This window comes from Triticum dicoccoides, chromosome 3A (genome assembly GCF_002162155.2).
Source record: "Triticum dicoccoides isolate Atlit2015 ecotype Zavitan chromosome 3A, WEW_v2.0, whole genome shotgun sequence".
NCBI lineage: Eukaryota > Viridiplantae > Streptophyta > Magnoliopsida > Poales > Poaceae > Triticum > Triticum dicoccoides.
In genome coordinates, this window is record NC_041384.1 from 156,783,528 (window position 1) to 156,855,616 (window position 72,089).

At 41.8% G+C, this 72,089-nt stretch overlaps 3 protein-coding genes across 5 annotated transcripts; all 3 read left to right on the forward strand.

Annotated features, from left to right (window-relative positions):
- The first annotated feature begins 24,799 nt into the window (after positions 1 to 24,799).
- On the forward strand, positions 24,800 to 33,401 carry LOC119267687 (casein kinase 1-like protein 3). 2 transcript variants are annotated; one of them, XM_037549119.1, is made up of 15 exons: positions 24,809 to 25,104; positions 25,215 to 25,255; positions 25,963 to 26,032; positions 26,129 to 26,277; positions 26,802 to 26,897; positions 26,986 to 27,056; positions 27,702 to 27,763; positions 27,840 to 27,903; positions 28,547 to 28,631; positions 28,711 to 28,837; positions 29,460 to 29,524; positions 29,930 to 29,987; positions 31,565 to 31,647; positions 32,296 to 32,466; positions 32,942 to 33,380. In XM_037549119.1, exons 1-14 carry the CDS (start codon positions 25,029 to 25,031, stop codon positions 32,461 to 32,463), a joined length of 1,215 nt encoding a protein of 404 aa, XP_037405016.1. In that variant the 5' UTR covers positions 24,809 to 25,028; the 3' UTR covers positions 32,464 to 32,466; positions 32,942 to 33,380. The 2 variants fall into 2 exon arrangements, with proteins under 2 accessions (XP_037405017.1, XP_037405016.1); XM_037549120.1 differs by lacking the exon at positions 32,296 to 32,466 and having other exon boundaries at positions 24,800 to 25,104; positions 32,942 to 33,401.
- A 3,748-nt stretch (positions 33,402 to 37,149) lies between these two features.
- On the forward strand, positions 37,150 to 39,231 carry LOC119267690 (VAN3-binding protein-like). Its single transcript, XM_037549123.1, has 4 exons — positions 37,150 to 37,549; positions 37,666 to 38,635; positions 38,718 to 38,825; positions 38,920 to 39,231. The coding sequence occupies exons 2-4, from the start codon at positions 37,669 to 37,671 to the stop codon at positions 39,141 to 39,143; spliced, it is 1,299 nt and encodes a 432-aa protein (XP_037405020.1). The 5' UTR covers positions 37,150 to 37,549; positions 37,666 to 37,668; the 3' UTR covers positions 39,144 to 39,231.
- Positions 39,232 to 39,321: 90 nt separating this feature from the next.
- Positions 39,322 to 44,836, forward strand: LOC119267689 (activating signal cointegrator 1 complex subunit 1-like). Of its 2 annotated transcripts, XM_037549121.1 has the most exons (14): positions 39,322 to 39,488; positions 39,662 to 39,725; positions 40,046 to 40,187; positions 40,591 to 40,721; positions 40,854 to 40,891; positions 40,977 to 41,056; positions 41,155 to 41,222; positions 41,967 to 42,234; positions 42,997 to 43,109; positions 43,188 to 43,253; positions 43,533 to 43,623; positions 43,817 to 43,884; positions 44,331 to 44,368; positions 44,457 to 44,836. In XM_037549121.1, exons 1-14 carry the CDS (start codon positions 39,463 to 39,465, stop codon positions 44,641 to 44,643), a joined length of 1,380 nt encoding a protein of 459 aa, XP_037405018.1. In that variant the 5' UTR covers positions 39,322 to 39,462; the 3' UTR covers positions 44,644 to 44,836. The 2 variants fall into 2 exon arrangements, with proteins under 2 accessions (XP_037405018.1, XP_037405019.1); XM_037549122.1 differs by lacking the exon at positions 39,662 to 39,725 and having other exon boundaries at positions 39,369 to 39,488.
- Positions 44,837 to 72,089: the final 27,253 nt, after the last annotated feature.

Sequence of the window (72,089 nt, forward strand, 5' to 3'; positions counted from 1 at the left end):
TGAAGAAGCAAAAACTTAGGATCAACCGAAACTAACCGATAGTTGTTGAAGAAGAAAGGTGGGATGCCAACCAGGGAATCCCCAAGCTTAGATGCTTGAGACTTATTGAAATATTATCTTGGGATACCTTGGGCATACCCAAGCTTGAGCTTTTGTGTCTCCTTAATTCCTCTCATATCACGGTCTCCCTAAATCTCAAAAGCTTCATCCACACAAAACTCAACAAGGACTCGTGAGATAAGTTAGTATAAACCATTGCCAAAACTAAATGCCTCTGCATATTTAATAGTCCTATCCTCAAATAGAATCATTAAAGAAGCAAACATATGCAAACAATGCAAACATAACAGCAATCTGCCTAAACAGGACAGCCTGTAAAGAACGCAGCAACATCCATACTTCCCTAGCTCCAAAAATTATGAAAGAAAATTCCCACTGTAGTAAATTTATCAGAGCTTAATATGCAAAAGGTTTCAACATTTTATCACATTCTGAATTTTCTAGGGAATTATTGCAATAGCGGTAAACTTTCTGTTTTCAAGCAGCAACATGAAGACTTGTAACATAGGCATAGTAAAGACTATCAATGCCACTTTTATTGAAATAAAAGATGAAAAACATTGTTCTAAATGAAAGCAAGCAAATACTAACAAAATAAATTGACGCTCCAAGCAAAACACATATCATGTGGTGAATAAAAATATAGCTCCAAGTAAAGTTACCGATGGAAGTAGACGAAAGAGGGGATGCCTTCCGGGGCATCCCCAAGCTTAGGTTCTTGGTTGTCCTTGAATATTTCCTTGGTGTGCCTTGGTCATCCCCAAGCTTAGGCTCTTACCACTCCTTATTCCATAATCCATCGAATCCTTACCCAAAACTTGAAAACTTCACAACACAAAACCTAACAGAAAACTCGTAAGCTCCGTTAGTATAAGAAAATAAATCACCACTTCAAGGTACTGTAATGAACTCAGTCTTTATTTATATTGGTATTAAACCTACTGTATTAAAACTTCTATATGGTTTATAAACTATTTTACTAGCCATAGATTCATCAAAATAAGTAAACAACACATGAAAAACAGAATATGTCAAAAACAGAACAGTCTGTAGTAATCTGGATCAAACGTATACTTATGGAACTCATAAAATTCTCAAATAAATTGCTGGACCTGAGGAATTTATCTATTAATCATCTTCAAAAAGAATTAACTAAATATCACTTTCCAAATAAAAAGGGCAGCAACTCTCGTGAGCGCTAAAGTTTCTGTTTTTACAGCATGATCAACAAGACTTTCCCCGAGTCTTCCCAAAGGTTCTACTTGGCACAAACACTAATTAAAGACATAAAACCACATCTAAACAGAGGCTAGATGAATTATTGCTAAACAGGAGCAAAAATCAAGGAACAAAGATAAAATTGGGTTGCCTCCCAACCAGCGCTATTGTTTAACGCCCCTAGCTAGGCATGATGATTTCAATGATGCTCACATAAAGGATAAGAATTGAAACATAAAGAGAGCATCATGAAGAATATGACTAGCACATTTAAGCCTAACCCACTTCCTATGCATAGGGATTTTGTGATCAAAAAACTTGTGGGAACAATAATCAACTTGCATAGGAAGGTAAAACACGCAAAACTTCAAAACTTTAAGCACATAGAGAGGAAACTTGATATTATTGCAATTCCTACAAGCATATATTCCTCCCTCATAATAATTTTCAGTAGCATCATGAATGAATTCAACAACCAGCACCTAAAGCATTCTTTTCATGATCTACAAGCATAGAAAATTTACTACTCTCCACACAAGCAAAATTCTTCTCATGAATAATAGTGGGAGCAAACTCAACAAAATAACTATCATGTGATTGAAAATTAAGATCAAGATGACAAGTTTCATGGTTATCATTATTCTTTAAAGCATATGTGTCATCACAATAATCATCATAGATAGGAGGCATGCTTTCTTAATAAATTTGCTCATCAAAACTTGGGGGCAAAAAATATCATCTTCATCAAACATAGCTTCCCCAAGCTTGTGGCTTTGCATATATTAGCATCATGGATATTCAAGGAATTCATACTAACAACATTGCAATCATGCTCATCATTCAAATATTTAGTGCCAAACATTTTATAGATTTCTTCTTCTAGTACTTGAGCACAATTATCCTTTCCATCATACTCACGAAAGATATTAAAAAGGTGAAGCGTATGAGACAAACTCAATTCCATTTTTTATAGTTTTCTTCTATAAACTAAACTAGTGATAAAACAAGAAACTAAAAGACTCGATTGAAATATCTAAATATATACCTTCAAGCGCTAACATCCCCGGCAACGGCGCCAGACAAGAGCTTGATGTCTACTACACAACCTTCTTCTTGTAGACGTTGTTGGGCCTCCAAGTGCAGAGGTTTGTAGGACAGTAGCAAATTTCCCTCAAGTGGATGACCTAAGGTTTATCAATCCGTAGGAGGCGTAGGATGAAGATGGTCTCTCTCAAGCAACCCTGCAACCAAATAACAAAGAGTCTCTTGTGTCCCCAACACACCCAATACAATGGTAAATTGTATAGGTGCACTAGTTCGGCGAAGAGACGGTGATACAAGTGGTATATGGATAGTAGATAATGGTTTTTGTAATCTGAAAATATAAAAACAGCAAGGTAACTAATCATAAAAGTGAGCGTAAACAGTATTGCAATGCGTTGAAACAAGGCCTAGGGTTCATACTTTCGCTAGTGCAAGTTCCCTCAACAATAATAGCATAATTGGATCACATAACTATCCCTCAACATGCAACAAAGAGTCACTCCAAAGTCACTAATAGCGGAGAACAAACGAAGAGATTATGGTAGGGTACGAAACCACCTCAAAGTTATTCTTTCCAATCAATCTGTTGGGCTATTCCTATAAGTGTCACAAACAGCCCTAGAGTTCGTACTAGAATAACACCTTAAGACACAAATCAACCAAAACCCTAATGTCACCTAGATACTCCAGTGTCACCTCAAGTATCCGTGGGTATGATTATACGATATGCGTCACACAATCTCAGATTCATCTATTCAAACCAACACAAAGGACCCCAAAGAGTGCACCAAAGTTTCTATCGGAGAATCATGACGAAAACGTGTGTCAACCCCTATGCATAGGTTCATGGGCGGAACCCGCAAGTTGATCACCAAAACATACATCAAGTGAATCACGTGGTATCCCATTGTCACCACAGATACGCACGACAAGACATACATCAAGTGTTCTCAAATCTTTAAAGACTCAATCTAATAAGATTACTTCAAAGGGGAAACTCAATTCATTACAAGAGAGAAGAGGGGGAGAAACATCATAGGATCCAACTATAATAGCAAAGCTCGCAATACATCAAGATTGTGCCAAATCAAGAACACGAGAGAGAGAGAGAGAGATCAAACACATGGCTACTGGTACATACCCTCAGCCCCGAGGGAGAACTACTCCCTCCTCATCATGGAGAGCACCGGGATGATGAAGATGGCCATCGAAGAGGGATTGCCCCCTCCGGCAGGGTGCCGGAACGGGTCTAGATTGGCTTTCGGTGGCTACGGAGGCTTCTGGCGGCGTAGCTCCTGATCTATTATGCTCTCGGATGTTTTTAGGGTATATGGAGATATATAGGCGGAAGAAGTACGTCAGGGGGGCACGAGGGGCCCACGAGGGTGGAGGGCGCGCCCAAAGGGGGTGGGCACGCCCCCCTGCCTCATGGCCTCCTCGTAGGTCCCCTGACGTGCACTCCAAGTCTTCTGGACTTCTTTTGGTCCAAAAATAAGTTCCGTGAAGTTTCAGGTCAATTGGACTCCGTTTGATTTTCCTTTTCTTGGAAACCCTAAAATAGGCAAAAAAACAGAAACTGGCACTGGGCTCTGGGTTAATAGGTTAGTCCCAAAAATCATATAAAATAGCATATAAATGCATATAAAACATCCAAGGTTGATAATATAATAGCATGGAACAATCAAAATTATAGATACGTTGGAGACATATCAGTCTCAGAAAGGGCTAGCGAGATACCATCTTGTTATATCATATTATGATTGTTTTGAGAAAGTGTTGTCATCCAAGATTTATTATTATTTCTCGCTAGTTGATTATGCTATTGATATGAGTAAACTTGAGACCTAAGAGTTGTTAATGTGGTTAGTTATAATCTTTGCTGAAAACTTGAATGTTGGCTTTACATATTTACAACAACAAGAGCAAACAGAGTTTGTAAAAGTTTCTTTAGCACTTTCAGTTTGTCAACTGAATTGCTTGAGGACAAGCAAAGGTTTAAGCTTGGGGGAGTTGATATGAATCCGGCGTATCTACTTTTCCGAACACTTTTGCCCTTGCTTTGGACTCTAACTTGCATGCTTTGAATGGAACTAACCCGGACTGACGCTGTTTTCAGCAGAATTACCATGGTGTTATTTATGTGCAAAAACAAACATTCTCGGAATGACCTGAAACTTCACGGAGCAACTTTTTGGAAAATATAAAAAATACCTGCAAAAGATGAAGGCCAGGGGGCCCGCCACCTGTCCACAAGGGTGGGGGTGCGCCTGCCCCCCTAGGGCGCGCCCCCCTACCTCGTGGGCCCCCGGTGCCTCTCCGACTCCAACTCCAACTCTATATATTGTGTTTCGGGGAGAAAAAAATTGAAGAGAAGAAATCATCGCGTTTTACGATACGGAGCCGCCGCCAAGCCCTAAAACATCTCGGGAGGGCTGATCTGGAGTCCGTTCGGGGCTCCGGAGAGGGGAATCCGTCGCCATCGTCATCATCAACCATCCTCCATCACCAATTTCATGATGCTCACCGTCGTGCGTGAGTAATTCCATCGTAGGCTTGCTGGACGGTGATGGGTTGGATGGGATCTATCATGTAATCGAGTTAGTTTTGTTAGGGTTTGATCCCTAGTATCCACTATGTTTTGAGATTGATGTTGCTATGACTTTGCTATGCTTAATGCTTGTCACTAGGGCCCGAGTGCCATGATTTCAGATCTGAACCTATTATGTTTTCATCAATATATGAGTGTTCTTGATCCTATCTTGCAAGTCTATAGTCACCTATTATGTGTTATGATCCGTTAACCCCGAAGTGACAATAATCTGGATACTTACCGGTGATGACCGTAGTTTTAGGAGTTCATGTATTCACTATGTGTTAATGCTTTGTTCCGGTTCTCTATTAAAAGGAGGCCTTAATATCCCTTAGTTTCCGTAAGGACCCCGCTGCCACAGGAGGGTAGGACAAAAGATGTAATGCAAGTTCTTTTCCATAAACACGTATGACTATGTCCGGAATACATGCCTACATTATATCAATGAACTGGAGCTAGTTCTGTGTCACCCTAGGTTATGACTGTTACATGATGAACCACATCCGGCATAATTCTCCATCACTGATCCATTGCCTACGAGCTTTCCATATATTGTTCTTCGCTTATTTACTTTCCCGTTGCTATTGCTATCATCACTACAAAATACCAAAAACACTACTTTTACTACTGTTACCTTTTGCTACTATTACCACTACTATCATATTACTTTGCTACTAAACACTTTGCTGCAGATATTAAGTTTCCAGGTGTGGTTGAATTGACAACTCAGCTGCTAATACTTGAGAGTATTCTTTGGCTCCCCTTGTGTCGAATCAATAAATTTGGGTTGAATACTCTACCCTCGAAAACTGTTGTGATCCCCTATACTTGTGGGTTATCAATCATGTGATCACTTAGATGATTAGAGGGATGTCTATCTAAGTGGGAGTTCTCAAGTAATATCATTAATTGAACTTTAATTTATCATGAACTTAGTACCTGATAGTATTTTGCATATCTATGTTGTAGATCAATAGCTCGCGTATAGTTCCCTCCTGTTTTATTTTTGATATGTTCCTAGAGAAAAATAATTTTTAAGATTATAGTAGCAATGATGCGGACTAGGTTCGTGATCTGAGGATTATCCTCATTGCTGCATAGAAAAATTATGTCCTTGATGCACCGCTAGGTGACGGACCTATTGCAGGAGCAGATGCAGATGTTATGAATGTTTGGCAAAGCTCGGTATGATGACTACTTGATAGTTTAGTGCACATGCTTTACGGCTTAGAACCAGGACTTCAAAAACATTTTGAACGCCATGGAACATATAAGATGTTCCAAGAGCTGAAATTTGTATTTCAGACTCATGCCGGAGTCGCGAGGTATGAGACCTATGACAAATACTTTGCCTACAAGATGGAGGAGAATAGCTCAACCAGTGAGCATGTGCTCAGAATGTCTGAGCACTACAATCGCCTGAATCAAGTGGGAGATAATCTTCCAGATAAAATAGTGATTGACAGAGTTCTCTAGTCACTATCACCAAGTTACTGGAACTTTGTGATGAACTATAATATGCAAGGGATGACGAAAACTATTCCCCGAGCTCTTCGCGATGCTGAAATCGGCGAAGGTAGAAATCAAGAAAAGCATGAAGTGTTGATGGTTGACAAGACCTCTAGTTTCAAGTAAAAGGGCAAGGGAAAGAAAGGGAACTTCAAGAAGAATGGAAAGCAAGTTGCCACTCCCGTGAAGAAGCCCAAAGCTAGACCTAAGCCTGAAACTGAGTGCTTCTACTACAAAGGGAATGGTCGCTGGAAGCGGAACTACCCCAAATACTTGGCGGATAAGAAGGATGGCAAAGTGAACAAAAGTATATTTGATATACATGTTATTGATGTGTACTATACTAGGGTTCATAGTAACCCCAGGGTATTTGATACCGGTTTAGTTGCTAAGATTAGTAACTCGAAACAGGAGCTGCAAAATGAACAGAGACTAGTTAAGGGCAAGGTGATGATGTGTGTTGGAAATGATTCCAAGGTTGATAAGATCACCATCACACGCCCTTTTACCTTCGGGATTAGTGTTGAACCTAAAATAAATGTTATTTGGTGTTTGCGTTGACCATGAATATGATTGGATCATGTTTATTGCAATACAATTATTCATTTAAGTCAAAGAATAATTGTTGTTTTGTTTACATGAATAAAAACCTTCTATGGTCATACACTTAATATAAATGGTTTATTGAATCTCTATGGTAGTGTAGTGATACACATATTCATAATATTGATGTGAAAAGATGCAAAGTTGATAATGATAGTGCAACATACTTGTGGCACTACCATTTAGGTCATATTGGTGTAAAGCGCGTGAATAAACTCCACGCAGATGGACTTTTGGAATCACTTGATTATGAATCATTTGATGCTTGCGAGCCATGCCTCATGGGCAAGATGACTAAGACTCCGTTCTCCAGAACAATGGAGCGAGCCACTGACTTGTTGGAAATAATACATACCGATGTATGCGGTCCGATGAGTATTGAAGCTCGCGGTGGGTATCGTTATTTTCTGACCTTCATAGATGATTTGAGCAGATATGAGTATATCTACTTAACGAAACACAAGTCTGAAACGTTTGAAAAGTTCAAAGAATTTCAGAGTCAAGTGGAGAATCATCGTAACAAGAAAATAAAGTTTCTACGATCTGATCATGGAGATGAAATATTTGAATTATGAGTTTGGCCTTCAATTGTAACAATTTTGAATAGTTTCGCTACTCACGTCACCTGGAACACCACAGCGTAATGGTGTGTCCGAACGTCATAACCGTACTTTATTAGATATGGTGCGATCTATGATGTTTCTTACCGATTTACCACTACCGTTTTGGGGTTATGCATTAGAGACAGCTGCATTCACGTTAAATAGGGAACCGTCTAAAAATCCGTTGAGATGACACCATATGAACTCTGGTTTAGCAAGAAACCTAAGCTATTATTTCTTAAAGTTTGGGGTTGCGATGCTTATGTGAAAAGTTTCAGCCTGATAAGCTCAAACCCAAATCGAAGAAGTGCGTCTTCATAGGATACCCAAAAGAAACTGTTGGGTACACCTTCTATCATAGATCCAAAGGCAAGATCTTTGTTTCTTAAAATGGATCCTTTCTAGAGAAGGAGTTTATCTCAAAAGAAGTGAGTGGGAGGAAAGTAGAACTTGATGAGGTAATTGTACCTTCTGCTGAATTGGAAAGTAGTTCATCACAAAAATCAGTTCCAGTGATGCCTACACCAATTAGTGGGGAAGTTAATGATGATTATCATGAAACTTTGGATCAAGTTACTACCGAACCTCGTAGGTCAATCAGAGTACATTCCGCACCAGAGTGGTACGGTAGTCCTGTTCTGGAGGTCGTGTTACTTTACCATGATGAACCTACGAACTATGAGGAAGCGATGATGAGCCCAGATTCCGCAAAATGGCTTGAGGCCATGAAATTTGAGATGGTATCCATGTATAAAGAACAAAGTATGGACTTTGATTGACTTGCCCGATGATCGGTGAGCCATTGAGAATAAATGGATCTTCAAGAGGAAGACGGACGCTGATAGTAGTGTTACTGTCTACAAAGCTTGAATTGTCGCAAAAGGTTTTCGACAAGTTCAAGGTGTTGACTACGATGAGATTTTCTCACTCGTAGCGATTCTTAAGTCTGTCCAAATCATGTTAGGAATTACCGCATTTTATGAGATATGGCAAATGGATGTCAAAACTGCATTCCTTAATGGATTTCTTAAAGAAGAGTTGTATATGATACAACAAGAAAGTTTTGCCAATCCTAAAGGTGCTAACAAAGTGTGCAAGCTCCAGCGATCCATCTATGGACTGGTGCAAACATCTTGGAGTTGGAATATACGCTTTGATGAGTTGATCAAAGCATATAGTTTTATACAGACTTGCGATGAAGCCTATATTTACAAGAAAGTGAGTGGGAGCACTACAATATTTCTGATAAGTATATGTGAATGACATATTGTTGATCAGAAATAATGTAGAATTTTCTGGAAAGCATAAAGGAGTGTTTGAAAGGAGTTTTTCAAAGAAAGACCTTGGTGAAGCTGCTTACATATTGAGCATCAAGATCTATAGAGATAGAACAAGACACTTGATAAAAAATATCAATGAGTACATACCTTGACAAGTTTTTGAAGTAGTTCAAAATGAACAGTCAAAGAAGGAGTTCTTGCCTGTGTTGCAAGGTGTGAAGTTGAGTAAAAACTCAAAACCCGACCACGTCAGAAAATAGGAAGAGAATGAAAAGTCATTCCCTATGCCTCGGTCATAAGTTCTATAAAGTATGCTATGCTATGTACCAGACCTATTGTGTACCTCACCATGAGTTTGGCAATAGGGTACAATAGTGATCCGGGAGTGGATCACTGAACAGCGGTCAAAATTATCCTTAGTGGAATAAGGAAATGTTTCTCGGTTATGGAGGTGACAAAGAGTTCGTCGTAAGGAGTTACGTCGATGCAAGCTTTGACACCGATCTGGATGACTCTAAGTCTCGATCTAGATACATATTGAAAGTGGGAGCGATTATCTAGGGTAGCTCCATGCAGAGCATTGTAGACATAGAAAATTTGCAAAATACATACGGCTCTGAATGTGACAGACCCGTTGACTAAACTTCTCTCACAAGCAAAACATGATCACTCTTTGGGTGTTAATCACATAGCGATGCGAACTAGATTATTGACTCTAGTAAACCCTTTGGGTACTAGTTACATGGAGATGTGAACTAATCACATAAAGATGTGAACTATTGGTGTTAAATCACCTGGCGATGTGAACTAGATTATTGACTCTAGTGCAAGTGGGAGACTGAAGGAAATATGCCCTAGAGGCAATAATAAAGTTGTTATTTATATTTCCTTATATCATGATAAATGTTTATTATTCATGCTAGAATTGTATTAACCGGAAACTTAGTACATGTGTGAATACATAGACAAACTGGGTGTCACTAGTATGCCTCTACTTGACTAGCTCGTTAATCAAAGATGGTTAAGTTTCCTAGCCATGGACAAGAGCTGTCATTTGATGAACGTGATCACATCATTAGAGAATGATGTGATTGACTTAACCCATCCATTAGCTTAGCACTATGATCGTTTAGTTTATTGCTATTGCTTTCTCCATAACCTATACATGTTCCTATGACTATGAGATTATCCAACTCCCGAATACCAGAGGAACACTTAGTATATGCTATCAAACATCACAACGTAACTGGGTGATTATAAAGACGCTCTACAGGTGTCTATGATGGTGTTTGTTGAGTTGGCATAGATCAAGATTAGGATTTCTCACTCCGATTGTTAGAGACGTATCTCTGGGCCCTCTCGGTAATGCACATCACTATAATCCTTGCAAGCAATGTAACTAATGATTTAGTTGCAGGATGTTGCATTACGGAACGAGTAAAGATACTTGCTGGTAACGAGATTGAACTAGGTATTGAGATACCGACGATCGAATCTCGGGCAAGTAAGATACCGATGACAAAGGGAACAACGTATGTTGTTATGCAGTTTGACCGATAAAGATCTTCGTAGAATATGTAGGAGCCAATATGAGCATCCAGGTTCCGCTATTGGTTATTGACCGAAGAAGTGTCTCGGTCATGTATACACAGTTCTCGAACCCATAGGGTCCGCACGCGTAACGTTCGATGACGATCGATATTATGAGTTTATGTGTTTTGATGTACCTAAGGTAGTTTGGAGTCCCAGATGTGATCACAGACATGACAAGGAGTCTCGAAGTGGTCGAGACATAAAGATTGATATATTGGACGACTATATTCGGATACCGGAAATGTTCCGGAGAAGTTTCGGATAAAACCGTAGTGCCGGAGGGTTACCGGAACCCCCCCAGGGGAACTAATGGGCCTCATGGGCCTTAGTGGAGAGAGAGAGAGAAAGGCGGCTAGGGCAGGCCACACGCCCCCTCCCCCTTGGGTCTGAATTGGACTAGGGAAGGGGGGCGGCGCCCCCCTTTCCTTCTCCCTCTCTCCCTCTCCTTCCCCCCCTCTCTTCCTTGTTGGAAACCTACTAGGAATAGGATTCCTATTCCTAGTAGGAATCCTACTTGGGGCGCGCCCCTATAGGGTCGGCCGGCCTCCCCCTTGCTCCTTTATATACGGGGGCAGGGGCACCCTAGAACACACAAGTTGATAGTTGTATTAGCCGTGTGCGGTGCCCCCCTCCACAGATTTCCACCTCGGTCATATCATTGTAGTGCTTAGGCAAAGCCTTGCGCCGGTAACTTCATCATCACCGTCATCACGCCATCGTGCTGACCAAACTCTCCCTCGGCCTCAGTTGGATCAAGAGTATGAGGGACATCACCGAGCTGAACGTGTGCAGATCGCAAAGGTGCCGTGCGTTCGGTACTTGGATCGGTTGGATCGCGAAGACGTTCGACCACATCAACCACGTTACTAAACGCTTCCGCTTTCGGTCTACGAGGGTATGTGGACACACTCTCCCCTCTCGTTGCTATGAATCACCTAGATGGATCTTGCGTGTGCGTAGGCAATTTTTTTGAAATACTACGTTCCCCCAACACATCTGGCTATACATAGGTGACTACGTCACGGGGATGCTGGAACATTTCAATGAGAAAAAGAACAAAACCGGCAACGGGATCAACGGTATAGTGAGCATGTGCATGACTTAGGAGGATACTGATGCATCTCAGGTTTTGTAAAGTATTGTGAAGCAAAGGTAACATCACAAGATAACTAAAGGTTCAGTTGAATGTCATTCGTGTAATCATAGATATCGATATGGACGTCCACGGTTCCGCTATCGGTCGTTGAACGAAGGGGTTTCGTTCATGTCTATGATTTACCGAACCTACGGGGTCACAAGCTTAAGGTAATCATGATCCGTTAAATGTTATTAGGATGAGAGTATCGAGAATTTATTTGTGGAATTGTTTCATTAATATTCGAAATAGTTTCGAGAGGAACCGAAAGTGTTTTGGGGTCACTAAAAGGGTTTTAGAGTTTATCGGGCAATACTGGGTATTGATGCGGCTTGAATCTACGTCGGTATTTCCCCAAAGAGGAAGGGATGATGCAGTATAGCTACGGTAGGTACTTCCCTCAGTTATCAAACCAAGGTATCAATCCAGTAGTAGAACCAGGCAATACTATGTAAACGGTACCTGCACACAAAGAACAAATCCTCGCACCCAACGCGTAAAGAGAGGTTGTCAATCCCTCCTCCGTAAAAATATAGATTGGTTTATATGTGTTTGGATAAATAGATCTGAATAAAACACGAAATAGAATAAATAAAGAAAAAGTGCAGCAAGGTATTTTTGGGTTTTTGGAATAATAGATCTAAAAATAAAAGTGGTGAAAAATAGATCTGAAAGCAAATATGATAAAAGATAGACCCAGGGCCCGTAGATTTCACTGTGGCTTCTCTCGAGAAAATAGCATACGTTGGGTAAACAAATTACTGTTGGGCAATTTATAGAAGATCGAATAATTATGGCGATATCCAAGGCAATGATCAATAATATAGGCATCACATCCAAGATTTGTAGACCGACTCCTGACTACATCTACTACTATTACTCCACACATCGACCGCTATCCAACATGCATCTAGTGTATTAAGTTCATGGAGAAACGGAGTAATGCAATAAGAACGATGACATGATATAGACAAGATCTATTCATGTAGGAATAGACCCCATCTTGTCATCCTTAATAGCAACGATACATGTGTGCCTCGTTACCCCTTTTGTCACTGGGAGAGGACACCGCAAGATCGAACCCATCACAAAGCATCTCTTCCCATGGCAAGAAAAAATGTTCTAGTTGTCCTAACTAAACCAAAGATTCAAAGAAGAAATACGAGGCTATAAATAATCATGCATATAAGAGATCAAAGAAACTCAAATAATATTCATGGATATAGGTTTGATCATAAACTCAAAGTTCATCGGATCCCAACAAACACACGCAAAAAGAGTTACATCAAATAGATCTCCAAGAGACCATTGTATTGAGAAGCAAAAAGAGACAAGAAGCCATCTAGCTACCACCTACGGACCCTTAGGTCTATGGTGGACTACTCACGCATCATCGGAGAGGCACCAATGAGGATGATGAACCCCTCTATGATGGTGTTAGATTGGATCTCGTGGTTCTAGAACTTGCGGCAGCTGGAATTGTGTTTCGTCTGCTCCCCTAGGGTTTCTAGAATATTTGGGAATTTATAGGGCAAAGAGGTGGTGTAGAGGACCTCCATGGGGCCCACAACCCACCTAGGCGCCTGGGCGCCTGGGCGCGCCCAGGTGTCTGCTACCTCTTGAGCATGCGTTGGTTTTTCCTTGAAGAGGAAAGGGTGATGCAGCAAAGTAGCGTAAGTATTTCCTTAAGTTTTTGAGAACCAAGGTATCAATCCAGTAGGAGACTACACGCAAGTCACCTAGTACCTACACAAACAAATAAGAACCTTGCAACCAACGCGATAAAGGGGTTGTCAGTCCCTTCACGGCCACTTGCAAAAGTGAGATCTGATAAAGATAATAAGATAAATATTTTTGGTATTTTTGTTGTATAGATTGGAAAATAAAGATTGCAAAATAAATAGTAAACTAGAATTGTAGATCAGAAACTTATATAATGTACCCGGGGCCATAAGTTTCACTAGTGTCTTCTCTCAAGATAGCATATATTACGGTGGATGAACAAATTACTGCCGAGCAATTGATAGAAAAGCGCATAGTTATGATGATATCTAGGCATGATCATGAATATAGGCATCACGTCCGTGTCAAGTAGACCGAAACGATTCTGCATCTACTACTATTACTCCACACATCGACTGCTATCCAGCATGCATCTAGAATATTAAATTCATAAGAAGAGAATAACGCATTAGGCAAGATGACATGATGTAGAGGGATAAACTCAAGCAATATGATATAAACCCCATTTTTTTATCCTCGACGGCAACAATACAATACGTGTCGGTTCCCTTTCTGTCACTGGGATCGAGCACCGCAAGATTGAACCCAAAGCTAAGCACTTCTCCCATTGCAAGAAAGATCAATCTAGTAGGCCAAACCAAACTGATAATTTGAAGAGACTTGCAGTGATATCAAATCATGCATATAAGAATTCAGAGAAGAATCAAATATTGTTCATAGATAATCTTAATCGTAAACCCACAATTCATCGGATCTCGGCAAACACACGCAAAAAGAATTACATCGAATAGATCTCCAAGAACATCGAGGAGAACATTGTATTGAGAACCAAAGAGAGAGAAGAAGCCATCTAGCTAATAACTATGGACCTGAAGGTTTGTGGTAAAGTACTCACACATCATCGGAGAGGCTATGGTGTTGATGTAGAAGCCCTCAGTGATCGAATCGCTCTTCGGCAGATCGCCAGAAAAGGTCCCCAGAAAGGATCTCACGGGTACAGAAGGTTGCGGCAGTGGAAAAGTGGTTTCATGCCTCCCCTGGATGTTTTCAGGGTATAAGACTATATATAGGCGAAGGAAGTAGGTCGGTGGAGCTATGAGGGGCCCACGAGGGTGGGGGCGCGCCGCCCTACCTCGTGGCCGCCTCGTTGCTTCCTTGAACTCCACTCCAAGTCTCCTGGATTGCGTTTGTTCCAAAAAAAGATCCTCGCGAAGGTTTCATTCCGTTTGGATTCCGTTTGATATTCCTTTTCTGTGAAACACTAAAATAGGCAAAAAACAGCAACTGACATTGGGCCTCCGGTTAATAGGTTAGTCCCAAAAATAATATAGAAGTGCATATTAAAGCCCACTAAGCATCCAAAACATATAATATAATAGCATGGAACAATAAAAAATTATAGATACACTGGAGATGTATCAGCATCCCCAAGCTTAATTCCTGCTCGTCCTCGTGTAGGTAAATGATAAAAACAGAATTTTTGATGTAGAATGCCACCTAGCATAATTTTCAATGTAATTTTCTTTATTGTGGCATGAATATTCAGATCCGAAAGATTCAAGACAAAAGTTTAATATTGACATAAGAATAATAATACTTCAAGCATACTAATAAAGTAATCATGTCTTCTCAAAATAACATGGCCAAAGAAAGTTATCCCTACAAAATCATATACTCTGGCTATGCTCTATCTTCATCACAGAAAATATTTAAATCATGCACAACCCCGATGACAAGCCAAACAATTGTTTCATACTTTTGATGTTCTCAAACTTTTTCAATCTTCACGCAATACATGAGCGTGAGCCATGGACATAGCACTATAGGTGGAATAGGATGGTGGTTGTGGAGAAGACAAAAAGGAGAAGATAGTCTCACATCAACTAGGCGTATGAATGGGTTATGAAGATGCCCATCAATAGATATCAATGTGAGTGAGTAGGGATTGCCATGCAACGGATGCACTAGAGCTATAAGTGTATGAAAGCTCAAAAAGAAACTAAGTGGGTGTGCATCCAACTCGCTTACTCACGAAGACCTAGGGCATTTTGAGGAAGCCCTTCATTGGAATATACAAGCCAAGTTCTATAATTAAAAATTCCCACTAGTAAATAAAAGTGACAAAATAGCAGACTCTCTATCATGAAGATCATGGTGCTACTTTGAAGCACAAGTGTGAAAAAAGGATAGTAGCATTGCCCTTTCTCTCTTTTTCTCTCATTTTTTATTTTTATTTTATTTGGGCCTTTTTTCTCTTTTTTTATGGCCTCTTTTTTTTGTCCGGAATCTCATCCCGACTTGTGGGGGAATCATAGTCTCCATCATCCTTTCCTCACATGGGACAATGCTCTAATAATGAAGATCGTCACACTTTTATTTACTTACAACTCAAGAATTACAACTCGATACTTAGAACAAAATATGACTCTATGTGAATGCCTCCGGCGGTGTACCAGGATGTGCAATGAATCAAGAGTGACATGTATGAAATTATAAACGGTGGCTTTGCCACAAATACGATGTCAACTACATGATCATGCAAAGCAATATGACAATGATGAAACATGTCATAATAAATGGAATGGTGGAAAGTTGCATGGCAATATATCTCAGAATGGCTATGGAAATGCCATAATAGGTAGTTATGGTGGCTGTTTTGAGGAAGGTATATGGTGGGTTTATGGTACCGGCGAAAGTTGCGCGATACTAGAGAGGGTAGCAATGGTGGAAGGGTGAGAGTGTGTATAATCCATGGACTCAACATTAGTCATAAAGAACTCACATACTTATTGCAAAAATCTATTAGTTATCGAAACAAAGTACTACGCGCATGCTCCTAGGGGGATAGATTGGTAGGAAAAGACCATCACTCGTCCCCGACCGCCACTCATAAGGAAGATAATCAATAAATAAATTATGCTCCGACTTCATCACATAACGGTTCACCATACGTGCATGCTACGGGAATCACAAACTTTAACACAAGTATCTATCAAATTCACAACTACTCAACTAGCATGACTCTAATATCATCATCTTCATATCTCAAAACAATCATCAAGTATCAAACTTCTCATAGTATTCAATGCACTCTATATGGAAGTTTTTATTATACCCATCTTGGATGCCTATCATATTAGTACTAATTTCGTAACCAAAGCAAATTACTATGCTGTTATAAAAGACTCTCAAAATAATATAAGTGAAGCATGAGAGATCAATAATTTCTATAAAATAAAACCACCAACATGCTCTAAAAAGATATAAGTGAAGCACTAGAGCAAAATTATCTAGCTCAAAAGATATAAGTGAAGCACATACAATATTCTAATAAATTCCGATTCATGTGTGTCTCCAAAAGGGTGTGTACAGCAAGGATGATTGTGGTAAACTAAAGGGCAAAGACTCAAATCATACAAGACACTCCAAGCAAAACACATATCATGTGGTGAATAAAAATATGGCCTAAAAATATAGCCTCAAGTAAAGTTACCGATAGACGAAGACGAAAGAGGGGATGCCTTCCGGGGCATCCCCAAGCTTAGGCTTTTGGTTGTCCTTGAATTTTACCTTGGGGTGCCTTGGGAATCCCCAAGCTTAGGCTCTTGCCACTCCTTATTCCAAAATCTATCAAATCTTTACCCAAAAACTTGAAAACTTCACAACACAAAACTCAACAGAAAATCTCATGAGCTCCGTTAGTATAAGAAAACAAACCACCACCTTAAGGTACTGTAATGAACTCATTCTTTATTTATATCGGTGTTACACCTACTGTATTCCAACTTCTCTATGGTTCATACCCCCCGATACTAGCCATAGATTCATCAAAATAAGCAAACAACACACGAAAAACAGAATTTGTCAAAAACAGAACAGTCTGTAGCAATCTGTAGGTTTCGGATACTTCTGTAACTCCAAAAATCCTGAGAAATTAGGAAATCCTAAGTAATTTGTACATTGATCTACTGCAGTTTGAATTGATATTTTATCGCTCTCTGGTAAAAATGAAAATTATTCTCGTGAGCGCATACTTCTGTTTTTTACAGCAAGATCAAATAACAATCACCGAAGAAGATCCTAAAGGCTTTACTTGGCACAAACACTAATTAAAACATAAAAAACACAATCATAACAGAGAATAGATGATTTATTTATTACTAAACAGGAATAAAAAACAAGGAACAAAAATAAAATTGGGTTGCCTCCCAACAAGCGTTATCGTTTAATGGCCCTAGCTAGGCATAAAAGCAAGGATAGATCTAAGTATTGTCATCTTTGGTATGCAATCCATATGTGACTCTCATAATAGATTCATAAGGAAATTTAATTTTCTTTCTAAGAAAGTGTTCCATGTCTTTCCTTAACGGAAATTGGAATCTAATATTTCCTTCTTTCATTTCAATAATTGCACCAATCGTTCTAAGGAAAGGTCTACCAAGAATAATAGGACATGTAGGATTACAATCTATATCAAGAACGATGAAATCTACGGGCACATAATTCCTATTTGCAACAATAAGAACATCATTAATCCTTCCCATAGGTTTCTTAATGGTGGAATCCGCGAGATACAAATTTAAAGAACAATCATCAAATTCACGGAAACCTAGCACATCACACAAAGTTTTCGGAATTGTGGAAACACTAGCACCCAAATCACATAAAGCATAACATTCATAATATTTAATCTTAATTTTAATAGTAGGTTCCCACTCATCATAAAGTTTTCTAGGGATAGAAACTTCTAATTCAAGCTTTTCTTTATGGGACTGCATTAAAGCGTCAACGATGTGTTTGGTAAAAGCTTTATTTTGATCATAAGCATGAGGAGAATTTAGCACGGATTGCAACAAGGAAATACAATCTATCAAAGAGCAATTATCATAATTAAATTCCTTGAAATCCAAAATAGTGGGTTCATTGCTATGTAAAGTTTTGACCTCTTCAATCCCACTTTTATTAATTTTTGCATCAAGATCTAAAAACTCCGAATCATTGGGAAGCCTTTTAACTAAAGTTGACTCATCTCCAGTCCCATCTTTAACAAGATTCATATTGGCAAACAAACATTTAATAGGAGACACACCAATCACTTTTATATCTTCATCATTATTATCATGAAAACTAGAAGAACACGCTTTCACAAAGCAATCTTTCTTAGCACGCATCCTAGCGGTTCTTTCTTTGCACTCATCAATGGAAATTCTCATGGCTTTGAGAGACTCATTGATATCATGCTTAGGTGGAATAGATATAAGTTTCAAAGAATCAACATCAAGAGAAATTCTATCCATGTTCCTAGCCAACTCATCAACCTTAAGCAATTTTTCTTCAATCAAAGCATTGAAATTCTTTTGCGAATTCATAAATTCTTTAACACTAATCTCAAAATCAGAGGGCATCTTATTAAAATTTCCATAAGAGTTGTTGTAGGAATTACCATAATTATTAGAGGAATTACTAGGGAATGACCGAGAATTAAAGTTTCCTCTATACGCGTTATTACCAAAGTTGTTCCTACCAACAAAATTCACATCCAAGGATTCGTTATTATTCTCAATAAAAGTGGACAAAGGAATATCATTAGGAATATAAGAAACACTCTTATTAGCAAACAACTTCATAAGTTCATCCATCTTTCCACTCAAAACATTAATCTCTTCTATCGCATGAACTTTTTTACTAGTAGATCTTTCGGTGTGCCATTGAGAATAATTAACCATAATATTATCTAGGAGTTTAGTAGCTTCTCCTAAAGTGATTTCCATAAAAGTGTCTCCCGCGGCCGAATCTAAAAGATTTCTAGAAGCAAAATTCAATCCAACATAAAAATTCTATATAATCATCCATAAATTCAAACCATGTGTAGGCCAATTACGTATCATTAATTTCATCCTCTCCCAAGCTTGTGCAACATGCTCATGATCAAGTTGCTTAAAATTCATAATATCGTTTTATAAGAGAGATGATCTTAGCGGGAGGAAAATACTTAGAGATAAAAGCATCTTTGCACTTATTCCATAAATCAATACTATTTTTAGGCAAAGAAGAGAACCAAGTTTTAGCACGATCTCTAAGCGAAAACGGAAATAGCTTCAATTTAACAATATCATTATCCACATCTTTCTTCTTTTGCATATCACATAAATCAACAAAGATGTTTAGATGGGTAGCGGCATCTTCACTAGGAAGGCCAGAAAATTGATCTTTCATGACAAGATTCAACAAAGCAGTATTGATTTCACAATATTCAGCATCGGTAAGAGGAGCAATAGGAGTGCTAATAAAATCATTATTGTTGGTATTGGAAAAGCCACATAATTTAGTATTGTCTTGAGCCATCGTGACAAACAATCAATCCAACACACAATTACACAGGAGGCAAGTGAAAGAAGGCGAACGGAAAAAGGGCGAATGGAAAAGAGGCGAATAAAACGGCAAGGGTGAAGTGGGGGAGAGGAAAATGAGAGGAAAATGGCAAATAATGTAATGCGAGGGATAAGAGTTTGTGATGGGTACTTGGTATGTCTTGGCTTGAGTGTAGATCTCCCCGGCAACGGCGCCAGAAATCCTTCTTGCTACCTCTTAAGCATGCGTTGGTTTTCCCTTAAAGAGGAAAGGGTGATGCAGCAAAGTAGCGTAAGTATTTCCCTCAGTTTTTGAGAACCATGGTATCAATCCAGTAGGAGACTACACGCAAGTCGCCTAGTACCTACACAAATAAATAAGAACCTTGCAACCAACGTGATAAAGGGGTTGTCAGTCCCTTCACGACCACTTGCAAAAGTGAGACTGATAAAGATAATAAGATAACTATTTTTGGTATTTTTGTTGTGTAGATTGGAAAATAAAGATTGCAAAATAAATAGTAAACTAAAAATGTAGATCGGAAACTTATATAATGTAAAGTAGACCCGGGGCCATATGTTTCACTAGTGTCTTCTCTCAAGATAGTATATATTACGATGGATGAACAAATTACTGCCGAGCAATTGATAGAAAAGCGCATAGTTATGATGATATCTAGGCATGATCATGAATATAGGCATCACGTCCGTGTCAAGTAGACCGAAACGATTCTGCATCTACTACTATTACTCCACACATCGACCGCTATCCAGCATGCATCTAGAGTATTAAGTTCATAAGAACAGAGTAACGCATTAGGCAAGATGACATGATGTAGAGGGATAAACTCAAGCAATATGATATAAATCCCATCTTTTTATCCTCGATGGCAACAATAAAATATGTGCCTCGGTTCCCTTTCTGTCAATGGGATCGAGCACCGCAAGATTGAACCCAAAGCTAAGCACTTCTCCCATTGCAAGAAAGATCAATCTAGTAGGCCAAACCAAACTGATAATTCGAAGAGACTTGCAGAGATATCAAATCATGCATATAAGGATTCAGGGAAGAATCAAATATTGTTCATAGATAATCTTAATCATAAACTCATAATTCATCGGATCTCGACAAACACACCGCAAAAAGAATTACATCAAATAGATCTCCAAGAACATCGAGGAGAACTTTGTATTGAGAACCAAAGAGAGAGAAGAAGCCATCTAGCTAATAACTATGGACCCGAAGGTTTGTGGTAAACTACTCAGACATCATCGGAGAGGCTATGGTGTTGATGTAGAAGCCCTCCGTGATCGAATCCCCCTCCGGCAGATCGCCGGAAAAGGTCCCCAGATGGGATCTCACGGGTACAGAAGGTTATCGCGGTGGAAAAGTGGTTTCGTGGCTCCCCTGGATGTTTTCAGGGTATAAGAGTATATATAGGCAAATAAAGTAGGTCGGTGGAGCTACGAGGGGCCCACGAGGGTGGGGGGTGCGCCTGCCCCCCTGGGCGCGCCGCCCTACCGCGTGGCCGCCTCGTTGGTTCCTTGACCTTCACTTCAAGTCTCCTGGATTGCATTTGTTCCAAAAAAATCCTGGCGAAGGTTTCGTTCCGTTTGGATTCCGTTTGATATTCCTTTTCTGCGAAACACTAAAATAGGCAAAAAACAACAACTGGCACTGGGCCTCCGGTTAATAGGTTAGTCACAAAAATAATATAAAAGTGCATATTAAAGCCCATTAAACATCCAAAACAGATAATATAATAGCATGGAACAATAAAAAATTATAAATAAGTTGGAGACGTATCAGTGTCTTGTGGTCCCCACGGGGATCTTCTTGGTGCTTTCTTGGCCCCCAAGGTGTCTTCTGATCCAAAAAAATCTCAAAAAAGTTCTGTTGCGTTTGGACTCCGTTTGGTATTGATATTATGCAAAATAAAAAATAAGCAAAAAACAACAACTAGCAATGGGCACTATGTCAATAGGTTAGTCCCAAAAAATGATATAAAGTTGCTATAAAATTATTGTGAAACATCCAAAAATGATAATACAACAACATAGAACAATCAAAAACTATAGATACGTTGAAGACGTATCAGGTATTAGCGATACATAATATATAGGGGGAATATGTTTCTAGAGATGTTAAATTAATAATAAAAGGCTCTAGTAATATTTAGGAGGCTTTTATATTTAATTTAATATCAGTGGGTCTTAAAAGTCCAAATGGTGGAAAGCTACTTGGGCCCAAGTGGAGGTGACGCCCCTTTTTCCCACTTGGGAAGGGAGGGGAGGCCGAATCGGAGGGAGACTCCCCTCCCATTGGACGACCAAGGAGGGGAATCCTTTCCCTCCTTGTGGTGCCCCTCCCTCTCCCCTCCAACCCATATATACTAGAGGGTTTTGCCACTTTTGAGTACACAAGTTTTGGAGCCTCCTCTAGTTCATCTAGTTCTAGTTGTACTTGGTCCTAGTTGACTATTTAGAGCTAGACCTAGTTCCTCTAATCCTCATAATTAGAAGCCCGGTGTGGTTCTAATCTCCTCCCTTTAATTCTCCGGCTCTGGACGGCGAAGCGCTGCCCGATCGTGAAGACTGTACGCTTGCAACCAAGTAGAGAGGCCGTGCTTTCGGTCTCCCATTCTAGGGATCATTCGAGGGCGATTTGCGGGATCGTCATCAACGGTTCGAGGGACTCCAAGTACAATTTATACCGACTCATCTACTTCCGCTGCACTCCGGAGTCGGTAACGATCGTTGACCCAAACCCTATATGAATCTTGTTGGGTGATTTTTTCTACTACGTTTCACAACATATTTGAGGTTGGAATAAGAAGAAATAGACTGGACATAAAAACAAAGTTAACAGAAAAAGTAAAAGATAGGCCCTTCACAGAGGGAGGGAGAGATTTTCTTGCGCTTTCAAGTTAGATGTCTAAGTTTTTAGAGTTTTTAATGAAAAGGGACATCACTTTAATATTGCCCATTGCGATAGTGGCACTTATTGAGCAGTCTGTCGTTTTTATTACTCCACTACCACAAGTTCGTACGAACCTTACTTACCATCCAATAAAAGATATACATATTTGGGGCAATTTTTAATGCATGCACCAGTGACAACTTACATGAAGGATCTTATTCGATCCATAGGAAGTTATAGTGGACTCTTAGGGAAGAAAGTGGGTTTATGGTTTTTGGATGAAAAAGTAGTATCTCTACTTAGTGCGAAAGTATTTGGCTAAAAAAGATTATAAACAAACACCAAATGTTAGAGGATCCATGACAATATAACTTTTATGCAAATATACATGAACATAACTCATTACCTTGTCTTCCTTGTCCAATATCAACTATTTGATCAAGTGTGAAAATATTCAATGAGGGTTCACAATCATAAAAGATGTCCAAGATAGTATCTTTTCATGTGAAGTCTCTCTTCCTTGTACTAATCTTCCATGAATTGTTCAAATGAGAAATATTGTGCTTGTTAAATTCCAATAGATTTTACTTCCCACACCCAATGTGAAGCCACTACTTCCCATGAGATACACATATGAAATGATTTGCAATGCTAAGATACACAATAATGAAAAAACAAAAAAAATCTCATACTATTCTTTATTATAGATACTCTCACCAACGGACACGACGAAAACACGAAGGAACCATAACACATATTATGAACTATTTCATATTATAACTTTTTTCTAAACCACGATTTAACTAATGATCGAACTAATAGATAATAATGATGATAGAGGTGATGATACGATACCGGAGCACCTCTGCCAAGTTTGGAGCAAGCCAAGGGGGGTGCCCATACCCAAGTACTCAAGTCTCCTTCTTTGCTAATGCTGGTGGTGAAGGAGCTCACTTATTCTATTTGAGGAAATCCAAAAGGATCTCCTTCAGGTATTGGATCTTATGAAGCAGTCATTGTGTAGCATTATTCTTCACCTCACGCATGATATCCTTGTTTTCTGGTCCCCATAGCTTTTCCTTCATGCATCACTTTCGCTTGGATGGGAGATGTCTCAGTTGGAGGGTATACACAATTGGGAATTATTCTCAACTCCATAATTGTTAACCAAATTATGAAAAGGATTCCTATGTAACCTGGTCGAGGGCTTCTTTGAAATGGATCCCTCTAATACCTTGAAGCCCAAGTGAATTCTTGTTGTCTTCGGGGTCCTGGATGAAACTGGGGTAGTCGAGATGCTAGCTAGGATTTCCCGTAAAGATTCTGGTGCCTGAGCTTCTATGGAGTTCACTGATTCCTCCTCCATCACAACATGCTCCATAAGCTCTCTCTCAATCTCCTCCTTCAACCGCTAAGCATCATCATCAACGGTGTAGGAGGAAGAAAACATGGCGAACTTGTCCTCAAAACACTGATAGAAAATAGCTCGAAATGAAAACAAGAGGAAATCTTTACGTAGATCAGAATATTTCAGGAATTTATAGGAATTTTTACCGTGCAGGACAAGCTTACGTGCGAAAGACGGAGTCAGGAAGGTGCACGTGCCCCCCACACGGACAGGTGGCGCGACTAGGGGGTAGGTCGCACCCTAGCCCGTGTGGCCCCCCCGGGCACCGTCTGGATGCTTCTTTTTCTAAAAAAATATTAAATATCCCAAAACTTATAAAAATTATTAAATATTCCAAAACTTATAGATATAATTTTTATAGAATTTTCGGGTGTCAGTTTACTTACCGTGTATCACATACCTATTCCTTTTTCAGGATTCTTGATGTAGTTTGTTAACTATAGATAGATTTATACAGAACAGAGGCGCTATTGTAAAGACAAATTATAAGATGGAAACAAAATCTATGACTACTCAAAGTAATGTGTATGGAAAATTATGACGTGGAACGCAAGCACGCGCAACACCGACGCCGCGAGCCAGAGACCGATTGTCGAAAACGTGGCACATCCCGCGTGAGAAGCGCCACCCCACAGGGGATAAGATTAAGCCGCCGTCACGTCACCTAACCCACACGGCTATTACGACCGCCCCGTTCCGCCGCGGCCCTACGCCGGCCCGTCTCGCCTTTCCGAGAGAGAAGACTCTCTCGGCCGACCCGACTCGACCCCGCGGCCGAAATAAAGCAAGCGACCGACGCAGCGCCAGTGAACCCCACCACCGTCTCTTCTCTTCTCAGTTCGCACGTCTCACCGCGCGTTTCTCTTCTGCCCCCGCTCCACGCCAGGCAAACCCGAAGCCCCCACCACACGACGCCGCCCGCCGTCCCCTCCTCTGGAATCGGGCGGGGGAAGAAGTGTTCAGGACTGGCGGCATGGACCGCATCGTCGGCCGCAAGTTCAAGCTCGGCCGGAAGATCGGCTCCGGCTCCTTCGGGGTCATCTACCTCGGTGAGCGATCGTTCGATTCCCCGCCGCCGCCGCCCGCGTTTGTTCAGTTTTTTTTCCTCTTCGACTCTATCCATAGCCGTCTGATGCTGTCGCTGTTGCTGCTGCTGCAGCCACGGATATGGACACCTACGAGATCGTCGCGGTGAAGATTGTGAGTCCTGTATCCCCTGTTTCCTCTCAGCCCTGCCCTGTTCTGCCCTGTTTCATACTTCAATTTTCGATTGGGTTGCTGTTGAGTAGTTGGCTCAAGTGGAGAGGTGGGTGATTGCCTGATTGGATTGCTGTTGAGTTAAGCGGATATATAGGTGGAATGCTGGATTGGTTTGCTTGCTTCCACTCGCGCGGATGCATTATTCGATTGCTGTCCCGAATTTGTCTGTTAGTCGTCGCTCTTGCTTGTTTTGGGCTGATCATAATGGGATTAGAAAATGCTGGTAATCATGTAGTCAGAAAGGTCGAAGCACACGCCTTTTATTTAATTGTATGGCTACTTGGCCTGCTTTCCCCTTTCCTTTCTAGAATGCTCCCTCTTAGCATCTTGGGTGATGATCGATACAGGTGGTGGTTGGTCATAATGACGCTTGGCGTAGAGGAATTGTATTTGTAGCCTTGCAGGAAAAAGTTGTGAGACCAAGCATACGAGTGGGAGCGGAAAGTTTGATTGTTATTGTCAAAGCTCAGTTGGTGCCCCTGCTTTCCCCCCATCCCACTTCATGGCTTGCCTTGTGAGAGCAAGCATACCAGTGGGAAAGGAAAGTTTGAGTGTTATTGTTATATGCACTGCCTACTTGCCTAGTGAAACCCCTTTTTCTTGCACACACCATCTCCGAATCCTTATTTTGGTAACCTCACTGGCAGGAAAGTAGCAGCTCAAAGCACCCCCAGCTGTTTTATGAGGCAAAGATCTACAACGCCCTGCAAGGAGGAAGTATGTATGCCCTGTCATCCAATTCTCCTTAGTTCCATGGTTGGTGGGTTTATTTGGATAAGATCCGGAGTTGACAGGGAATGTTTTGGCTTCCAGGTGGCATTGCGAATGTTAAATGGTGTGGTGTAGATGGGGAGGAAAATGTTCTTATCATTGATCTGTTGGGGCCGAGCTTAGAGAATTTGTTTGTCTACTGCGGCAGAAAATTCACCTTGAAGACTGTCCTAATGCTTGCAGACCAAATGGTAATTAGTAACCGTTTATTTCACTTTATTTCATTACCTTATGCCGAACACTGAAAGCCATTTGGAAAGTGTCAACGTTTGTTCAGCAATTTGAATTCTTGTGGAACTCACAGGAAAAAAGAAATATATCTGATGGTAACCAAACACTGAATGTCTATTCTTGAGGATTTCCTTGGAGAGTTCCATTATTGTGTTGCTCTTTTCAATACCACATTACCACTACTTAATAATAGAGAATAGGCAGCAATTGAAATAATTACTGCCAGGACTTCTATAGAGGGTTCCACTATGCACTAGCAGATATTTTCTTGTATATGTTGCTTCTATATGCTTCATATTTATTTGCATAGTTCGAAATAATGTGCAGTTAATCTAGATGTAGTTAAGTAGCCGCATGTGGAATACAGTTGGCTGAAGTTTTCGTTGCCCCCATTAAATATTGATATAATTTTTGCATGCATGCATTGAGTTCCATCTCTGATTAAGTAATGCCAGCTTTTCTCTTTTCTATATAATCCTAACAGCTTACAAGGATAGAATTTATGCATTCCAAAGGATACTTGCATAGAGACATAAAACCTGACAATTTTCTAATGGGTCTCGGCCGGAAGGCAAATCAGGTACTTGTTGTGGTGCACTAAAGCTCCATGTTAAGTTGTTAATGCGCTGAACAATCTCATCAATGATATTTCTGCGTGTGCTTATCAGGTCTATGTAATTGATTTTGGGCTTGCAAAAAGATACCGGGATTCTACTACGAATCGACATATTCCTTACAGGTACATATATTTCTGAAGATGCGTTTTTTGGTAGAAGATGGTACCATAGGTTGACTTTTTTACTAGTGTCAAACTAAATGTAATTATGCTTGCTCAGAATTGATTTAAGCAGTTAGCTGACCCAATACTTGTTATCTGTTGTCATTTCCGTTGCCCCCACTTTACCTTTTTTGTGCCATATGGAAATTATAGTTACAGCGGTAGTGCGCTGAATTGGACCTGTGACACATCATGGCCTCCACCTTATGACCTATGTCTGTAATTTCAATTGGTGTCTCCCATGTGGTACTTGACCACTGCTACTTTGCTCTTTACTATGTGGGAATGTTCCCATCACAATATTTTACTAAGTTAGTCTTCTAGGTTCCATCAACAATAGCCTTTTGCTATCATAATATCTTGATTGTTTACAGACCACTCTGCATCATAGTGTGATGGCCTCTATATGAAAACAACAATATAAATTATATAATGCCAGATTTTCCCTTTTTTGTTAATTTTATTGCCCAATTATACGGGTTTTCAACTTTGTTCTCTTGTACTTATAAAGAATGCCTGTGTACCTTGCAATCGGCATATATATAAATGCAACTTGTTCATGATCTTTGATCAGCCATTTAATATCGAACTGCTGCTTTACTGTAGGGAACATAAGAACTTAACTGGCACTGCACGTTATGCAAGTAGCAACACTCACCTTGGAATTGGTAAGTCATGATCAGTTGGTTACTTGTCAAATCATCATTTAGATTTGATTTTAAACATTTTTTTATTTACTGGCAGAGCAAAGTCGACGGGATGATTTGGAATCTCTTGGCTATGTTCTCCTATATTTTCTCCGAGGAAGGTAGGCTTATACTGCTGTTCTGTGGAACTACTATGTTGCTTATGAGCACAGCATCTGGGATGCAGTGTGCTTGAAAACACATTAAGGAGTGCAAGTCAACTTTTTATAAGATATGTAAATAGACATCATATCTAAAACAAGCAGTTTCAAGAACCTACTTTTGAAAAACTACGACTTTCTTCACACTTTTAGATACTCTAGCAGTCTAGCTGTAGTCTGTAGGTATGAACTGATGTTGCTCAGCTCAAAATAGGCCTTGTAGCATGGGATCTTATATCTCTGCTTGTTTTGTTAGCATGTTTGGGCTGCATCTTACAAAGATTTCCCTAGAACAAACTGTAAATATGAAACCCCTCATTTCAAAGCAGACTTCACTATTATGCCATATCAATGCACGCATGACATTTGTGCAGCTGGTTAACGAAAATCCGTTATATCTCAAGTTACACCAGCAAATTGTTGTGAATCTGTGTGCCTTTTCCGTGACATGTTTCCAAGTACCTTTTTTTGTGGGAAATGTAACAGGGTTTGATACCAATCTCAATTTTGTTTAAGTATAATATCAAAGCTATCAGAACATTGAGGTCTTATTATCCATTTTGGTAATTTCTCTAATTTTTTTGCCATGTATTGGTGTGTACAGTCTCCCCTGGCAGGGACTAAAAGCTGCAACGAAAAAGCAGAAGTATGAGAAGATATGTGAGAAAAAGATTTCGACACCTATCGAGGTTTATCTCAGAAGCATATTAAACCAAGCTTCAGAAATTGTACTTTTACATCTGTAGCTGAATTTTATTTATTTATCAGGTGTTATGCAAATCCTGTCCGGTAGAATTTGCATCTTACTTCCACTACTGCAAGTCGTTGACATTTGATCAGCGGCCTGATTATGGATTCGTGAAGCGCCTTTTTCGAGACTTATTCGACCGCCAAGGTATTCCTTCATTTAGTAGTACTACACAGTACTTCCTCCGCCGTAATATAGTGTATAGATTTTTTTCAAAGTCAAATTTTGTAAACTTTGACTAAATTTTTAGAGAAAAGGATCTACATCTGCAATACCAAATACATACTATTAGATGCATCGTGAGACATATTTTCATATTATATTTAAATGATATTGTAAATATAGATATTTTTCCTTATAAACTTGGTCAAATTTTATGAAGTTTGACTTAAAAAAATCTATATGCACTATATTATGGAACAGAGGGAGTATATAGTGTATACCTCTGTAATAGCACTGTTAAAAGGTCCTACCTCAATTTGGAAATAGATGGCATTTTAGAAAGCTTGCAGTCAAACTTCTCTATATTTCAAAACCAATTAATAAAAAAGCTATAGATTGATTAGGTGCAAATGGTACTGTTAGCTTTGTCATGAAAAATTGTTTATCTTTTAGGTATTCACAAAAGGTAATGGTCAAAACTGCATATTAGATATTGTGCAAATAAAAATGTCATGTAATTTGGAACAGAGGAGTACATTGGTTCAACAGATCCTATCTGAGTTTTTACTTGCATATTTCACCCAATGTTCTGCTCATCTTGCAACAGGTTATGATTTTGATTATGTCTTTGACTGGACTGTTTTGAAATATAAACAAGGCCAAAAGACCCAGGTACTTCATCAGGGGTTAAAATATTTAAGTTTTATTGCAAGTACTTTTACAGTAAGTTTCAGTTTGCATTTAATCTACCATTCTTTAGTTTTGGATTCCTTGATGCGATTTGATCTTGCACCAGAACTCCCCTCCTCATCCTCTGGTTCTCTTTGCCATATGCTATGATTATTCCTAAGCAATGATACTGTTTATGGGACAAATGCTTTTCAAAATGAAATTATAATACATATCATGTTCAAATGGAATCTCATTTTCCTACATAAATAGATTTAGTTTATGAATATTTAATCTCATTGGAGCCTATTACAGAACGGTCAGTGGTTCAGAGTAATTTTTTATCTACTATATTTCGGCATGGTGCAACTTTAGTGTCTACCTGACAAACTCGCTTACTTTTTGTAGCATGTTCCTGGGGCAACTATTGCTCGAGCAATCCCAGCACATCTTGACAAACGAGCGGGTAACTTAGCTTTTGCACCTTTTCATAAACATATAAATAAGAGTATTCATTTAGATTATCGTGTAACTTGAGGGCTAGCATTGTTAGCTAAATAGAAAAGAAATGCCCAAAACTTCCCTGTTGCAAAGAGAGGTATATACCCTAGGATGCATGGGCTTGCTATACTGGGGGCCTAAGGTATACATATAAGTCACCGGAAGCAGTATGTGTGGCTAGAGAGCGGAGACGTGTCAATGAGATTAGAAAGTACCTTATCCATGGTGGGAAGAGTGGGACGACCAAGCAACTGGGTGCAACTAATCTCAAACTCCTTCTTGAGGTCCATCGCAGACTGAAACATAAATGTTCGATGCTAATGCTTGTTCTCGGCCATACAAGATCACATCCAGTACAACTCATTGAAGTCATCAAGATAAGCTGGCTAGAGATGCGAGTGAAAGCTCCACAGTAATCCTCTATGGACATGCCCTCTTTGCGAAGATTGTGCAACTTTGCAGTAAGAAAAGTGAAGGGCTCCATTTGGGTGAATCTATTGCTTCTCAAAATGCTTCCATATCACCTTTGCTAGTGATACTTAAGAGTTAAGACTCATCCTAAGTGAAGGATACCATTGAGAATCAAAGCACCAATGACCTTAGCATCATCATTTTGCCTTTTTGTGGCTTCATCTTCCTTGGTCAAATGGTGGTCACTGAGATCGACAACCCTTACAACTCTTTCCAGTCTCATTGACCGAGAATGCACGTTCTCTGTAGTTGGAGGCATCTCTTTTGCTATGATAGCTGCAACAAAATGCACCAAGGACCTAGCTAAACTCTTTCCACAGTTAAACAACTAGCTGTCGGCAACAACTAGCACAAGCAGCCAAGCAATCAACCCAATTTATCTCCACTAGCAACTCGGCTCCGCCAAATAGCAACACTGGGAGCTAGACAAACAACAGTGGCAACAGATTGGTGAGGGGCAGCAGCAGCAGCAGATTCATGAGGGAGCAGCAGCAGCAGATTGGTGAGGGGCAGAAGCAGCAGCAGATTCATGAGGGAGCAGCAGCAGCAGATTGGTAAAGAAAGACACAGTCAGGATGGCCATGAGCTTGAAAGGAAGGATTTGGGGGCTGCAGTGCTGGTATTACGTCCTCTGAATAGAGGAAATGCCCAAATCGACTTTCCTGTATTGCAAATAGAGGGATACACCCTAGGGTACACTGGCCTTATGGGCTTGCTATGGGTCTAAACTGTATATATAAATATAAATGGTATAAACATGAGCAATACTCTTAACACCAATCAATGAGAATCATCTATCTTGTGTAGGGTTTTGTAGCATGCTATCACTTGATGTTATTATATTGTAAATGGGCCACAGTGATTAGATATAAGGATTTTGACTTTGAAAGCAGTGGACATGGCATGGTTGCTTAACGTGTCACTTTTCTTAAGTACTAACGTACGGTTCTTGCTTCAGTTTATAGCTGCATTTTGCTGTTAGTAGATCAGACTAGAGATTCTGCCACATGACACATGTTTTGATAAAATTGACTACAATATTGATCTCTTATCTGAACTTATGACTAACAGGTGTAAATGGGGATGTCCATCCAAATGAAGCCCATGAACAGATGGAGTCAAGCCATATGACCGGGTCAGCTGCACAGTTACAGGTGAAATTGGAAACAGAGAGATCCTTACCCTACCATGCATCATACTGAGTTACTGACAGTTACTGATCAGTTTGTTTATGACTAGTTTTATTAATTGAAGATAACAATCTCCACTTATTGACTCAGAGTATATTCAGTTTCTTACCACTACATTTTCTACATTACTTTAATTATTGTACTCCACTGTTTTTGGTTTCAGTCTACAGATGCTCAAGTGTGCTGCATGCTTGTGTAGAACTTACTGGTGTTCTCAGAGAATTTCTAAGTAGAAATTTACTTTGCTAAAGGTTTCATGTTTACTGGAATGTGGCCAAATGCAATTGTTTCATACAGTTCATAATGAGAACCCATCTTTCCAATGTAAATCCAGTAAATAATGGTACATTTAGTTAATTTTACCATATGAGCAGCACCACATAAAATTTACTAGTTCTGGTATATGTGAGTAGTTGTGCTTCTGTTACAGGTTATTCCTTGACATTATTGACGAAAGGATCAGGGTGTGTATATACTCTCGAACAGGCTAACATGCATGCTATTTTGAATTAAGAACGCATCAAAATGATGCGAGCATCATATATTTCATAGCATGTGGTGTATATATTTTATTGCTTAAGCAGTTACTTATGACATGGTTGATCTAATCAGAGGCAAAATATGGCTGCCAGTGCCAGAAATGAAAACCCGAAGAATGATGGGAATTCAAGACATGTAGTGTGTATCGACGCTTTTCATCAAAATCAGGGTTTTGACAGCAATACTGGCTCTCCTAGCGCTTGTTTTCCGACACTTCCGCACAATGCCCCAGCAAGGTGATAGGTAAACTTCCAACAGTAGCCCTAACCTTGTAGTACAAGCAAGGTTGGAAAAAACGGTAGGCGTAAGCGAGGCGGTTAGCCTTCGCCTAGTGCCTAGGCGGTGCTTAAGCGCCCTAGGCGCAGCCTAGGCGGTTATATAACTTTTACTATCAGGGTGTATATGTGGTTATTATATATGTATTTTATTAATTTAGGGCATATAAGTATGTTAACTACGAGCTACCACGATTGGAATATGACCCTTTTGGCATATCAGTGCAATATGGCATGATTTCTTGCTTGGGTAGAGAATTTCTTACTTGCTCTGCCTAGACTTCAGCTTATGCCTGAAGCGAAGCGTTTGGCCATTGCCTAGTGCCTAGGCGTGCCTAAGCGCCTCCTAGGCACTGCCTTTTCCAGCAGAGAGTACAACTCTTGGGACTATACTCTTGTTCAGTTAACCGTGGTAGTTCTAATGAATTTCTGTTGCTATACAGGTCGCCTCTCTTGTGGAGCTAGAAATGTGGAAATGCTCAACTAGACTCCATTTCTTTTAGAGTGGTCAGATTCAAGAATCACAAAATCAATTCAAACATCCTGATGCCTAATGCATGTTACAAGGATGGCTACAGATCCGATTGATTATGCAAGGTTTGATCACTGCTGTTGTTGGATGCTCCAGCATTTTCTGTGACTGTTGCTTCAGACATTTTGTTCTCACAGTCGCGGAGGACATGTAAATAGTTCATATGTCAGATAAATGGCATGGATATTATGCAATAGTGATGATGTCGGGTGTAAATAGTTCATATGGTTAGATAAATGGCATGGACATTGAGCAATAGTGATGTTGTCGGCTCATTCAGCATCTGATAGCTATCCAATATACATGTGGTGATAAGGTTATTCATGAAATTTGCATCATGATCTGAAATATTTTCAGCATTGGGTATTGAAGATGCCTGAGAACATAGTACTAGTGCAGTAGGCTAATCTCAAGTTAATTGTTTCTGCATGGAGATTGGCAGAGGGTTTTCAGTAGGTTATTAATTACTGAAGTTTTTACGTCACATATTTACTTTAGTAATCACATGTTGGGTTGCTCGTAGATATATAATTCAACTATCTTTGAATGTTTGTCGATTAAAAACTTGAGATGCTACATTATAGAGTTCTAGTGGGTCTATTTTCCTTTTTTGTTAAAATAATGGCGCCTCTCTGTCGTAAATAAGCATTTATTTTATATGGCAAGTTCTGTAATTAAATAACTTCTTATGAGCATATCATCCTTTAGTTTACTTGGCCTTGATCTGTCTGCTATAGTTTCCGATAAATATGTAGATTTTTTTTAAAGTGTTTTTGCCTGGGATTTCCATTTTAATATCCTACCTATGTGAAATATGTTAAAGAATACTTGTCGGCAATGCTGCAGAATTTTTGGCTAGCTTTATAAAGCGGGGGAAATGCAGAATAATTAAACCAAAATCTCTTATGTGGTTCACCAAAGTTGAGCGTTTTGTCCAGCCAAGTGCTGCCTCCACTGCCAGCACTTGTATGCTTTGTTACACGAACGGCAATGATGCAACATCTGCTTTATGGAATCTTCCATTTTTATTCTGCGGAAAAGAAGAAGAGGAAGAGGAACACACACTTTTTGTCAGGTGTATGCATCACCGATTCACCGCCACATAATCAAGTGTAGAGGTCTCACTTAGCGTGCGCACGTGTTATCATACCAGAACAGCATGTATCTTGCTCATGTTAACTCGGTACGTGGTAACATTTCGTGTTGCATTGTTTTGTTTCAGTACCAACTCGATGGCAAAGTGTCTGCATGACAGGTTTTTGTCTTACGTCACTCCATGTCACAGAGCACTGAATGGACTGGACTTGGCGTCATAATTTGTTGATCACCATGAAATAAAAGATGTTGCAAAAAACAAAAAAGATGTTGTTTGCTTGGAGCTTTGAAGAGGCTTTAGCTTGGGCGAGAACAATTAGTCTGTCCCTGCACGGCCAGATTAGGCAATGATGGAACGCAAAGCACAGCATTCCGTAGTGGATCGCATCATAGCCGAGCAACCCTATCGCTTGTCACAAGACGTTCTGCACCATCCTTTTTCCGTAGTTGGCATCTCTTCGTGAAACATTTGCTGCCTTATTGTAGTATACTAATTTTTCATCCTTTCGTTGTGTTTTCAAAGTTATTTCTGGTTAATTATACTTTGGGGTTCATGCAAGCATTATTTGCTAGAGTACACATAAACCAGACATAACGTGATAAGCTACGAAACTAGCGTAATTTTGTTGATTCCTGCATGAGTGCATATGTTCTTGTTTGATGTTGTGGGCGCGCATGCGTGCTGGAAGCCCGTTGTTGTTCTTGTTTCTAGTTAAGCCATGTTATTCAGTACTGAAATCTGACCATTACTTGTTCTAATTACTGTATATGTTAGCATAGTCACAATAAACACTGGTTTGAATCTTCAACTTGGACGCATAACAGGGGCTTTATCTAGAAAGGATTCCGCAGTTGGTTCTCTCCATTCGAGGGGCCGAATGCTTTCGCACGGACGGCGGAAAACCCGGGCTGCAGGTGGAATCATTTTCTCTGACCAGCAAAGGTCTTTTTCTTAAGCACCCAATCATGAGCCTTCTTTCAATTATTTCCTGGGACTTGGAGCATTAAGAAACAATCCCCAGACAATGCAGGCAGGAGGTAAAGCTCCAACTCTCGCATGTTTGCTGAAAAGCTACAAGTGCTGTTCAGGTTAAAGTTGGTAGTAAATCAAATACTAGCATAGGTTCTAGTCGAAAGTTGAAACGTGCAATGCCAAACCCAAACATTTCTGTTCCTCAAGTTGCAGGCACTCCTATCATCCCATATACAGATCTACTTGCCTCGATATCATGGAGACTAGCCGAACTCTGTTCTCTCTGTTGCCGCCAACGGTTTTTGGATAATACACACGTAAGGATAGATACCATCACCCGATTATAGATCCTTTCTAAAGAGGCACACTACGTCGATGATTCAATCCCTTCTCGTTTAACCATGTTTCTTTTGTATGCAATATAGCATGATCAGTGCAAATTTTCAGACGAAACCTCACCTCTGTGTAGATTGGGCATGTAGCATGGAGTTTGCTGTTAATCCCAGTCCCTAGATTAGTATGGTGAGAGAGGTTCAGGTGGCAGATCATGATAACATAACTTATCATCAAGATCAGAAACGCTCTTCCCGCCATGTTTCTCATCAAAATGTTGGGAGTTAGACCCGAGTATCTCTCCTATATTTTCATGCCTACGAACCAAATAGATGGCTATATAACCAACAACCCCCAAATCCTCTTTCGTTTCTCAAGCAAATAAGATGTGGCTTTTACACAAATTACTAGAAGTCCATGGGTCAGGTGAAGTCCATGGGTCAGGGGTTTTTTACCACGAAATCTGTTTATGAGTGGTTAGAAAAAGATTTGTCAGGACCTGACTACAAGTTGATCTGGAAAGCTAGGATTCCTTTGAAAATTAAAATCTTCCTCTGGCAGCTGTTTCAGAATGCCATCCCTACTAGGGACAACTTGCGGAAAAGGAACTGGCCCGGGAACCCAACATGTTCATTTTGCCATGATATTGAATCTGCGGATCATCTTTTCTTTGGGTGTGTGTTTGCTCGGTCTGTTTGGGGGGCGATTGGGTCAGCCCTGGGAGCATCCTGCACTCCTAAAACCATTTGGCAAAGTTGGGCATGGCTCTATAAATATCTTCCTGGTGGTAAAAAGCATTACATGACTATTGTTGCTGCTGTCTGTTGGGGCATTTGGTGCACTCGTAACAGGGTAACGTTTGACAAATGTATCATTCGCTCCCCGTTGGAGGCTGTTTTCACTGCATGCTCTTTTTTGATGTATTGGTCAGGTCTGCTGAAAGGGATCGACAAGGAAAACGTCCAGGCTGGAGTGCAGAAGATGGTGCGCGCGGCTGCTTCGTTGGCGGATCGTTCTGCTACCAGGGGGAGGCTCATGCTGGGAAATGGTGCTTGAAGTTGTTCTGCCCAGTAGACTTAGAAGTTTGTGATCTCACTGGGGTTTGATGCCCGCTGAGATGTTCGGTGGTTCCTTTTGGTGGTGGTGTCCCGTACTTGGCTTCCTGGTTTCGTGGGATGTTCGTTTCGTGCTGTTCGCTTTGAGGATGGGATGGTTGGTGTCAACAGGTTTTTGCCCCGTGGTGGATGACTCATTTTAGAGTCATTTGTTGCGGGTTTCCTGTTGATGCTCCAACTCGCTCTCCCCTTTCGGTCTCCTTTTGCTTAGTCGTTTTCTAGTAGCCCAATGGGCGATGGCTGTAAAAACTACTGAGACTGCTGTATTTCCGTTAAGCAATTAATGGAAAGGGGTGTGAGCCCGGTTGGAAAAAAAAAAGGTGTATCCACTTTCTAAAACTAGCAACATATTTCTAAGTTAATGAAAAATTATCAGTCTTCAATGTATTTTGTGTATGTGTCTAAGCCATACTCCGATATTTCTCAAGAAAAAGAACTTATAATATGACATGCAGCATATCAGTGTGGATATTCTGTCAACTAAGTGACCACTCACACACCTAGCTTAGTTCTCTATCCTGCTCAAACGTTAATGTGAAATGTGAGATCAAAACAACACTTGTGCTCTCATTCCAAATATCAACAGACACCAGGGGCTCCACAAGAGAGCAGATTGCCAAAAGAAACTCTACTCTGCCGCAGTGCTGCCAAAAGCAACATTTTGAGCACTTTTATGGAGGCTTTAGTTAGCACCCACTATCAGCATGAGCCCCTCTAAGCACTGTTAAGTAACAGCACTTCATCACGCTTTGTCTTTTCCTGGCTTCCATATATGGGACAAGCCTGACAGTGTCATCCGTGTGTGCTTGACTGAACTCTCAATTGCTTATGTCAGATAGTGAGTACTCTGCCGGTCAAGCTCACTCTCAGCTCTAAGTTGTGTATCTCAGTTGCTTATGTCAGACAGTTAATACTCCAAGTTGTGTATCTAGTTGGTACTAATTGAGCTTTGTCCTAGCATCAAGCTCACTCTCAGCTCTACTCTGCCGCCGATCTCTCGTTTGTACGTGCCCAAAATTCATGTGATTCAAAATTTTAATCTGTGGAATGTTCGAACATGTTGTTGACTTTGTGTAATTTTGTTCAGTACGAGTAACATTTACCTCCTGACTCTCTCAGGCAATGGAGGAATGCCTTGATCAGCAGCAGCAGAAGAAGAGCAGCAATGGTCAGCTCCAGAGGCTCGAGGGCATCGAGGAGGAAGGCGGCCCGGCCCCGGCGGAGAAGTGGCCTCCGACGACGGTGCGGGCGCCGGAGACCCCGACGGAGACCATGGAGTTCCTCGCAAGGTCCTGGAGCCTTTCGGCCGCGGAGATATCCAAGGCGCTCAAGGTCCTGAGCAGCAAGGGCGTCTGCGACATCCCCGACGTGGGCGTCGTCGCGGGCGCAGGTAAAGAGCAGAGGTCGCCGCCGCCGCCAGTTGACGCGGCAATGGCGGTGTCGCAGGCAGGCGACGGCGGTGTGGGAGGAGGAGTGACGAGCCCGCCGTTCTCTCCCAGGGCCGGTAGCATGGACGCGCAGCTCCTCCGAGCCACCGCCGCCGCGGGGAGGGCAGGGGGCGGCAAGACGACGATGGGCGCGTGGATCAAGGAGCAGAAGGAGAAGAAGCGCGCCGAGGCCCGGTCCCGCAACGCGCAGGCCTACGCGGCGACGTCCGTGGCCGGGGTGGCGGCGGCGGTGGCCGCGCTGGTCGCCGGCGCGGTGTTCTCGTCCTCACCCGCCCCTCCTCCTCCTCCCCCCGCCACGAGGGGCGACGGCGGGGCGAAGACGGCGGCGGCCATCGCGTCGGCGGCGGCGCTGGTGGCGTCGCACTGCGTGGAGATGGCGCAGGCGATGGGCGCGAGCCACGACCAGATCCTGGGGTCGATCCAGTCGGCCGTGAACGCGCAGGCGAGCGGCGACATCATGGCGCTGACCGCCGGCGCGGCGACGGCGCTGCGCGGGGCCGCCATGCTGCGGGCCAGGCTCCACAAGGAGATCCAGGCCACCGCCCTGCCCGGGGACGCCGGCAGGGCGGCCCCGGAGCGGGACATCTCGCCGCTCATCTTCGTGTCCAGAGGCGGCGAGCTGCTCAAGCGCACGAGGCAGGGTACGTCATACTACTTCAATCCGTGCATGATCGTTGGACAAAAATCCAGAGAGCTGACATGACATGCACGTATGTGTTGCAGGGATACTCCACTGGAAGCTTGTGACGGCGTACATAGACCCCAACTTCCAGGTGATCATCAAGATGAAGAGCGCGCACATGGCGGGCACGTTCATCAAGACCAAGAAGTGTAAGCAGCACTCTTTCTGAATCCACTTCAGTAGTAGTACATGTATCACAGTCTCTAATATAACTCTGTACGTACGTCCTGGATTTTGTTTCAGGTGTTGTGGTGGGCGTCCGGGCGGAGGTGGCGGCGTGGGCGGGGAGGGAGGTGGAGGAGGGGGGCCGGCGGAGGGGCTACTTCGGGGTGCGGACGGAGGAGCGGGTGATCGAGTTCGAGTGCCGGAGCAGGCAGGAGCAGCACAGGTGGGTGCAGGGCATCACCGAGATGCTCAACCGCCGCGACAACATGAACATGAACATCACCCACCTTGTTGTAAACTAAATCAGTCGAATGCCATGGAACTCAGTCGGTGCTATTCTGGTTTCGTGTGATCGATCACATCTGCATGTATGTATATACTTGTGATTCAGTATTCTGCTGTTGCTGAACTGAACGAGCTCTGGTCTGGTCTGGATGCGACTAGTGTTCTGTGAAGGCCACGAATCCCCCGACTCCTCACCCTGTCTAGTATAGCCGGGGAAGGGCACTCTCCTCTGTTTTTCCCTCCCAAGTCCCAGCAACGAGGGCACGGGCACTCGCCGGCGCCGCCGCCGCCGCCGCCGCAGCGCGTCATCCTCTTCCTCTCCCTCCTCCGCGTGTCATGTTCGCGCACGGCTCTCTCGCGAGGTACCAGTCCCATTGCAATTTGTTTCCTACTCCGTCTCCTATTAGAATAGAAAATCTCTATAAACACGAGAACGACATGGCTACCGTAGCCGAATCGTTCTACTCTACCGCTACCGGTAATCCCCCGGCGTCCTAATACCACGCCCCGCCCCGCCCCCTTTTCTGCTTGCTAGGTTTAGCCAGCTTGCTCGAAGGCCCCTGCGCGCCGCTGGCTCCCCGCTCCGCTGCTGCCTTCAGGTACTAATACGATTCTCGATGCTAAGCTTCTGTGAGATTTTCTTTCCCTTGTGTTATGGCTTGTTAATCGAGAGGAAAGTAGCTAGGTTTCAGCTGCTGCGCGAGATGCAATCGGCAGGAATGTTACAACCTTTCCCCTTCCCTTTGGGGTCTCTTAGATTAGATTTCTCGACCAGAAATTGACTGCCAGGATGAATTTAATTTCGGTCCATGAATTCAGTGTTAACATACCTAGTTACCCAGTAGGCCAGTACAGTACACTGTTTTTTTTTTTTTGAGGGAGCGGTACAATGTTCATATGTTAGTGCTTTGACTTGCAGGGATCAGTTGGTCCAAATAATTTGCCCTCCTCTGCCATGGAACAGGGGCAGGGAGCTACAAACAATGCGCCGAAACATAGGAAAACAGATTCACCTGTGCAGAGATGGAGGCCAGTCTCAACACAAGCATCTTCCCCAAAAGGTTTTTGCTACTTATTTCCCACCAATCACTGATGAAATTTACTGGCATTCTTGAAGATTATTGTGATGCTGCATATTGCTAGCCAGATGATTGACTTGGTATGGATGTCAATCTAGGAGCTCAACCCTTGGTACAAGCTTCTCTTGGATTTGTCTGCTTACCCCTGCCATTGTGTAGTTATTACTTCTTTGGTGACTGCAAGACCATCAATAAATTCCGAGTTGATGCTCAAAGCTTAGAAATTAATTTTAGAACCCGGTTTGCGCTAGTTAGTTACTTACCCTTTGCCCTTATGATTTGTCTCTTTCTTTCTTTCTTAATTCAATCCCTTTCGCATTTTAATTTAGTGTGTGCCGAGTTGTGGTGTCATTTTAGAATGATCTTATATTTCCACATGATACAGCTCACCTTGATGACCTATCCAATTCCGCAAGGAAGCAAACGGTGGGGACTTCCATCAGTGATAGTGAGAATTTGGCATCGGATGAAAACACTATGGAGGTAATGGGAGAAAAATATCCCTCTTCTGTTGAGGTATGCTACACAGATTGCTTCAACCATTTTGTTTTCAGCCAAGCTCTTTTTTACCCCTTCAGGCTCGATATGTGTGTCATCTTTGTAAGCAGTCTCCAAATACTGTTCACAGATTCAATTGTTCTTTTCCAGGTAGATGTTCCTCTAATGCGTTTTCTCAAAGGAAAAGGGTATTGATCTCATACTTGCAATTATTTATTGCGGATAATGCTTGACCTTCATCTGTTAGTGTAATTTGTATTCTTTGGTGTTTAGTGGATCTGTGCAGAAGCAGATTGAACAGGAGACTGGAGTTAAAATCATTTTCCCATCTGCAAAGGAGGAAACACTTGTTGGTAAAAATATCCCCATCTTTCTTTCTGAAATTATGTTCAATAAGGTAGCTATTATTAGTTATTTTCAGAGCTAAATAAGTTATTTTTTTAAAATACAGCCCTCGAAGGCAAAAGTGCTGAAAGTATTAGAAAAGCATCAGAGAGGATTTCAAAGATCCTTGAAGAGGTAGATATCCAACGCACTACTTTGACAGATGATTACTGTATGCTTAGGTCTTTACTGAATCACTGGCACTGTATGTGTTTATCTTTGCTGCCATACTGTTGAAGTATCATAACTGGTTATAGTTTGGTTTCACTTTCCATCTTCATCTGGTTCATCACACTAAAATTCTTATCGATACCTTGCATTATCTATTTACGCAAATCACAAGGCAGCTTACTTAACAGATATAAGTTCATTGAGTTAAAACTAACTTGGCGACTCTGTAATGTATCAAAGTGCATGTGCAGAATGCTAGAATCACATAGCTCCTATATCTGTTGCAGAAGTGCCAGTGTGAGTCACCAAACACATCTTATAAAAGTGACATTGTTACTGTATTTTTTTTCTCGGAAAGGAGATATAAGCCCTGGCCTTTGCATCAAGCGATGCACACATCCATTTATTATTGTTGTTGCTGTCATCATCTGCCTTACATAGAGTTCGCAACATCAATACCAGAAGGAATATTTGTATGATTGTCTGCTCATTTACTTTCCAAATTTTGTGAAAGTACCTCATTGGGGTAATTGAAGTGTCCATCACGAGGACATGTTTTTTACATTTGTCGTGTTCCTTATTTATTTCGTCGAGACCACTGGGTTGGCCATGAAACCCTCGCTTTAACTTTAGTGTCAGACTTCTTAATCTCTCTAGCTGAGTGCGGCCCTATAATGAATTTGTGCCCGTATGTTTTACATGATTCAGGCTGTTCAAAGTCCAATGCTAGATTACTCGCATTTCATATCACTTCCGTTGGCCATCCACCCGGCTCTTGTCGAGAAGCTAAATAACTTCCAGAGGTCGATCCTCGGGGCGTCTGCATCTAATGTGGATAGTGATAAGGATGAAAGCCTAAGCGAAGGTTCTATGGAAGAAATTGATGAAGCAGCGAACCCTAGTGTTTCAGTCAAGCTGCCAGTCAAAGAAGAAATTTCTGTCATAGTGAAAATGGATAATAAGGGCTCCCAACCAGGTCTAAAGCTTTGCTCATTTTGTTTTTCAAGTGTAGCATGTTCCTTCTTTGAGTTCTATAACAGTCAATACTATCAACTTATGTTCTTGATAAGTAGGAATGGTCAATAGAACATACGTTACCTCGTTGCAGATTGAAGAAGAATGACCTAAATGGCCTATATATAATATGAAATTCTGTGACACTCCATGTTTGGGGATATGAAATTGTGGAACAGCAAAAGAAGAAACAAATATAGCCATTTTTCCCTAGTTAATTACAACATACTAAGCAATCAATATAGAGGTCCATTGTGTTTACGACGAAAGCAAGATGTCAATATGTGATGTCATTTTAGCTTAATGTTGGTATCAAGTATACTTTATGAATTTATGTGTCTGAGGTTGTTTTGTTTATATTGACTGCCATGCCACACTTTTTGTTTTGATCCTGATAGCTTATTAGCTCCAAAGTGTGATGCTGATGTCAGGAAACCTAGCAGCTCACTGTTTTATAATGAGATGCTGCAGAAGCTTAGGCAAATTGAAAAAAGGGAAGATATTAGAAATATAATATAATTTAAGTTAAAAGTTCTGGAATTCTGAAAAAAAAGTGCAACTAGTAGAAATATCTAGAAACTGTGCTATTTTGTACTCTTATTATTATTATGTACTAGTGCTACACTGGTGACGCTACATGTTATTAGTATTGTTCTATGTATTTCGAAATTACAATGTTATGTGTATATTCAGGCATTGAACTGCTCTTTTTAATCATCTGCAGAGTTCGGCATTGACAAGTCGATATTCATAAAACCCAAAACGTTTCACCTAACGGTTCTTATGTTGAAGTTGTGGAACAAGGATCGTATTGCTCAGGCTTCTGAAGTCCTCCAGGTATTATCATTTCTGATATGATACGATTTTATTGGATGGCAATATGAAGAAATTTAATTCACTTCCTTTTCAATGCAGTCAATATCTTCCCAGGTAAATGAAGCTTTGGAAAACCGACCTATCTCTATACGACTTAAGGGTCTGGTAAGTTTCCTTTAGAGCCAGAAATATTTTGTCATCGAATACTTGCCTTTTGTATCTGGATCGGAATTTGATTTATAGATGACTAGTTAGCGTGTTAAGTCCGAGCCAAAGAACAAAGCATTTCATACTACTTTCTAGAGCACTGCACCACAGCACTCTATATGGTTTCATGAATAGGAAAGCGACGTCTGAAACACAATATTACATTCAAGTATGAATTGTTTTTGGATACTTCTGCATTTTCTGGGGATTCACATCACCTTAATGCTACAATTTCAGACATGCATGAAAGGCTCACCAGCTAGGGCCCGTGTTGTATATGCTCCAGTACTTGAAATTGGTGGAGAAGGGCGCCTTGTTCGAGCTTGCAGTATCCTTTGGAATGTTATATAGCTAATAAGCAATATGCATGTAGTATGTATTGTCAGATCTTTTAAATTTCCTCAGTAGCAGTTTGCGCATTACCTACCATTGTCAGTAACTCAGCATTCACTATTACTATCATAGAATTGAGCTATATTTCTGGGATGTGGGATGTTGTTCCTTTACTTCTCTTCCATCAGAGGTAATAACTGACGCCTTCGTCAAGTCAGGCCTGGTTCTTGAAAGGGATGCCAAACAAGAATTGAGGGTGAGTACAGCTGTATAACTGGAATTAATTTTCTATCACTCTCTGCCAATTTACTATACATTTGACAGCATATATAAATAAGCTGATGATCAGTTATTCAGATTTTGGTCGTAAATTTTGTCCACCAAAACTTACTGAAATTCCCTTACATGTGTGTCATTGTGTGACATCACATCGAACATTCTATGGTGAAATTGATGATCAGTCTTTTACGCCAAGATGTTCTATCCTGATCAATTTAGGATGTCAGCTGGTCACTTCTATGGTGTCAGAGTCAGTTTGAGTGTTCTGGGATAAATGTTACACGCATTACAGTTAGCTTCTGTTGCATCTCTGTTTGCTTAAATAATTGTTGATATTTTTATGTATCCGTTATTTATTAATAAATCGAATAATCCTTTATGTGATTCTTGGTGCTAAAATTGCCTTTTGTTTTCAAACCGCAGTTGCATGCAACCATAATGAATGTGCGCCACAGGAAGAGGTGAGAGCAACAAACCATTGTCCGGCATCCTGTGTGATGTTCTGTCCATATACAGTTTGTCTCACCTTGTCCACATCCTTTACTGCAGCAAGAAATCGAACCGAAGAAACGATTCGTTCGATGCTCGGGCTATATTCAGACAATACGGGGAACAGGATTGGGGCGAGTACCCAGTACCGGCAGTGCACCTATCGCAGAGGTTCAAGTTCGACGAGGGTGGATACTACCATTGCTGCTGCTCGATTCCCTTGCCTGAGGTGGCTCAGACGGAGTGAGCTCCGTGTGTTTTCAACACAATGCAGTATTGAATCTCAATGTAAGATCAATGATATAGGATTTAGATGTGCAATACTTATGGCACATCTAGATGTGCTTTAGCAAAACTGTTTATGTATTGCTTGGGCCTCGTGGGCATATTTATAGGAGTTCAATGACCAATTTGAAGTACAAAACAAGGCAGGACAAATCTTAGTCTATCTTATGTTTCCTAATGAATCAATATACTCAACAAGAACACCAAAACTAGTTATACTTGGGAATATCAGCATCCCAAAGCAATTTGAAAAAACGGATAAAGGGAAACGTAAGGGGAAGCTAATTGGAATTTTTGAACGGAAATCACTTGAACTCGATTGCTCACCTCCTCATGTGCATCCACAAGTCACAACCAACCAAACTACATTCCAATCAGCAGGAATGCCGTCACGTAGTAGCCCATGCACGGTCACTCACTACAGCGCCGCCGCGATCGCCAGCCACAGCTCCGCGCACAGCGCCGCCCAAGACCTAGGCAGACGGCGCACAGCAGGCCGCACCAGCGTCGAGACCACGTCGCCGAGTAGCACAGCGCCTCGCCAGCCAGACCGCCCCAAATCGCTGAGCACCACGCCGCCGTCTCCCGTATTCTTCGCCGCCGATACTCTGGAACCGTTCGCAGCCTTTCTTTTTTCTCAAGAAAAAGAAAAGTGGGGTAGCCGGGAACGTGGGGTAGCTTCGAGCCTACCATGAACGTAAATTACATACATACCGATGTAATTTTACAGCGTTCTTTTTCCGAAACGGAGGCAAAAGATTTGCCTCATCTATATTAAATAAAAAGAGGATAGAGTTTGTTATAAGGACACATTTTTACACGGCATGGAAGATTACTCACATAAAATAATGTTCTTTAATTTTTTTAGCTCCGGCGGTGATTCAAAGGTTTGCCTCGCAGATGATGTTGTTTAGCAAGATTGGTGGTGGAGCACTCTTGTTCCGGAAAACACGGGCAATCCGCTCGTTCCAAATGGTCCATGACACGAGCATGGTTAGAGAGGCCATGGCCTTCCTGTTGGGGACTCCGGCGCCGTCCTATTTATCCACCATTCCTTGACCGAACTCTCAAGATGCCACATAGAGGTGTCCATATGATGAAGCCCAAATTTTGTAATGACCAAGTTCCATAGCCTGATGGTGAAGCGGCATTTGAAGAAAAGATGCGGTCCACTTTCTTGCTCTCGCTTGCAAAGGGTGCAAAGATCACAATTTGGTCATCCACGTTTTTGTAGTCTATCCGAAGTCCAAATTCTGTTTTGGATAGCCAACCAAGCGAAGAATTTAGCCTTTGGTGGCGCCGAAGTTTTCCAAACCATTTGGTCCATGGGAGAGAGAACCAAGCCAAGGAATTGGCCTTTGTAGGCGGAGACCGCAGTGTAGTGCCCGCTTGTCGTATGCTTCCACACAATAGTATCTTCCGAGAGTGCATCCAGATGCACATCATTCACAAGTGCCCATAGGGTGAAGATTTGTCGGATGTGTTCAACGGAGACAACCGTGGAGGTGTTGATCTTGAGGATCCATGTATTATTCTGTAGGGCCTCCCGCACCTTCCAATTCTTCCTTGAGGAGGCCGCAAAGACGAGCGGGGCAACATCCTTAGGCTTGCACCCATGGAGCCAGGGAGAATCCCAAAAAGGCGTTTTAGCGCCGTTCCCCATGGTGATGGTCGTGGACGCGTAGAAGAAGTCAAGATCCTCCTCATTACATGGATTTCCCAAGCCCACCCACAACTTTGTGGTGCCGTCCATTCAAACCATGGCCATCTCAAGCGCAAGGCCCGCGCGAATTTATCGGTGTTGAGAACCCCTAGGCCGCCATATTCGCACGGGCGGCAAACCATCTCCCAGTTTACCTTGCACTTGGCGCCCGTCGTCTTATCCGATCCCGACCAAAGGAAAGCCCGCTCCAGTTTGTTGATATTATGAAGAATGCCCGACGGTATGACCAATGATGTGATGAAATAGACCGCTTGCAAGGTGGTGACAGACTTAACAAGGGTTGTTCGTCCAATGGTGATGATGTTTTGCCCCTCATATGTCACCAACTTGCCCGCAATCTTGTCCTCAAGAAATTGCAAATCCACCTTCTTAAGCTGCCAGACGGACAATGGATGGCCCAAGTATCTTATGGGGAAGGACGCCCTGTTAGCCGGCAATCCTTGCAGAGTGTGCTCCAGGTTTAGGTGATTGCATCGAATGGGCACAACCGAGCTCTTGTGAAAATTGGTGCATAGTCCGGTGACCTCCCCGAGTCCGCGCAAAATGGCTGAGAGGTTGTCAATATCTTTTTTGATTGGAGCCATGAAAACAACCGCATCGTCTGCATAGAGTGAAGTTCGCACCATGATCCCTCTCCCATGAATTTTGTGGAGTAGTCCTTTTTGGGTTGTCAGCTCCAGTAGTTGTTGGAGTGTGCCAATTGCAATGACAAAAAGGAGTGGGGACAGGGGGTCCCCCTGTCGAAGGCCCCTACCGTGCTTGATGGGGTTGCCAGCCACCCCATTTAACAGAATGCTAGAAGATGATGTGCAAAGAAGAGCCGTAATCCAACCCCGAAACTTGGGGGGAAACCCCCTCCACTAAAGGAGGTCGAGGATGTATTCCCATCTGACCGAGTCAAAGGCTTTGCGTATATCTAGTTTGAACAGGAGAGACAGAGTCCTGCATTTGTGTAACCTACGGGCCAAATTCCGGACACACATGAAATTATCGTGGATGCTTCTGCTCTTGATGAATGCACTTTGGGCATTGGAGACCAAGTTGTTCATGTGCAGGGTAAGACGGATGGAAAGAATTTTTGCGATAATCTTGGCGACGACATGAATGAGACTAATGGGCCTGTAGTCGGCAATCCCCTCTGCGCCCTCTTTCTTGGGCAACAACACTACATTTGCGGAGTTGAGCCAATGGAGACTAGATGTGTGAAGGGAGTCAAACTGGTGTATCACCCTCATCATGTCGAACTTAATGACGTCCCAACACTTCTTTAAAAAAGATCCCTAAAGCCGTCCGGCCCGGGCGCCTTGTCACTTGGCACTTTTCTTTCGGTGGATGCTACAAATAAGCCGATTTATTTGTGTAGTTTTAAGTCGCCTCCATAGCCGTCCGATCGGACGCGTCCCTACCATCCGATCTAGATAGAAACTCGGCCAGGAGTGGCCGTTGCCACCGACAAACCGTTGCAACGAGGCTCATGCTGCAACGCAACAAAGGTGAAATAGACCGCACCTCACCTGGCCCCAGCAGATTGCGGGTGGCGACGGCTGCCGCTCCCCCACCCCCAGCGGCCCCTCCGACGCCGCTCCGCCGCCAAAACTCAACATCTGCAGGACATCCGGCTGTGCCCCGTCACCCCGAATCATCGCAGCGCGTCTCCTTCATCCCTGCATCGACCCCGATGGCGCAACATAACTACAGGGATATGCTCGCCTCCGTCCCAGCTCCAACCTCCCATGGATCTGCTGCATCCAGGTGGACGGATCCAACTCCGGCGAGCTACGAAGCACCTGCAGCGAGCAGCTACTGAAATCCGCCGGTGTTCTTCCCAGAAAAACCACCATCTGCTGTCAATTCCTCTGCAAATTGGGTAAGTTCCTTAGAAAACCCCTAGCCCACATGCTTGTATTATTTATTGCAATGGAGCTTCAGTTAGTAATTTGACTGTCGATGGAGCTTTAGTTAGTAATGGAGCTTCAGTATATTGTCGATGAAAAAAATTCAGAAAGAAGTTTCAGAAAAGTTCAGTTTCGTTAGTATTATGTTTCCAGTGGTGCATTTGAAAAAAAATCAAAAACAAAATTGTAGGCTGCTGCAAAAAATACCAAAAGTTCAAAAAGTTTAGTTGCATTAACTTAATTCCTTATGCAAAAAATAAAGAAGTTCAGAAAACTTTAGTTTTCATTGCCTTGATGTTTACAGTGGTGCAGTAGACTGAGATTGTTGTTGTTGAAAAATTCAGAAACCATTGTTTCCATTATGAAGTGTTGAACTGAAAAATTGTGCATGATTGCTTCTTGCTTCTTTCTTCTTCTGTTTAAATGGTAATTACTAACTGCTATAATTGAGCATTTACAATACTGTTGCATAGAAGAAAAATGGTACTAGTACTAAAATCCCTGATGTATTGACTTCTGTTGGACATTTAGGGTGCTGGTGAAGAGACAGGAGGTGAGGAGAGCTATGCACAACCACATGTTGCAACAAATGGAGGAATGAAATCAGATGCCGGGCACAACTCAACCGCTGCAATGTATGATGATGATCAAGAGGATGATGATATTTCATCTCAGCCGCTTATGCCCTATGTTGGCATGGAATTTGACTCTATTGATGATGCCAAAGAATTTTACAATGAATATGCATTCAAGATGGGCTTTGGCACACACATTTGCGCTTCTAAAAAAAGCCAAAAGAGAGGTCCTCCGACACTTATCAAGAAGGTTTTCCAGTGTGTGCATGCAGGGAAGCCGGAAAGTAAAGGGGACAGTAGCACTGCTTGTGAAGGGATCTCAATGGGAGGAGCATCGTCTAGCAAACAGAATTGGTTTGAAATGGATGTCGGCAACAAGTGTCAAAAGAATCGGCTGCTGCAACATGATTGCAAAGCTCACCTGATTGTTGGGATCAAAGGCTATAAATGGGCTGTATCACATTTTGTTGCAGAGCATATGCACCCTCTAATGCCATAGCCGGAGCTTGTACGCTACTACTGCTCACACCGCAAAATTCTGGAAGAAGATAAGGATCTCATAATGACTATGCATGATGTAAACTTCTCAACTTCATTGTGCATGGGAATGCTTGGAAGGGTGTGTGGCGGAGACCGCGGGATACTACCATATGTCAAGAGGGATGTTTCAAACTTTCAGTCCAAGCTGCGACAAAACCTAAACCTCTGAGACATGGATTTCACAATTCAGTACTTTGAGAGGCAAGCTGAGAACCCTCAATTCTACTATGCAAAAACAGTTGACAAGGAGACCAACTCTGTCACAGGACTCTTTTGGGTGGATGGGAGGACAAGGGCATTGTACCCCAAGCACAAAGATTGTATCTTCTTTGATACAACATTTTGCACAAATCGATACAACATGCCGTTCGCTCCGATTGTTGGAGTGAACAACCACTTGCAAACGGTGTTGCTGGGTTATGCATTGCTGCCAAACGAACAGATTGAAACTTTCAAGTGGGTGTTTCAACATTGTTTGCTTGCGATGAAAAATGAACACCCATTGAACATTTATGACCGACCAGGACAAGGCCATGGAAACTGCCATATCTCAAGTGCTGCCCAACACGGTGCATAGATGCTGCAAATGGCACGTCCAACGAAAAGCGCGTGAGAAGTTGGGCAGGATAATGAGTAGGGATGAGGTTTTTGAGCAAGCTTTCTACACATGCATCAACGATCTTGACACGGTTGATGAATTTGAAGAGAATTGGCAGCACATGATACATTGCTTCGACTTGGTTGACAATAGGCATCTATGCAACATGTGGAAGACTCGTCAAACCTAGGCTCCAACATTCTTCCGAAAGTGTTTTTTGAAGGAAATATGCCCTAGAGGCAATAATAAAGTTGTTATTTATATTTCCTTATATCACGATAAATGTTTATTATTCATGCTAGATTGTATTGACCGGAAACTTAGTACATGTGTGAATACATAAACAAACAGAGTGTCCCTAGTATGCCTCTACTTGACTAGTTCGTTAATAAAAGATGGTTAAGTTTCCTAGCCATAGACATGTGTTGTCATTTGATGAGCGGGGTCACATCATTAGAGAATGATGTGATGGACAAGACCCATCCATTAGCTTAGCATTATGATCGTTTAGTTTATTGCTATTGCTTTCTTCATAACTTATACATGTTCCTATGACTATGAGATTATGCAACTCCCAAATACCGGAGGAACACTTAGTGTGCTATAAAACGTCACAACATAACTGGGTGATTATAAAGATGCTCTATAGGTGTCTCCGATGGTGTTTGTTGAGTTGGCATAGATCGAGATTAGGATTTGTCACTTCGATTGTCGGAGAGGTATCTCTGGGCCCTCTCGGTAATGTACATCACTATAAGCCTTGCAAGCAATGTGACTAATGAGTTAGTTACGGGATGATACATTATGGAACGAGTAAAGAGACTTGTCGGCAACGAGATTGAACTAGGTATGATGATACCGACGATCGAATCCCGGGCAAGTAACATACCGATGACAAAGGGAACAACGTATGTTGTTATGCGGTTTGGCCGATAAATATCTTCATAGAATATGTAGGAGCCAATATGAGAATCCAGGTTTTGCTATTGGTTATTGACCGGAGATGTGTCTCAGTCATGTCTACATAGTTCTCAAACCCATAGGGTCCGCACGCTTAACGTTCGATGACGAATTGTATTATATGAGTTATGTGATTTGGTGACTGAATGTTGTTAGGAGTCCCGAATGAGATCACGGACATGACGAGGAGTCTCTAAATGGTCGATAGGTAAATATTCATATATAGTACGATAGTATTCGGACACCGGAAGTGTTCTGGGGGTACCGGGTACGTATCGGGTCACCGGAAGGGGTTCCGGGCAACCCCCGACAAAGATATGGGCCTTATTGGGCCAAGGGCAGGACATACCAGACCCTAGTGGGCTGATGCACCCCATATATGCCAAATAGGAGGATAAGGAAGGCGGGGAAGAGAGAAAGGAAAGATGAGGATTCGGCCTCCCCTTCCCTTCTCTCCCGCCTCTCTTTTCTTCCCCCTCCAACACTTTTGGAAGGGGGGCGGGGAGGCCGAATTGGACAAGGCCCCCAAGTAGGATTCCTCCTACTTGGGCGTGCCCTTGCTGCTTCCCTCCCCCTCCCACCTATATATACGTGGGGAGGGGGCGCCTAGAACACACAACAAACATTTTTAGTCATGTGCGGCGCCCCCCTCCACAGTTATGCCTCCGGTCATATTCACGTAGTGCTTAGGCGAAGCCCTGCGCGGATTACTTCACCATCACCGTCACCACATCGTCGTGTTGACGGAACTATCCCTCGTCACTTTGCTGGATCAAGAGTTCGAGGGACGTCATTGAGTTGAACGCGTGCTGAACGCGGAGGTGCCGTACGTTTGGTACTTGGATCGGTTGGATCGCGAAGACGTTCGACTACATCAACCGCGTTACTAAACGCTTCTGCTTTCGGTCTATGAGGGTACATGGACACACTCTCCCCGCTCGTTTCTATGCTTCTCCTAGATAGATCTTGCGTGATCGTAGGAATTTTTTTGAAACACTGCGTTCCCCAACATTTTCCCCCTTTACAAGCACTACGGGGAGGTGATACGTCTCCAACGTATCTATAATTTTTGATTGTTCCATGCTATTATATTATCAACCTTGGATCTTTTATATGCATTTATATGCTATTTTATATGATTTTTGGGACTAACCTATTAACCTAGAGCCCAGTGCCAGTTTCTGTTTTTCCTTGTTTTAGAGTATCGTAGAAAAGGAAAATCAAACGGAGTCCAATTGACCTGAAACTTCACGGAACTTATTTTTGGACCATAAGAAGCCCACGGAGTATCGGAGTTGGACTAGGAGAGTCCCGGGATGCCCACGAGGGTGGGGGGCGCGCCCCCCTGCCTCGTGGACAGCCCGGAGGTCCACCGACGTACTTTTTCCTCCCATATATACCCATATACCCTAAAAACTTCGGGGAGCACAATAGATCGGGAGTTCCGCCGCCAGAAGCCTCCATATCCACCGAAAACCAATCTAGACCCGTTCCGGCACCCTGCCGGAGGGGGAATCCCTCTCCGGTGGCCATCATCATCAACCCGGCACTCTCCATGACGAGGAGGGAGTAGTTCTACCTCAGGGCTGAGGTATGTACCAGTAGCTATGTGTTTGATCTCTCTCTCTCTCTCTCATGTTCTTGAGGTGGTACGATCTTGATGTATCACGAGCTTTGCTATTATAGTTGGATCTTATGATGTTTATCCCCCTCTACTCTCTTGTAATGGATTGAGTTTTTCCCTTTGAAGTTATCTTATCGGATCGAGTCTTTAAGGATTTGAGAACACTTGATGTATGTCTTGCGTGGGATACCCGTGGTGACAATGGGGTATTCTATTGATCGACTTGATGTATGTTTTGGTTATCAACTTGCGGGTTCCGCCCATGAACCTATGCATAGGGGTTGGCACACGTTTTCCTCTTGACTCTTCGGTAGAAACTTTGGGGCACTCTTTGAAGTACTTTGTGTTGGTTTGAATAGATGAATCTGAAATTGTGTGATGCATATCGTATAATCATACCCACGTATACTTGAGGTGACAATGGAGTATCTAGGTGACATTAGGATTTTGGTTGATTTGTGTATTAAGGTGTTATTCTAGTACGAACTCTATGATAGATTGAACGGAAAGAATAGCTTCATGTTATTTTACTACGGACTCTTGAATAGGTCGATCAGAAAGGATAACTTTGAGGTGGTTTCGTACCCTACCATAATCTCTTCGTTTGTTCTCCGCTATTAGTGACTTTGGAGTGACTCTTTGTTGCATGTTGAGGGATAGTTATATGATCCAATAATATTATTACTGTTGAGAGAACTTGCACTAGTGAAAGTATGAACCCTAGGCCTTGTTTCAACGCATTGCAATACCGTTTGTGCTCACTTTTATCATTAGTTACCTTGCTGTTTTTTTATTTTCAGATTACAAAAACCTTTATCTACCATCCATATACCACTTGTATCACCATCTCTTTGCTGAACTAGTGCACCTATACAATTTACCATTGTATTGGGTGTGTTGGGGACACAAGAGACTCTTTGTTTTTTGGTTGCAGGGTTGCTTGAGAGAGACCATCTTCATCCTACGCCTCCTACGGATTGATAAACCTTAGGTCATCCACTTGAGGGAAATTTGCTACTGTCCTACAAACCTCTGCACTTGGAGGCTCAACAACGTCTACAGGAAGAAGGTTGTGTAGTAGACATCAAGCTCTTTTCTGGCGCCCTTGCCGGGGAGGTTAGCGCTTGAAGGTATATTTTTAGGTCTTGCAATCAAATCTTTTTGTTTCTTCTTTTAGCACTAGTTATGTTTATAAAAGAAAACTACAAAAAAATATGGAATTGAGTTTGCCTCATACGCTTCATCTTTTTAATATCTTTCGCGAGTATGATGGAAAGGAAAATTGTGCCAAAGTGTTAGAAGAAGAATGCATTATAATGTTTGGCACTAAATCTTTGAATGATGAGCATGATTGCGATGTTGTTAGTATGAATTCCTTGAATATGTATGATGCTAATGATATACAAAGCCACAAGCTTGGGGATGCTATGTTTGATGAATATGATATTTTTTGTCCCCCATGTTTTGATGAGCAAATTTATTATGATGAAAGCATGCCTCCTATTTATGATGATTATATTGATGAAAGTGGTTTCAGAGAGGTCATGACTTTATTTAATGATGAATCCACTATTTCGGAAGAGGTTCCAATTGATTATGAGAACAGAGTTGCTATCTATGATGATTATTGTGATGACATGTATGCTTTAAAGAATAATTATATCCATGAAACTTGTCATCATGATTTTAGTTTTCAATTGGATTATGCCTCACATGATAATTATTTTCTTGAGTTTACTCCCACTATTATTCATGAGAAGAATTTTGCATATGTGGAGAGTAATAAAAATTCTATGCCTGTAGATCATGAAAAGAATGATTTAGGTGCTGGTTGTATTGTTGAATTCATTCATGATGCTACTGAAAATTATTATGAGGGAGGGATATATGCTTGTAGGAGTTGCAATAATATCAAGTTTCCTCTCTATGTGCTTAAAATCTTGAAGTTTTGCTTGCTTTACCTTCCTATGCAAGTTGATTCTTGTTCCCACAAGTTTTTTGATCACAAAATACCTATGCATAGGAAGAGGGTTAGACTTAAATGTGCTAGCATATTCTTCATGATGCTCTCTCTATGTTTCAATTCTTATGTCTTATGTGAGCATCGTTGAAATCATCATGCCTAGCTAGGGGCGTTAAACGATAGCGCTTGTTGGGAGGCAACCCAATTTTATTTTAGCTCCTTGCTTTTTGTTCCTGTTTAGTAATAAATAATTCATCTAGCCTATGTTTATATGTGGTTTTATGCTTTTAATTAGTGTTTGTGCCAAGTAGAACCTTTGGGAAGACTTGAGGAAAGTCTTTGTGATCATGCTGTAAAAAACAGAAACTTTAGCGCTCACGAGATTTGCTGCCATTTTTTATTGGAGAGTGATATTTAGTTAATTATTTTTGCAGATGATTAATAGATAAATTACTCACGTCCAGAAATTTATTTTATAATTTTTGGGGTTCCAGAAGTATACGTTTGATCCAGATTATTATAGACTATTCTGTTTTGACAGATTCTGTTTTCTATGTGTTGTTTGCTTATTTTGATGAATCTATGAGTAGTATCGGAGGGTATGAACCATAGATAAGTTGGAATACAGTGGGTTTAACACCAATATAAATCAAGAATGAGTTCATTACAGTACCTTTAAGTGGTGTTTTGTTTTCTTTCGCTAACGGAGCTCACGAGATTTTCTATTTTGAGTTTTGTGTTGTGAAGTTTTCAAGTTTTGGGTAAAGATTCGATGGACTATGGAATTAGGAGCGGCAAGAGCCTAAGCTTGGGTATGCCCAAGGCACCCCAAGGTAATATTCAAGGACAACCAAGAGCCTAAGCTTGGGGATGCCCCGGAAGGCATCCCCTTTTTCGTCTTCGTTCATCGATAACTTTACTTGGAGCTATATTTTTATTCACCACATGATATGTGTTTTGCTTGGAGCGTCATTTTATTTTATTTTGTTTTGCTTTCTGTTTGAATAAAATACCAAGATCTGAAATTCTTAAATGTTAGAGAGTCTTCATATAGTTGCATAATTATTCGACTACTCATTGACCTTCACTTATATCTTTTGGAGTAGTTTGTCATTTGCTCTAGTGCTTCACTTATATCCTTTTAGAGCACGGTGGTGGTTTTATTTTATAGAAATAGATGAACTCTCATGCTTCACTTATATCATTTTGAGAGTCTCTAAACAGCATGGTAGTTTGCTTTGGTTATGAATTTAGTCCTAATATGATGGGCATCCAAGAGGGATATAATAAAAAACTTTCATATAAAGTGCATTGAATACTATGAGAAGTTTGATACTTGATGATTTTTTTGAGATATGAAGATGGTGATATTAGAGTCATGCTAGTTGAGTAGTTGTGAATTTGATAAATACTTGTGTTAAAGTTTGTGATTCCTGTAGCATGCACGTATGGTGAACCGTTATGTGATGAAGTCGGAGCATGATTTATTTATTGATTGTCTTCCATATGAGTGGCGGTCGGGGACGAGCGATGGTCTTTTCCTACCAATCTATCCCCCTAGGAACATGTGTGTAGTACTTTGTTTCGATAACTAATAGATTTTTGCAATAAGTATGTGAGTTCTTTATGACTAATGTTGAGTCCATGGATTATACGCGCTCTCACCCTTCCACCATTGCTAGCCTCTCTAGTACCGCGCAACTTTCGCCGGCACCATAAACCCACCATATATCTTCCTCAAAACAACCACCATACCTACCTATTATGGCATTTCCATAGCCATTCCGAGATATATTGCCATGCAACTTTCCACCGTTCCGTTATTATGACACGCTTCATCATTGTCATATTGCTTTGCATGATCATGTAGTTGACATCGTATTTGTGGCAAAGCCACCGTACATAATTCCTCCATACATGTCACTCATGTATCATTGCATATCCCGGTACACCGCCGGAGGCATTCATATAGAGTCATATTTTGTTCTAAGTATCGAGTTGTAATTCTTGAGTTGTAAGTAAATAGAAGTGTGATGATCATCATTATTAGAGCATTGTCCCAGTGAGGAAAGGATGATGGAGACTATGATTCCCCCATAAGTCGGGATGAGACTTCGGATGAAAAAAAAGAGAAAAAAAGAGGCCATAAAAAAAGAGAAAAGGCCCAAATAAAAAAATAAAAATAAAAAATGAGAGAAAAAGAGAGAAGGGGCAATGCTACTATCCTTTTACCACACTTGTGCTTCAAAGTAGCACCATGATCTTCATGATAGAGAGTCTCCTATGTTGTCACTTTCATATACTAGTGGGAATCTTTCATTATAGAACTTGGCTTGTATATTCCAATGATGGGCTTCCTCAAAATGCCCTAGGTCTTCGTGAGCAAGCGAGTTGGATGCACACCCACTAGTTTCTTTTGTTGAGCTTTCATACATTTATAGCTCTAGTGCATCCGTTGCATGGCAATCCCTACTCACTCACATTGATATCTATTGCTGGGCATCTCCATAGCCCGTGGATACGCCTAGTTGATGTGAGACTATCTTCTCCTTTTTGTCTTCTCCACAACCACCATTCTATTCCACCTATAGTGCTATGTCCATGGCTCACGCTCATGTATGGCGTGAAGATTGAAAAGGTTTGAGAACATCAAAAGTATGAAACAATTGCTTGGCTTGTCATCGGGGTTGTGCATGATTTAAATATTTTGTGTGGTGAAGATAGATCATAGCCAGACTATATGATTTTGTAGGGATAGCTTTCTTTGGCCATGTTATTTTGAGAAGACATGATTACTTGGTTAGTATGCTTGAAGTATTATTATTTTTATGTCAATATTAAACTTTTGTCTTGAATCTTATGGATCTGAATATTCTTGCCACAATAAAGAGAACTACATGGATAAATATGTTAGGTAGCATTCCACATCAAAAATTCTGTTTTTATCATTTACCTACTCAAGGACGAGCTGGAATTAAGCTTGGGGATGCTGATACGTCTCCAACGTATCTATAATTTTTGATTGTTCCATGCTATTATATTATCAACCTTGGATGTTTTATATGCATTTATATGCTATTTTATATGATTTTTGGGACTAACCTATTAACCTAGAGCCCAGTCCCAGTTTCTGCTTTTTCCTTGTTTTAGAGTATCGTAGAAAAGGAAAATCAAACGGAGTCCAATTGACCTGAAACTTCACGGAACTTATTTTTGGACCAGAAGAAGCCCACGGCGTATCGGAGTTCGACCAGGAGAGACCCGGGCTGCCCACGAGAGTGGGGGGCGCACCCCCTGCCTCGTGGACAGCCCGGAGGTCCACCGACGTACTTCTTCCTCCCATATATACTCATATACCCTAAAAACTTCGGGGAGCACAATGGATCGGGAGTTCCACCGCCAGAAGCCTCCGTAGCCATGGAAAACCAATCTAGACCCATTCCGGCACCCTGTCGGAAAGGGAATCCCTCTCCGGTGGCCATCATCATCATCCCGGCGCTCTCCATGACGAGGAGGGAGTAGTTCTCCCTCGGGGTTGAGGGTATGTACCAATAGCTATGTGTTTGATCTCTCTCTCTCTCTCGTGTTCTTGAGGTGGTACGATCTTGATGTATCGCGAGCTTTTCTATTATAGTTGGATCTTATGATGTTTCTCCCCCTCTAATCTCTTGTAATGGATTGAGTTTTCCCTTTGAAGTTATCACATCGGATTGAGTCTTTAAGGATTTGAGAACACTTGATGTATGTCTTGCGTGGGATACCCGTGGTGACAATGGGGTATTCTATTGATCCACTTGATGTATGTTTTGGTGATCAACTTACGGGTTCCGCCCATGAACCTATGCATAGGGGTTGGCACACGTTTTCCTCTTGACTCTCCGGTAGAAACTTTGGGGCACTCTTTGAAGTACTTTGTGTTGGTTTGAATAGATGAATCCGAGATTGTGTGATGCATATCATATAATCATACCCACGGATACTTGAGGTGACAATGGAGTATCTAGGTGACATTAGGGTTTTGGTTGATTTGTGTCTTAAGGTGTTATTCTAGTACGAACTCTATGATAGATTGAACGGAAAGAATAGCTTCATGTTATTTTACTACGGACTCTTGAATAGATCGATCAGAAATGATAACTTTGAGGTGGTTTCATACCCTACCATAATCTCTTCATTTGTTCTCTGCTATTAGTGACTTTGGAGTGACTCTTTGTTGCATGTTGAGGGACAGTTATATGATCCAATTATGTTATTATTGTTGAGAGAACTTGCACTAGTGAAAGTATGAACCCTAGGCCTTGTTTAAACGCATTGCAATACCGTTTGTGCTCACTTTTATCATTAGTTACCTTGCTATTTTTATACTTTCAGATTTCAAAAACCTTTATCTACCATCCATATACCATTTGTATCACCATCTCTTCACCGAACTAGTGCACCTATACAATTTACCATTGTATTGGGTGTGTTGGGGACACAAGAGACTCTTTGTTTTTTGGTTGCAGGGTTGCTTGAGAGAGACCATCTTCATCCTACGCCTCCTACGGATTGATAAACCTTAGGTCATCCACTTGAGGGAAATTTGGTACTGTCCTACAAACCTCTACACTTGGAGACCCAACAACGTCTACAAGAAGAAGGTTGTGTAGTAGACATCAGGAGGTCTGAGGGACTAAACTCCTACTTCAAGACATTTGTTAATCCTCAGGACTCAGTGTGGAGGTTTGTGCAGTAGTATGAGGTGCTGCAAGAGACTATGCTAGACTGTGAGGACAATCAAGCTTTCATTGGCGCAGCAACCACAACCCCGCTTTACTTACGGTACAGAATTGAGCGTCAGGCAGTTGGTTTCTACACCCGCAACGTGTTTGGCAAGTTTCAAGCAGAAGTGACTGCCTCCACAGGGTTTGTGATGAACCAGTTCCTTCTCTTGACATTGGAAGCATGAGATTTGAGCTCTTTTCAAATTACTATGAAGACCCCAAGATATTTACAGTGAATGTTGTGCTGGCAGAAGAGACATTTGAGTGCAACTGCAATTGTTTTGAGATGCATGGAATCATATGTGCACACATCATTAGAGTAATGGTCCACCTCAATGTCCAAGCTATACCGCAGCGCTACTTGCTAGAAAGGTGGTCAAAACAAGCAACAATACCAACAGGTGGTAGCTGAAGGAAATATGCCCTAGAGGCAATAATAAAGTTATTATTTATTTCCTTATATCATGATAAATGTTTATTATTCATGCTAGAATTGAATTAACCGGAAACATAATACATGTGTGAATACATAGACAAACAGAGTGTCACTAGTATGCCTCTACTTGACTAGCTCGTTAATCGAAGATGGTTATGTTTCCTAACCATGAACAAAAGAGTTGTTATTTGATTAACGGGATCACATCATTAGAAGAATGATGTGATTGACATGACCCATTCCATTAGCTTAGCACCCGATCGTTTAGTATGTTGCTATTGCTTTCTTCATGACTTATACATGTTCCTATGACTATGAGATTATGCAACTCCCGTTTGCTGGAGGAACACTTTATGTGCTACCAAACTTCACAACGTAACTGAGTGATTATAAAGTAGCTCTACAGGTGTCTCCAAAGGTACATGTTGGATTGGCGTATTTCGAGATTAGGATTTGTCACTCCGATTGTCGGAGAGGTATCTCTGGGCCCTCTCGGTAATGCACATCACATAAGCCTTGCAAGCATTGCAACTAATGAGTTAGTTGCGAGATGATGTATTACGGAACGAGTAAAGAGACTTGCCGGTAACGAGATTGAACTAGGTATTGAGATACCGACGATCGAATCTCGGGCAAGTAACATACCGATGACAAAGGGAACAACGTATGTTGTTATGCTGTCTGACCGATAAAGATCTTTGTAGAATATGTGGGAGCCAATATGAGCATCCAGATTCCGCTATTGGTTATTGATCGGAGACATGTCTCGGTCATGTCTACATTGTTCTCGAACCCGTAGGGTCCGCACGCTTAAGGTTTCGATAATAGTTATATTATGAGTTTATAAGTTTTGATGTACCGAAGGAGTTCGGAGTCCCGGATGAGATCAGGGACATGACGAGGAGTCTCGAAATGGTCGAGACGTAAAGATTGATATATTGGACGACTATATTCGGACATCGGAAAGGTTCTGAGTGATTCGGGTATTTTCGGAGGTACCGAGGAGTTACGGGAATACGAGGAAGAAGCAATGGGCCTTAATGGGCCTTAGTGGGAAGGACCAGGAGGTGGCGCGCGCCCCTCCCAAGCCCAGTCCGAATTGGACAAGGGGTTTGGGGCGCGGCCCCTCTCTCCCTTCCTTCCCCTCTTCCCCCCTTTCCCCTTCTCCTAGTTGGACTAGGAAAGGAGGAAACCTACTCCAACTAGGAGTAGGAATCCTACTCCCCTGGCGCGCCCCTCCTAGGGCCGGCCTCCTCCCCCCTTGTTCCTTTATATACAAGGGCAGGGGGGCACCTCTAGACACACAAGTTGATATTCGTGATCGTTCTCTTAGCCGTGTGCGGTGCCCCCCTCCACCATAATCCTCGATAATATTGTAGCGGTGCTTAGGCGAAGCCCTGCGACAGTAGAACATCAAGATCGTCACCACGCTGTCGTGCTAATGGAACTCTTCCCCAACACTTTGGTGGATCGGAGTCCGGGGATCGTCATCGAGCTAAACGTGTGCTAGAACTCGGAGGTGCCGTAGTTTAGGTGCTTGATCGGTCGGGCCGTGAAGATGTACGACCACATCAACCGCGTTGTCATAACGCTTCCACTGTCGGTCTACGAGGGTACGTAGACAACACTCTCCCCTCTCGTTGCTATGCATCACCATGATCTTGCGTGTGCGTAGGATTTTTTTTGAAATTACTACGTTTCCCAACAGTGGCATCCGAGCCTATGTTTTATGTGTTGATGTTGTGCACGAGTAGAACACAAGTGAGTTGTGGGCGATATAAGTCATACTGCTTACCAGCATATCATACTTTGGTTCGACGGTATTGTTGGGTGAAGCGGTCCGGACCGACATTACGCATACGCTTACGCGAGACTGGTTCTACCGACGTGCTTTGCACACAGGTGGCTGGCGGGTGTCAGTTTCTCCAACTTTAGTTGAACCGAGTGTGGCTACGCCCGGTCCTTGTGAAGGTTAAAACAACACCAACTTGACAAACTATCGTTGTGGTTTTTGATGCGTAGGTAAGATTGGTTCTTGCTTAAGCCCGTAGCAGCCATGTAAAACTTGCAACAACAAAGTAGAGGACGTCTAACTTGTTTTTGCAGGGCATGTTGTGCTGTGATATGGTCAAGACGTGATGAGATATAAGTTGTTGTATGAGATGATCGTGTTTTTTGAAGTTATCAGCAACTGGCAAAAGCCTTATGGTTATCTCTCTATTGCATAAGATGCAAGCGCCAAATAATTGCTTTACTTTATCGCTATGCGATAGCAATAGTTGCAAGAGCAATTGTTGGTGAGACAACCATGTGACGACACATTGATATATATCAAGATGATGGAGATCATGGTGTCATGCCGGTGACAATAGAGATCATGACAGTACTTTGGAGATGGAGATCAAAGGCGCAAGATGATGATGGCCATATCATGTCACATATTTTGATTGCATATGATGTTTATCTTTTTATACATCTTATTTTGCTTAGTTTGATGGTAGCATTTTAAGATGATCTCTCACTAATTATCAAGAAGTGTTCTCCCTGAGTATGCACCGTTGCGAAAGTTCTTCGTGCCGAGACACCACGTGATGATTGGGTGTGATAGGCTCTACGTTCAAATACAACGGGTGCAAAAAAGTTGCACACGCGGAATACTCAGGTTATACTTGACGAGCCAAGCATATACAGATATGGCCTCGGAACACGGAGACCGAAAGGTCGAGCATGAATCATATAGTAGATATGATCAACATAGTGATGTTCACCAATGAAACTACTCCATCTCACGTGATGATCGGACATGATTTAGTTGATTTGGATCACGTGATCACTTAGAGGATTAGAGGGATGTCTATCTAAGTGGGAGTTCTTAAGTAATATGATTAATTGAACTTTAATTTATCATGAACTTAGTCCTGGTAGTGTTAGCATATCTATGTTGTAGATCAATAGCTCGCGTTGTTGCTTTCATATGTTTATTTTGATATGTTCCTAGAGAAAATTGTGTTGAAAGATGTTAGTAGCAATGATGCGGATTGGATCCGTGATCTGAGGTTTATCCTCATTGCTGCACAGAAGAATTATGTCCTTGATGCACCGCTAGGTGACAAACCTATTGCAGGAGCAGATGCAGACGTTATGAACGTTTGGCTAGCTCAATATGATGACCACTTGATAGTTTAGTGCACCATGCTTAACAGCTTAGAATCGGGATTTCAAAGACGTTTTTGAACGTCATGGACCATATGAGATGTTCCAGGAGTTGAAATTAATATTTCAAGCAAATACCCGAGTTGAGAGATATGAAGTCTCCAACATGTTCTATAGCTAAAAGATTGAGGAGAATCGCTCAACTAGTGAGCATGTGCTCAGATTGTCTGGGTACTACAATTGCTTGAATCAAGTGGGAGTTAATCTTCCAGATAAAATAGTGATTGACAAAATTCTCTAGTTACCATCACCAAGTTAGTAGAACTTTGTGATGAACTATGATATGCAAGGGATAACGGAAACGATTCTCATGCTCTTCGTAATGCTGAAATTGACGAAGGTAGAAATCGAGAAAAACATCAAGTGTTGATGGTAGGCAAGACCACTAGTTTCAAGAAAAGGGCAGAGGGAAGAAGGGGAACTTCAAGAAGAACAACAAGCAAGTTGCTGCTCAAGTGAAGAAGCCCAAGTCTGGTCCTAAGCCTGAGACTAAGTGCTTCTACTGCAAAGGGACTGGTCACTGGAAGCGGAACTACCCCAAGTGATTGGCGGATAAGAAGGATGGCAAAGTGAACATAAGTATATTTGATATACATGTTATTGATGTGTACTTTACTAGTGTTTATAGCAACCCCTCAGTATTTGATACTAGTTCAGTTGCTAATATTAGTAACTCGAAATGGGAGTTGCAGAATAAACAGAGACTAGTTAAGGGTGAAGTGACGATGTGTGTTAGAAATGGTTCCAAGATTGATATGATCATCATCGCACACTCCCTATACTTTCGGGATTAATGTTGAACCTAAATAAGTGTTATTTGGTGTTTGCGTTGAGCATGAATATGATTTGATCATGTTTATTGTAATACAATTATTCATTTAAGTAAGAGAATAAATTGTTGTTCTATTTACATGAATAAAACCTTATATGGTTACACACTCAATGAAAATAGTTCATTGGATCTCGATCGTAGTGATACACATATTCATAATATTGAAACCAAAAGATGCGAAGTTAATAATGATAGTGCAACTTATTTGTGGCACTACCGTTTAGGTCATATTGGTGTAAAGCGCATGAAAAAACTCCATGCTGATGGGATTTTGGAATCACTTGATTATGAATCACTTGATGCTTGCGAACCATGCCTTATGGGCAAGATGACTAAAGACTCCATTCTCCGGAACAATGGAGCGAGCAACTGACTTATTGGAAATAATACATACTGATGTATGCGATCCGATGAGTGTTGAAGCTCGTGGCGGGTATCGTTATTTTCTGACCTTCACATATAATTTGAGCAGATATGGGTATATCTACTTGATGAAACATAAGTCTGAAACATTTGAAAAGTTCAAAGAATTTCAGAGTGAAGTGGAAAATCATCGTAAAAAGAAAAATATGGTTTCTACGATCTGATCGCAAAGACAAATATTTGAGTTACGAGTTTGGTCTTCAATTAAAACTATGTGGAATAGTTTCACAAATTCATGCCACCTAGAACACCACAACATAATGGTGTGTCCGAACGTCATAACCGTACTTTATTGGATATAGTGCAATCTATGATGTTTCTTACAGATTTACCAACATCGTTTTGGGGTTATGCATTAAAGACAGCTGCATTCACGTTTAAAAGGGCACCATCTGAGTCACCATCTAAGTCCGTTGAGACGACACAATCTGAACTGTGTTTTGGCAAGAAACCAATGTTGTCGTTTCTTAAAGTTTGGGGTTGTGATGCTTATATGAAAAAGTTTCATCCTGATAAGCTCAAACCCAAATCAGAGAAATATGTCTTCATAGGATACCCAAAGGAGACTGTTGGGTACACCTTCTATCACAAATCCGAAGGCAAGTTATTCATTGCTGAGAATGGATCCTTTCTAGAGAAGGAGTTTCTCTCGAAAGAAGTGAGTGGGAGGAAAGTAGAACTTGATGAGCTAACTGTACCTGCTCCCTTATTGGAAAGTAGTTCATCACAGAAATATGTTCCTGTGACTACTAGACCGATTAGTGAGGAAGCTAATGATGATGATCATGTAACTTCAGATCAAGTTACTACCGAACCTCGTAGGTAAAACCAGAGTGAGATCCGCACCAGAGTGGTACGGTAATCCAGTTCTGGAGGTCATGTTACTTGACCATGACGAGCCTACAAACTATGAGGATGCGATGATGAGCCCAGATTCCGTGAAATGGCTTGAGGCCATGAAATCTGAGATTAGATCCATGTATGAGAACAAAGTATGGACTTTGATTGACTTGCCCAATGATCAGCGAGCCATTGAGATTAAATGGATCTTCAAGAGGAAGACGGACGCTGATAGTAGTGTTACTATCTACAAAGCTAGAATTGTCGCAAAAAAGGTTTTCGACAAGTTCAAGGTGTTGACTACGATGAGAGTTTCTCACTCGTATCTATGCTTAAGTCTGTCCGAATCATGTTAGCAATTGCCGCATTTTATGAAATCTGACAAATGGATAAACAAAACTGCATTCCTTAATGGATTTAGTAAAGAAGAGTTGTATATGATACAACCAGAAGGTTTTGTCAATCCTAAGTGCTAACAAAATGTGCAAGCTCCAGTGATCCATCTATGGATTGGTGCAAGCATCTCGAAGTTGGAATATGCGCTTTGATGAGATGATCAAAGCATATAGTTTTATACAAACTTGCGGTGAAGCCTGTATTTACAAGAAAGTGAGTGGGAGCACTACAACATTTCTGATAAGTATATGTGAATGACATATTGTTGATCGGAAATAATGTAGAATTATTCTGCAAAGCATAAAGGAGTGTTTTGAAAGAAGTTTTTCAAAGAAAGACCTCAGTGAAGCTGCTTACATATTAAGCATCAAGATCTATAGAGATAGATCAAGACGCTTGATAAGTTTTTTTTCAATGAGTACATACCTTGACAATATTTTGAAGTAGTTCAAAAATTGGAACAGTCAAAGAAAGAGTTCTTGGCTGTGTTACAAGGTGTGAAATTGAGTAAGACTCAAAGCCCGACCACGGCAGAAGATAGAAAGAGAATGAAAGTCATTCCCTATGCCTCAGCCATAGATTCTATAAAGTATGCCATGCTGTGTACCAGATCTATTGTATACCCTACACTGTGTTAAGCAAGGGAGTACAATAGTGATCTAAGAGTAGATCACCGGACAGCGGTCAAAATTATCCTTAGTGGAATAAGGAAATATTTCTCAATTATGGAGGTGACAAAAAGGTTCGTCGCAAAAAGTTACGTCGATGCAAGTTTTGACACAGATCTAGATGACTCTAAGTCTCGATCTAGATACATATTGAAAGTGGGAGCAATTAGCTAGAGTAGCTCTGTGCAGAGCATTGTAGACATAGAATTCGCAAAATACTTACGGATCTGTATGTGACAGACCCGTTGACTAAAATTATCTCACAAGCAAAACATGATCACACCTTAGTACTCTTTGGGTGTTAATCACATAAACGATGTGAACTAGATTACTGACTCTAGTAAACCCTTTGGGTATAGGTCACATGACAATGTGAACTATGGCTGTTAATCACATGGTGATGTGAACTATTAGTGTTGAATCACATGGCGATGTGAACTAGATTATTGACTCTAGTGCAAGTGGAAGACTGAAGGAAATATGCCCTAGAGGCAATAATAAAGTTATTATTTATTTCCTTATATCATGATAAATGTTTATTATTCATGCTAGAATTGTATTAACCGGAAACATAATACATGTGTGAATACATAGACAAACAGAGTGTCACCAGTATGCCTCTACTTGACTAGCTCGTTAATCGAAGATGGTTATGTTTCCTAACCATGAACAAAAGAGTTGTTATTTGATTAACGGGATCACATCATTAGAAGAATGATGTGATTGACATGACCCATTCCATTAGCTTAGCACCCGATCGTTTAGTATGTTGCTATTGCTTTCTTCATGACTTATACATGTTCCTATGACTATGAGATTATGCAACTCCCATTTGCCAGAGGAACACTTTGTGTGCTACCAAACGTCACAACGTAACTGGGTGATTATAAAGGAGCTCTACAGGTGTCTCCAAAGGTACATGTTGGGTTGGCGTATTTCGAGATTAGGATTTGTCACTCCGATTGTCGGAGAGGTATCTCTGGGCCCTCTCGGTAATGCACATCACATAAGCCTTGCAAGCATTGCAACTAATGAGTTTGTTGCGAGATGATGTATTTCGAAACGAGTAAAGAGACTTGCCGGTAACGAGATTGAACTAGGTATTGAGATACCGACGATCGAATCTCGGGCAAGTAACATACCGATGACAAAGGGAACAATGTATGTTGTTATGTGGTCTGACCGATAAAGATCTTCGTAGAATATGTGGGAGCCAATATGAGCATCCAGGTTCCGCTATTGGTTATTGATCGGAGACATGTCTCGGTCATGTCTACATTGTTCTCGAACCCGTAGGGTCCGCACGCTTAAGGTTTCGATAATAGTTATATTATGAGTTTATAAGTTTTGATGTACCGAAGGAGTTAGGAGTCCCGGATGAGATCGGGGACATGACGAGGAGTCTCGAAATGGTCGAGAGGTAAAGATCGATATATTGGACGACTATATTCGGACATCGGAAAGGTTCCGAGTGATTCGGGTATTTTCGGAGGTACCGGGGAGTTACGGGAATACGAGGAAGAAGCAATGGGCCTTAATGGGCCTTAGTGGGAAGGACCAGGAGGTGGCGCGCGCCCCTCCCAAGCCCAGTCCGAATTGGACAAGGGGTTTGGGGCGCGGCCCCTCTCTCCCTTCCTTCCCCTCTTCCCTCCCTTTCCCCCTTCTCCTAGTTGGACTAGGAAAGGAGGAAACCTACTCCAACTAGGAGTAGGAATCCTACTCCCCTGGCGCGCCCCTCCTAGGGCCGGCCTCCTCCCCCCTTGTTCCTTTATATACAGGGGCAGGGGGCACCTCTAGACACACAAGTTGATATTCGTGATCGTTGTCTTAGCCGTGTGCGGTGCCCCCCTCCACCATAATCCTCGATAATATTGTAGCGGTGCTTAGGCGAAGCCCTGCGACAGTAGAACATCAAGATCGTCACCACACCGTCGTGCTGATGGAACTCTTCCCCGACACTTTGCTGGATCGGAGTCCGGGGATCGTCATCGAGCTGAACGTGTGCTAGAACTCGGAGGTGCCGTAGTTTCGGTGCTTGATCGGTCGGGCCGTGAAGACGTACGACTACATCAACCGCGTTGTCATAACGCTTCCGCTGTCGGTCTACGAGGGTACGTAGACAACACTCTCCCCTCTCGTTGCTATGCATCACCATGATCTTGCGTGTGCGTAGGAATTTTTTTGAAACTACTACGTTTCCCAACAGTAGCGGCCATCTTCTCGATTTCGGGCTCCCTTCGAACAATACACTCAAGTACAACTCGTTGTGCAGAAAATTCACATGGTTGGCCTTCCAAGCTTGTAGCAATGATGTTGCCTATAAAATACTAAATGATGCAGCTCATGCGCTTGAGCCCAGTATACTTGCAGCAAGGAGAGGGGAACTACCAGAGCTGCGGGAAGCGCAATAGCAGCAACCAGATCAACATGAGAGCACAACATAGGGGGGAAGGCAGCAAACAACAATGCATCAAAGGGGGGCAACTCATCAACAAAAACATCCCCAAATGCAGTAGCAACAAACACCACTTGAACCAAAGAAACGACAACCAAATCATCCAAGAAAGAAGCAACCAGATTGCCCCACGCAGCAGCAACAAGCAGCTACCACACGCGTATCACACGATACCGGGGAGGTACCCATGCTTCAAAACCCACCACGTGTGCCGAAGAAAGGGCGACCGACGGAGAAGTCTAAAAGAAGAAAGACTTTACTTGAGCAACGAGAAGATGCTCAAAAGAAGAAGGCAAAAACAGACGAGAAGAAAGAAACCAAGCCCAAAAGGAAACCTGGACTAAAGAAGAAAACAGATATCTGCTCGTATTGCAAAGAAGATGATCACAGTGTTGTACACATGTGAGTTGTTGAAGGCTGCGATGGCTGTCCAGAAATGCAACTAATGTAGCGAGCCTGATCATGCAGTGAAGCATAGCATGGGGGCAGCCTGCTTCCGCGTGTTGCCACTCGAGGTTGACGCATCTGCGCCACGATGACAGGGTGGCCGCTTGAGTCTATTGTGTGATGGACGCGGCTACCCTACAGGTCACACCCGTCGATCACTGTCATCGTGGCGCAGCAGCTCGGATGCACTGGAAACACCAGGCCGCTTGACTTCACCGCTGTGGCTGGTCTGTCGCGTGCGTCTCACCTACGCAGTCCCACTCCTCCGATACACGGTCTGCGTTGTCGGTGAAGTTGCCGGGGCGGACGTCACAGATATCCTTGCCTTACGCCGGGGTAGCGTCCCCGCCTTAGGTCCTTGGGAGCCCTCCCTGCCGATGAAAGCCCTGACGCGGTGCGTGCTGGCTTCGTTGTGTCCGCCCCGCCTCGTGCCTCGCAGCCGCAAGAAGGCTCGAAACCGCCGTGGCGTTCCCCGTGGCAGCGGCCCCATGGGACGGCCGGGGAACAGGGGTTATCGCTAAGTGGATAGTTAGAGATCCCACCTTTGAACGGTGCCGTTCATTAGTGTATATCGGATGGACCATGATGGAATTTCCAGATTTTCACTTAATACTATTTTCACTCGATACTTCGCTAAGAAAAAAAAGAGAAGAAGAGGCGACCACATCCAAAACGTTACCATCTCAAAAGGCGGTGGCATGATGAAAAATCACCACGTATTTTATTTACGTGGATCTAACTAATCTCACATCTATACCTGGCCATCCGTCGGGCCGGACCTACCAAAGCCCGACACAGAAAACCTAGGCCCGAGCCCGACCCAACCATTGGGCCTAAAATTAGGCCCAAGCCTGGCCCATCAGTCAAAAAGCATGTCGGGCCTTGGGCCAGGTCTCTTCCTTAAATTGTAAATATGACAGTCCCAAGCCCGGCCTAGTTCGATCATCAGGCTCAAAATTAGGCCCAGACCCGGCCCGTGGGCAAGGTCGGGTCGAGTCATCCGGGCCGGGCTGCCATGGCCAGGTATACTCACACGTGTAAATCTTAGAAAGTAGTAAAAATAGTCAAAAAGAGAAGAACAAATGCACACGTGTCAAGATGCCACAAAGGCTTGATTAAGCCTCGATACTCTCAGAAACAAGGCCAGCTTAGCTTCTTTAATTCTTGGTTAAACAATTAGGATTAAAAGTGTGTTATCTGCTCCTTCGGAGTGATCCATCAATGTATCCGTTGGTGCGAGGTTATATAGTTAAGAAATGACATGCTATTGTCCTTTTGCTTTTATTATTATATATTCTAACGCCGCAGTTTAATTTCACAGAATTATCTAATTGGAGGTCATGACTTTACATGTGGAAGTTTTAATGGTTAAAAGCTATTGAGAATTAACAAACACACATTGGTCACTTTAGCAATCATGAAACTTAGTACAAAGTAGAGAAATAATCAAATGCAAGTATACTATCTTCAACATTTAATGATTATGAATCCTCCAACATATTTTTTATCTTTGCTAGCCAATGGCCCTGTACTACGTGAGTTTTGCTTGTGCATCCAACCTCCTTAAATCTAGTCACTCCCATAAGTGTCCACTATACTTTCATACAGAGGCGGGGCTTAGTTAAGGCCAACATGAGTCACCCCCCCGCGCGGAGCTCCTCTCCATTCTTCAGAGTAATATTACGCAATGTGTTCAGAATCCGGGCCACCTTTTTCTTTGTTTCGGAGCGGGGTGCGTACTATTACCACTATGTTCCATACCACTGGGCGGCTGGCCTTCATGCCGAGTCTTCCTCGGCCGCCAACTCGCCATACCATGACGGCTTAAACTCTTCCTAATGGAAGAAAAACTCTATAGTATGCGACAAGATGCCCCCCACCTCCCCAGCTATTTTAATCTTCTTCACATAACAGTTAATACTAACCACTATATATATGCTAAAATTGACATAATATGCTAAATTAACCCCCTTAACTCTCTCAAAGACTGTTTAGCCCCCGCTCAATTTTGTTGAAGCTCCGACACTCAAAGTAAACTACCATCGGTGTGGGTCACAAAGTTGCCAATTAAATTGTTTAAATTTTTGGTGACATGGAATTGAAGTTTTCACGAACTTGTGATTGTGAAAACAACCATAATAATAAAGAAATGGGCACCATCATAAGAGGAATTGAAAATAAGGTTTCAAGTCACCAAGTATTTCAGCACCCAACAAAAAAAGCGCACGGCAATCCCTTATGTTGACTCAGATTTCCTTGAGCCAACCTATTTTGTAAAGTAAAGATAATATGTTGAAGAAAGATCCATGAGTATAAATTGTTAAAATTGATCATGTTGATTTACTATTATTGACAAATATCCTTGAGATGAGTAAGTAAGAAGCTTAGCATTTTCTAAAACTTCAAACCTCCTTCTGTCTGGTTAAAGTGAGTTGTTCTAAAAAAATTCTTAAGTGTGCTAATTACCATCACATATTGTATCCAGTACTTTTAAGATCAATCTTGATGACGATTTTGTGCAAGACAAATAATTGCACAAAAAGGAGCGCTAACTCGTTCTGGCCTCGCAGGCTATACATGACATCGAAGTATGAGGCGCACAACTATTTGCTTTGACGAGGCGCACAACTTTCATGTTGCTCAGTTATTCATTTAAGATCATCTCGATCACGTTTTTGTGCAAGACGAAAGCTGTTGTCAACAGAGATATACTCCGCCCGTTCCTAAATATAAGTCTTTGTAAAGATTTTACTATGAACTACATACAGAGCAAAATGGGTGAATCTATACTCTAAAATACATCTTTATACATCTGTATATGATCCATAATGGAATCTCTACAAAAACTTGTATTTAGGAACGGAGGGAGTATGTAAGTATGACCCAGGAGATGTCCTGACTTAGGTCACGCGATATCATTTTCTTCAGGCACTACCTAGGATATGTCATGTCTAAGGGTCAGCCAACATCATTTTGTTCAGGCACTGCACCGGACTTGTCTGGTGTGAGGCCAGGTGATATTTTTTCCACCGCTTCCTAGGTAAATTGTGTTAGGTT

Bases quoted from the DNA above. Each gene is read 5' to 3' on its own strand.
- LOC119267690 (XM_037549123.1), top strand. From the start codon at position 37,669: ATGGAGGAATGCCTTGATCAGCAGCAGCAGAAGAAGAGCAGCAATGGT. The intron at 38,636-38,717 runs GTACGTCATACT...TATGTGTTGCAG, and splicing joins GCTCAAGCGCACGAGGCAGG to GGATACTCCACTGGAAGCTT. The intron at 38,826-38,919 runs GTAAGCAGCACT...ATTTTGTTTCAG, and splicing joins GTTCATCAAGACCAAGAAGT to GTGTTGTGGTGGGCGTCCGG.
- LOC119267687 (XM_037549119.1), top strand. From the start codon at position 25,029: ATGGACCGCATCGTCGGCCGCAAGTTCAAGCTCGGCCGGAAGATCGGC. The intron at 26,033-26,128 runs GTATGTATGCCC...TTTGGCTTCCAG, and splicing joins CAACGCCCTGCAAGGAGGAA to GTGGCATTGCGAATGTTAAA. The intron at 31,648-32,295 runs GTGAAATTGGAA...TGATCTAATCAG, and splicing joins GGTCAGCTGCACAGTTACAG to AGGCAAAATATGGCTGCCAG.
- LOC119267689 (XM_037549121.1), top strand. From the start codon at position 39,463: ATGTTCGCGCACGGCTCTCTCGCGAG. The intron at 40,722-40,853 runs GTATGCTACACA...GTTCTTTTCCAG, and splicing joins AATATCCCTCTTCTGTTGAG to GTAGATGTTCCTCTAATGCG. The intron at 43,624-43,816 runs GTATCCTTTGGA...CTCTTCCATCAG, and splicing joins GCGCCTTGTTCGAGCTTGCA to AGGTAATAACTGACGCCTTC.